Source organism: Schistocerca cancellata, chromosome 3 (genome assembly GCF_023864275.1).
Source record: "Schistocerca cancellata isolate TAMUIC-IGC-003103 chromosome 3, iqSchCanc2.1, whole genome shotgun sequence".
Taxonomy (NCBI): domain Eukaryota; kingdom Metazoa; phylum Arthropoda; class Insecta; order Orthoptera; family Acrididae; genus Schistocerca; species Schistocerca cancellata.
Genome location: NC_064628.1, coordinates 784,288,077 through 784,360,165, shown reverse-complemented (window position 1 = coordinate 784,360,165; position 72,089 = coordinate 784,288,077). Strand labels below are relative to the sequence as shown.

Below are 72,089 nucleotides of genomic sequence, written 5' to 3'. Positions count from 1 at the left end.
TCGAAAAAATTCCAGTTTGTAGAGGAAAAATCAATAAACATTTTGACCAAATTTGACATTAATATCTATAACATACTCTGAGAAATAAATTCTCAAAGAACATGCTCTTTTCGGGCCAAAGATAGTAAACCTCACCTTAACATACCGTTGACAGTGTGTCAACCATAACTGTTTACAGCGGCCCATTGTGGTGTAGGGGATGCCGAGACTTAAAAGCTTATGCGGGACACTTGCGATCCACCAAGCTGAGAAACAACCTCAAATAGGTCTACAAAAGCCACCTAAGTTACAGCGCATGGTCGCCCCGAAGCGTTTCAATATACTTGCGCTCTCATACACCACCAACGTAGTCAGCTATTTCGTTAACGTCGTTAATTAAAACTTTCGCGAGAGAGTAATGGAAGAAACAGCCTTTCGTAAAGGTAATGCAAAAACTAATAAGGCTAAAAATTCAATCAATCACTCAATCAATTGCGTTTACAAGCTAGTGTTAACTTCTGTTTTCCGTCTAATCGTTAAACGTCGTTTTGGATCCATTAAAGTGCTTTACATAATTTCGTCACAGCGTCGGTTTAAGAGCGTTGTTAGAAGATACCATTCTCCTACAGTTTTAATTCACTTCGTGTGTTATACTACCTATTTTCAATGAAGTTCGATAGGATTATAGTACTCTGCCTGGCGCCTGGAAATTAGCTCTTCGAAAGAAACATTTTTAATGATTATTATTTTATTACAGCTTAAGTGTATTTTAGTTGGGGTTGGGTTGTTTGGGGAAGGAGACCAGACAGAGAGGTCATCGGTCTCATCGGATTAGGGAAGGAACCATCCCGGCATTTGCCTGGAACGATTTAGGGAAATCACGGAAAACCTAAATCAGGATGGCCGGACGCGGGATTGAACCGTCCTCCTCCCGAATGCGAGTCCAGTGTTGTGTTGTAGTGATTTTTAATTTACTATAAGGGTAGCGTCGTGTGTGACAAATGTAAATATTGCTGTAGTTTAATTTGTATGAGAGAAACGTGTCAGAACTGTGCGTTGGTGAGTGAAAAACATGTCACATAAGGCTCTTCAAACGAATAGTCAGTTGTGTAGCTGAGACATAAATGTCGCAAACAGAGATGAAAGATTTGCGTCCTGCAGGCAGAAATACACGGGTTCAAGGGGGAAACAGACATTGTGAGCTGGAAGGAGGAGACAATCAGTTGGAAAAAGAAGAAAACCTCATAAATCACACTTCAGATGCCGGTTAAGAATCAATTTGCCTTGTTACCTGAAGTAGGACAAGAGCCTCAACCCGTTTTTGAGCTTAGAAAGGTACAGAAGAATCGCAGATACGACTTTCGGGCTCGGTCGGTAGGAAAGTCACGTTGAAGGAAAAGAGTCTTGCTACTAGGGAGCAGTCACAGGGGAGGTGTAGGCAAATTGCTACAGCAAAAGCTAGGCATAGAGTTCCATGTCACGAGCGTTGTGAGACCTAGCGCCAAGCTTAGCCAGGTGACAGAGAAAATACGGACCTTCAACAGAAATTCTGATGCATGCATAAGATAGTTTTAGTAGGAGGAGCAGGAAACAGCCTGCCTATCAACTTAGAATACAGCATTACAGATGACACGTTGGAAATAGGGGCAGCAACAGCACACACTCATGTGCGATTTCTCGAGGTTTTACAGCGACATGACCAGCGCTGAGTTAAATCAGTTGTTAGCCGAGCGAATTGCTTTTGACTGAAACGAAGTCTCATTTCTGTATCGCAGCTGTTGCGATTGGGAGTTGGGGTACGCTAATCACGGCCTACACCTGAATAGTAGCGGAAGGAAAGATTAGCTGAACACCTTGCAGAAAGTGTAATGGGAACCACAAGCACACGAGACAATATTTATGTGATTACTGGAAATAAAAGAGCACATTTTTAGGGTAGAGTCAAGTTACGGACAGAGAGTAATGAACCAAATTAGAGCAGAACAAGACTACAACAAGTGTAACACTTTTCAGGACAATAAAATTAAGTTGTTCCATCACAACGTAAGAAGATTGAAAAAGGTGAGATTATCGTATGCTTAGCAGATGTGGAAAATTCTGAAGATGCTATGTGCCTCTTTGAACAACATGTAACCACAAGGACTGTAAACTTTCCTCATTTTCGTGTAGAATTAACACGAGAAAAGGAGGAGTTGCAACATATGTAAAATTGGACCCGGTCAAAAATAGAGAAACAGTTTTCATGTGGATCGGAGCCTGTGCGTTGTTACTGCAAAATACTTCTTTGATATCTTTAACGGTAGGCAGATCTCATCTAGGAAACGTTCAGGGATATAGATGCATTATTGAGCTACCTGTCAGACAAGAAGAAACAGTTGATAGTTTATGGAGATTTCAACGTAGATTTCTTAAAAGTTAAGGACAGGAAAAATAAACTAAAATTTTTATTTGGGTGTTTCAATCTAATTTCAGTAGTGAGTTTTCTAACTCGTTTACAGCAGAATAGTAGGACACGGATTGATAACATTTTATAGACAGCGCTGAGACTGAAACAGTTAATGTATACCTAATTGCAAACTGAGTAGCTGATCATGATACACAATTAATGGAGATAAAGAGCATGGTACCTTACAACATTGAAGCAGTTTCGTACAAAGCAGTGAGGCATAATAATGAGAGCAGTACACAGTGTTTTAACAGTAAGCTAAAGGAGGTGATATGGTATGAGGTACATGTTGTTGTTGTTGTGGTCTTCAGTCCTGAGACTGGTTTGATGCAGCTCTCCATGCTACTCTATCCTGTGCAAGCTTCTTCATCTCCCAGTATCTACTGCAACCTACATCCTTCTGAATCTGCTTAGTGTATTCATCTCTTGGTCTCCCTCTACGATTTTTACCCTCCACACTGCCCTCCAATTCTAAATTTGCGATCCCCTGATACCTCAAAACATGTCCTACCAACCGATCCCTTCTTCTGGTCAAGTTGTGCCACAAACTTCTCTTCTCCCTAATCCTATTCAATACCTCCTCATTAGTTACGTGATCTACCCACCTTATCTTCAGCATTCTTCTGTAGCACCACATTTCGAAAGCTTCTATTCTCTTCTTGTCCAAACTAGTTATCGTCCATGTCTCACTTCCATACATGGCTACACTCCATACAAATACTTTCAGAAACGACTTCCTGACACTTAAATCTATACTCGATGTTAACAAATTCCTCTTCTTGAGAAACGATTTCCTTGCCATTGCCAGTCTACATTTTATATCCTCTATACTTCGACCATCAGCGGTTATTTTACTCCCTAAATAGCAAAACTCCTTTACTACTCTAAGTTTCTCATTTCCTAATCTAATTCCCTCAGCATCACCCGACTTAATTTGATTACATTCCATTATCCTCGTTTTGCTTTTATTGATGTTCATCTTATATGCTCCTTTCAAGACACTGTCCATTCCGTTCAACTGCTCTTCCAAGTCCTTTGCTGTCTCTGACAGAATTACAATATCATCGGCGAACCTCAAAGTTTTTACTTCTTCTCCATGAATTTTAATACCTACTCCGAATTTTTCTTTTGTTTCCTTTACTGCTTGCTCAATATACAGATTGAATAACATCGGGGAGAGGCTACAACCCTGTCTTACAGCTTTCCCAACCACTGCTTCCCTTTCATGCCCCTCGACTCTTATAACTGCCATCTGGTTTCTGTACAAACTGTAAATAGCCTTTCGCTCCCTGTATTTTACCCCTGCCACCTTCAGAATTTGAAAGAGAGTATTCCAGTTAACAGTGTCAAAATCTTTCTCTAAGTCTACAAATGCTAGAAACGTAGGTTTCCCTTTTCTTAATCTTTCTTCTAAGATAAGTCGTAAGGGCAGTATTGCCTCACGTGTTCCAACATTTCTACGGAATCCAAACTGATCTTCCCCGAGGTCGGCTTCTACCAGTTTTTCCATTCGTCTGTAAAGAATTCGCGTTAGTATTTTGCAGCTGCGACTTATTAAACTCATAGTTCGGTAATTTTCACATCTGTCAACACCTGCTTTCTTTGGGATTGGAATTATTATATTCTTCTTGAAGTCTGAGGGTATTTCGCCTGTCTCATACATCGTGCTCACCAGATGGTAGAGTTTTGTCATGACTGGCTCTCCCGAGGCCATCAGTAGTTCAAATGGAATGTTGTCTACTCCCGGGGCCTTGTTTCGACTCAGGTCTTTCAGTGCTCTGTCAAACTCTTCACGCAGTATCTTATCCCCCATTTCGTCTTCATCTACATCCTCTTCCATTTCCATAATATTGTCCTCAAGTACATCGCCCTTGTATAAACCCTCTATATACTCCTTCCACCTTTCTGCCTTCCCTTCTTTGCTTAGAACTGGGTTGCCATCTGAGCTCTTGATATTCATACAAGTGGTTCTCTTCTCTCCAAAGGTCTCTTTAATTTTCCTGTAGGCAGTATCTATCTTACCCCTAGTGAGACAAGCCTCTACATCCTTACATTTGTCCTCTAGCCATCCCTGCTTAGCCATTTTGTACTTCCTGTCGATATCATTTTTGAGACGTTTGTATTCCTTTTTGCCTGCTTCATTTACTGCATTTTTATATTTTCTCCTTTCATCAATTAAATTCAAAATTTCTTCTGTTACCCAAGGATTTCTATTAGCCCTCGTCTTTTTACCTACTTGATCCTCTGCTGCCTTCACTACTTCATCCCTCAGAGCTACCCATTCTTCTTCTACTGTATTTCTTTCCCCCATTCCTGTCAATTGTTCCCTTATGCTCTCCCTGAAACTCTCTACAACCTCTGGTTCTTTCAGTTTATCCAGGTCCCATCTCCTTAAATTCCCACCTTTTTGCAGTTTCTTCAGTTTCAATCTGCAGTTCATAACCAATAGATTGTGGTCAGAATCCACATCTGCCCCAGGAAATGTCTTACAATTTAAAACCTGGTTCCTAAATCTCTGTCTTACCATTATATAATCTATCTGATACCTTTTAGTATCTCCAGGATTCTTCCAGGTATATAACCTTCTCTTATGATTCTTGAACCAAGTGTTGGCTATGATTAAGTTATGCTCTGTGCAAAATTCTACAAGGCGGCTTCCTCTTTCATTCCTTCCCCCCAATCCATATTCACCTACTATGTTTCCTTCTCTCCCTTTTCCTACTGAGGAATTCCAGTCACCCATGACTATTAAATTTTCGTCTCCCTTCACTACCTGAATAATTTCTTTTATCTCGTCATACATTTCATCTATTTCTTCATCATCTGCAGAGCTAGTTGGCATATAAACTTGTACTACTGTAGTAGGCATGGGCTTTGTGTCTATCTTGGCCACAATAATGCGTTCACTATGCTGTTTGTAGTAGCTTACCCGCATTCCTATTTTTTTATTCATTATTAAACCTACTCCTGCATTACCCCTATTTGATTTTGTATTTATAACCCTGTAATCACCTGACCAAAAGTCTTGTTCCTCCTGCCACCGAACTTCACTAATTCCCACTATATCTAACTTTTACCTATCCATTTCCCTTTTTAAATTTTCTAACCTACCTGCTCGATTAAGGGATCTGACATTCCACGCTCCGATCCGTAGAACGCCAGTTTTCTTTCTCCTGATAACGACATCCTCTTGAGTAGTCCCCGCCCGGAGATCCGAATGGGGGACTATTTTACCTCCGGAATATTTTACCCAAGAGGACGCCATCATCATTTAATCATACAGTAGAGCTGCATGTCCTCGGGAAAAATTGCGGCTGTAGTTTCCCCTTGCTTTCAGCCGTTCGCAGTACCAGCACAGCAAGGCCGTTTTGGTTAATGTTACAAGGCCAGATCAGTCAATCATCCAGACTGTTGCCTCTGCAACTACTGAAAAGGCTGCTGCCCCTCTTCAGGAACCACATGTTTGTCTGGCCTCTTAACAGATACCCCTCCGTGGTGGTAGCACCTACGGTACGGCCATCTGTATCGCTGAGGCACGCAAGCCTCCCCACCAACGGCAAGGTCCATGGTTCATGGGGGGGGGGGGTGAGGTACATGTAGAAAGAAATTTTCATGTCAAATTCAGTTCATTCCATAGTAAATACGTACCAATATTTGGGAGTTACATGTAAAAAATATCCAGAAGATATAAAAAATGTTAATGAGAGTCGTGAATTACAAAGGGAATTAAAATCTCCTGTAGAAGGAAGAGGGCAATTTGTGTAAAGGTGTGAGTAAGTCAGTATCGGATGGTAACTGAATACTAAAAAGAAAATACTGTAATATTTTAAGGAAAGTCATCAAAATGTCCAGAAGTATGCATGTCCTAAGAAAAATAGATAATACAAATAATAAGATTAAAATTGTATGGGACATAGTCGAACAAGAGACAGGACGGCCAGTCATTATACAAGATTATATAACAATTAAATAAATAGTATGAAAGAGGAAAACACTTCCTAATGTTCTGAAAAATTGTGTTTATTTTCTCACGAGCCGGCTTTCGGCGCCTCAGGCCATCTTCAGACGATTACTGAGTGTTGCACACTTGATGAGTACAACTAAATGGAAAGGTGCTTGTTTCTGGCTATGTGGAAGCTGGTAGCTTGCACAGATTACTGTATCAGTAGCTACGTTTTCTCTGTAAATGATAAATACGTGTTTTCTTCTACTAATATCGATATTAAGGTCTAAGAAATTTATAGAACAGCCTCCTAGATCCATTGTAAACTGAACTTTCTTATGTTGTGACTTTAAATGCTGTAGTAATGTGTCTCACTGTCTAGTAGTACCGGACCACGAACACACACATCATCGTTATATATGAACCAGTATTTACTTTTGTAGTTCAGTGGTTTTCTCTGTAAGAAATTTTGTTCGAAATTGTCCATGAAAATTTCGAAAAGTGTAGGATTGAGAGGTGAACCCATGACTAGGCCATCAGACTAACTACCAAAATTGTTTTGAATCTGGATGTAATTCTGTTTTACACACATTTGAGTGGCATCAATTACGTCATGTATTTCAACAGCATTTACTTTGGATTTATGCAAAAGATCCGTTGATATCTTAATAGATTCTTCAGTAGGAACATCTGTAAATAAGCTAGCGATATCAAACGATACTAGTTTATAACTGTATAGGATTTGCATATCTTTAATTTCGTCAACAAAAGCCACAGAATTTTCTATACCAAGCTTAGGTTTAAAACTGGTTTTCTTTTTAATGATACACTCCTGGAAATTGAAATAAGAACACCGTGAATTCATTGTCCCAGGAAGGGGAAACTTTATTGACACATTCCTGGGGTCAGATACATCACATGATCACACTGACAGAACCACAGGCACATAGACACAGGCAACAGAGCATGCACAATGTCGGCACTAGTACAGTGTATATCCACCTTTTGTAGCAATGCAGGCTGCTATTCCCCCTTGGAGACGATCGTAGAGATGCTGGATGTAGTCCTGTGAAACGGCTTGCCATGCCATTTCCATCTGGCGCCTCAGTTGGACCAGCGTTCGTGCTGGACGTGCAGACCGCGTGAGACGACGCTTCATCCAGTCCCAAACATGCTCAATGGGGGACAGATCCGGAGATCTTGCTGGCCAGGGTAGTTGACTTACACCTTCTAGAGCACTTTGGGTGGCACGGGATACATGCGGACGTGCATTGTCCTGTTGGAACAGCAAGTTCCCTTGCCGGTCTAGGAATGGTAGAACGATGGGTTCGATGACGGTTTGGATGTACCGTGCACTATTTAGTGTCCCCTCGACGATCACCAGTGGTGTACGGCCAGTGTAGGAGATCGCTCCCCACACCGTGATGCCGGGTGTTGGCCCTGTGTGCCTCGGTCGTATGCAGTCCTGATTGTGGCGCTCACCTGCACGGCGCCAAACACGCATACGACCATCATTGGCACCAAGGCAGAAGCGACTCTCATCGCTGAAGACAACACGTCTCCATTCGTCCCTCCATTCACGCCTGTCGCAACACCACTGGAGGCGGGCTGCACGATGTTGGGGCGTGAGCGGAAGACGGCTTAACGGTGTGCGGGACCGTAGTCCAGCTTCATGGAGACGGTTGCGAATGGTCCTCGCCGATACCCCAGGAGCAACAGTGTCCCTAATTTGCTGGGAAGTGGCGGTGCGGTCCCCTACGGCACTGCGTAGGATCCTACGGTCTTGGCGTGCATCCGTGCGTCGCTGCGGTCCGGTCCCAGTTCGACGGGCACGTGCACCTTCCGCCGACCACTGGCGACAACATCGATGTACTGTGGAGACCTCACGCCCCACGTGTTGAGCAATTCGGCGGTACGTCCACCCGGCCTCCCGCATGCCCACTATACGCCCTCGCTCAAAGTCCGTCAACTGCACATACGGTTCACGTCCACGCTGTCGCAGCATGCTACCAGTGTTAAAGACTGCGATGGAGCTCCGTATGCCACGGCAAACTGGCTGACACTGACGGCGGCGGTGCACAAATGCTGCGCAGCTAGCGCCATTCGACGGCCAACACCGCGGTTCCTGGTGTGTCCGCTGTGCCGTGCGTGTGATCATTGCTTGTACAGCCCTCTCGCAGTGTCCGGAGCAAGTATGGTGGGTCTGACACACCGGTGTCAACGTGTTCTTTTTTCCATTTCCAGGAGTGTATAATCAAGCTATTTCCCTAGTAGGTAACATGGAGCGGAAATTGATGACACTACGGGGCGTATCGGAAGACTATCTCTATGTAATTTGCGTATGCTATATAATCTAGGAGCTATGGGATTCATATTAATTAGCATATGGCTGTTGGTTTCATATGTAATACTTTTACATGATTCGACGGTGGTTTTTATTTGTTCATGAAAGCTGGAGTTGGATCCTTTTGTAAATCTTGCATGTCGGAACCATGAAGGAACTGGTTCACTTTTGTAACGTACTTTTGTTCAAAAGAAGTAAACCCTTTGATTTATCAGCTTTGGTGACGATGACATTGTTGAAGATTATTCTACTCTTAAACTTACTTAACGTACTGATTTCATTGCGTGAGAGTTCATCTGTAACAGGAACGGCAGTTTTTAAATTGTGGGCTGCCAAATGTTCGTGGAAACATCGCCACCTAACGCGCGCTCGAGGTCTACTTTTATCACATATAGCTGTTTTTCAGAAATTGTGTGTATTCAGTATCTTTATTTAACACTTTGAGCGCATCCACAGTAATTGTTACATCTGATAAGTTTGTCATTTGATCAGCAAAAATGTTTCTTGTGAACAGGTGTTGTCCAAGATTTATACTTTGTTAACTACAACTGGTTTTCTTTTTCGCGTAAGTAAATTTCGTGAACGATTGCATTTACGTCTTCGCGGACTTCGCGAACAAAACTTTCGTACCGCACGGATGTGTGACGGTCGTAATAAGCATGTGACACACTTTTAAATGTGGACTTACTTGACCAAGAATCGCGCACAGTTTCACATTTCTTCTCTTATCCACGTTCTCTCGCCGATCTTGGTAGCTTTCATTGCAGCTGACGAAGTGCACTTGTGATTGTACGAAAAAGTGAAATGAATGAAATTACCACCACTTATGTACACTGGCCAACAACAATCACTCGTTAGTTTCAAAGCCTGCAGCAAAATTCCATATCTTGGCAACATTTCAGACATTCTTGCAAAAACGTTAAAGTCTGGCAACTACAGACCTACATTTTATAACACGAATAACATTTCAAAATTTTTATTCAATAGTAAAGATAAAATGAATCTTTGTCACAGAGCTGTGTATATGAAAATCACTTGCAAGCATTGTAAAACGTTGTATACTGCTCAGTCGGGTAGAACTGTGAAAATTAGGCTACCAGAACACGAGAGAAGCTGGAAATTAAAGAAGGAAGATTCAATATTCAACCTTTTCCGACCATCTTTCAGCAGAGAACCATCTATATGATATAGAATGTGAACTTTTACATTCTGAAAAAAAAAATCAGAAAGATAACCCTACTGAAGATATTGGAAATCAACAAACATATGACACCGAATGCCAGCCAAGTACTAAACGAAAAGACTCATTTGCCATTTTCTCCCTTGTTATATTAAGTTTTCGTTCCAAATTCTAGATTCAAACTGAAAATTCCTTCTGTTTCTCATTATTTCTTATATGCATCTCCACATCAAAACTTTCATTGTTTACCCTCTCTTTTTTAGTTAATGTAATTATTGCAATATTTTTCTTTTGCATCTTATGTAAACAGTTTGTCAACTTTGTATTTTATGCACAAATAACATTTGCGTAAGTCGCCCATCCTGTTTATCTGTGTTTGCGGCATTCAGTTGTCAGCTGAAGATGGCTTGAGAAGCCGAAATCCGGTTCGTGAGAAAATAAGCACACGCAGAACATTAGGAAGTGTTTTCCTCTTTAATATTATTATTATGTTCTGCCAAGCACCGACGGAATACTCAGTAAATGTTGCAAAACTAAATGACAATGTTGCGACTGAATATTCACAAGTTGCAAGTACTTTTAACAATCACTTTCTAATAGTATCATCAATGGTTTAGTAGAAGCAATGGAATATATTAAAAATGTCATTCCGCAAAACTCTAAGTAGCAAGAAGTAGCACCAACGTAATTCACTGCAATTAATATAGTTTTATACATTCCGAAGCATACCTCATGTGGGTTTGATGGAATTACAAACAGGATTCTGAAAAATTGCTGCAACTTGATACCGTCGTTTATGGAGTACAAGACGCAACGGATTTTAAAACGGACCTTAATATTTAACCATTTTTTTTTAAATATCTTGTTACCACTTATATTATTAGATTGTATAGCCAGACTAAAAAGAATTCTTAGTTTATATAACCGAATACACCTTTAAAATGCCTGAATATCGTCATCTGAACTTTCTTTTTCTTCCTCTTCTTCTTCTTTTACCTCTTCGTCGTCATCGTTGTTTTCGTTTCCTTCATATATAAGATGGTCTTCACTGCCACTGAGAACGCTACTTATGCCGCACTGCTTGAAAGATTTAACGATAATGTCTTATCTCACTCTAGACCATGACTGTTTTACCCACTGACACCCTTGTTTGATTGCAGGTAGTTTAAAGCTCTCTCTTCGGCATGAATTCATGCTGGGTTTCATCCATCATCCATCTGTTCCATTCCTCTCTCAGAGACACTGAATGGTTCATTTATCGAGACATCAGGAGATTGCAGTTGTGAAGTAAGTCCTACCGGAGTAAGAGCGAGCTTTGCATTTCCCTGTCTCAGTTTCTCTTTCATAGAATTTTTCAAATGACTCCTAAACTGATTTAGCACAAGAAGAGAACTCTTCTTCAGTAAAACACCTTTCCTTCTCTTCCACACTCTTTTAATCCATAATTTCGTACCAGTCTCGTCCACCCAGCCCTTGTCATATACGTGAACAACAACGCCTTCCAGTACTTGCGAAGGTTTTGACATTGTTTTGTGCTTGAAAATGATCACTGGATAAAGTTTTGTACCGTCGGCACAACATGAAGGGACAACAGTGTTGTGCATTTTTTCATGTCCATTTGTTTTTAGAGTTACAAAATGGTTCAAATGGCTCTGAGCACTATGGGACTTAACTTCTGAGGTCATCAGTCCCCTAGAACTTAGAACTACTTAAACCTAACTAACCTAAGGACATCACACACACCCATGCCCGAGGTAGGATTCGAACCTGCGACCATAGCGGTCGCGCGGTTCCAGACTGTATTTTAGACTTACATTTTTAGCACCTTTCAAGGCAACAGTTCCGTTTCTCGGCACATCAAGTCTCAAAGGAGTTTCTTCCATATTTGTTTTCTTTCGTTATTGAATAATAAAGCGATGAAAAAATAATATTTTCTCTTCATACTCATGTGGCATTTTCTGAAATGTATTGTGTTTGGTTCACATACGAAGTCCATGACGCTTCGTGAACATGTAGCACTAGCTTACGAGCGTCTATTTGAATCACTTGTGCATTAACTCTTATGCCATTTTGACGGTGTCCTTCAATCCATTTCAGTACGTCATCTTCTATTTTCGGCCATTATGCAGTCAGTCCTCTACTTGTACATTTAGTCTTCCTCATTTTTTTCGGCTCTTCCTTACTAGCCCGCCAATTGCAAACGGTTTTTTGGTTCGTGGAGGAACGACATGCCGTTCCGCTGCTTTGTTTCCTTTTTCTTCTGCATGTGCTTTCGCTTTCAATTTACAGCCCGCATCATACAAATACCTTTTATTCTTTTCCATTACGAAACTGGCTGCTAACAAAATATTGCACTGCTATCGATAACAGAAATCACTTTCAATTTAATTCGGGAGGACGACGGTTCAATCCCGCGTCCGGCCATCCTCATTTAGGTTTTCCGTGATTTCCCTAGATCACTTCAGGCAAATGCCGGGATGGTTCCTTCGAAAGGGCACGGCCGATTTCCTTCCCCATCCTTCCCTAATCCGAGCTTGTGCTCCGTCTCTAATGACCTCGTTGTCGACGGGACGTTAAACACTAATCTCCTCCTCCTCCTTTCAATTTAAGTTCACTGTCACCATAGACTGCTATAACGCATCATAAGCTAGACAGTGTTCTAGGATTGTGATGGCGGGATGGAAGGAAAACAAGCTTGTGAATCCTAGCAATTCTTGTTCGTCTCATCGGTGCACTGCTACTACCAATTGAATCCAATGTTGCCAGATGGAGACAGATTTCCAGCAGCATCGAATATATGACCAATTTTAAGGCTGGCGGAAATTTTTATCAAACACTGGACATTTTTATATTAATTTTGAGTATAAGACACACTTTTTGCAGACGATTTTTCGAAGAAAAAAGTGCGTAAAATACGGTAAGTGATATCCTTAGTGATATATGTAATGCATTACGTATATATGACGGTAGTATCTGTTCCCGAAAGAACAGTTACCGTGGATGACCATGCAGCTTTGCTAGAAATGAAATGATAATTAAATGGACACCCTAGCTGCAAACAGGCGTTGTTGTACTTCATTGGGGACATGTTGAAAATGTGTGCCCCGACCGGAACTCGAACCCTGGATCTCCTGCTTACATGGCAGACGCTTTATCCATCTTTTTTTTTTCTTTTTTTAGATCTCATTTTGTTCTATATTGTTCGTTGAATTTGTTCGTGGCGGACGTCCGATGACACTCGTTCAGGTGATCGTTAATTCGTTCACTCAGTTGTTTTATTACAGAGGGTAGCTAAACCCTCTGACCGAACAATCCATCTGAGCCACCGCGGGCACGGAGGATAGTGCGTCTGCAGGGACTTATCCCTTGCACGCTCCCCATGAGACCCACATTCCCAACATGTCCACACCACTACATTCGTAGTGCGCCTAATAGATGTTTGTGCGAATGCACACGCTATGCCCGAACTCGTACGGGACTTGGTAGATTAATCTGCCACGTGTAATGAGCATGATGGGCAAACATCTATTAGGCGCACTACGAATGTAGTGATGTGGACATGTTGGGAATGTGGATCTCATGGGGAGCGTGCAAGGGATAAGTCCCTGCAGACACGCTATCCTCTGTGCCCGCGGTGGCTCAGATGGATTGTTCGGTCAGAGGGTTTAGCTACCCTCTGTAATAAAACAACTGAGTGAACGAATTAACGATCACCTGAACGAGTGTCATCGGACGTCCGCCACGAACAAATTCAACGAACAATATAGAACAAAATGAGATCTAAAAAAAGAAAAAAAAAAGATGGATAAAGCGTCTGCCATGTAAGCAGGAGATCCCGGGTTCGAGTCCCGGTCGGGACAGACATTTTCAACATGTCCCCAATGAAGTACATCAACGTCTATTTGCAGCTAGGGTGTCCATTTAATTATCACTTCATAATGCATTACGGTTGCACGTAATTTTTCCAGGCAGCATAAAATATGCAACTGTTAAGCCATTTGGTCGTGCGGTAGCGTTCTCGCTTCCCACGCCCGGGTTCCCGGGTTCGATTCCCGGCGGGGTCAGGGATTTTCTCTGCCTCATGATGACTGGGTGTTGTGTGATGTCCTTAGGTTAGTTAGGTTTAAGTAGTTCTAAGTTCTAGGGGACTGATGACCATAGATGTTAAGTCCCATAGTGCTCAGAGCCATTTGAACCATTTTTTTGTTAAGCCGTTTAATGCGAAAGTTGGAAGAACAAACTTAAGCAATTATCGTCAAATTTCCTTAGTTACATCCTTTTTTTTCAAAATACTCGAAAAATTAATGTACTCAAGAGTAGATACACACTTCATTGGAAATAATTTACTTATCATATCGTAGTTTGGATTCCAGAAAGGTTGCTCGCCTCAGAATGCTATTCATCAAGAAGTAAAAGGTTTAAATAATAATATACCGCCAGTTGGTGCTTTTGCGATCTTCTCGAGGCGTTTGAGTAGATCAAATACTGTTTTAGAAAATAATCGAGTTTAATGGGACAGATTGCTTTACTTATAGCTGGTTTGAATCGTACTCAACAAATAGAATGCAAAAGACAATGCTGAATAATTCAGACAATGTCGGAAACGCAGAAATTTTTTTTACTGTAAAAAAAAAATCACTCAGGGAGCCACACAGGGTTCAAGTTTAGGTCGACTCTTACTAGTTATATAACATATAGCAAGCAAAAATGGTACGTTTTGTAGACGATACTAGGGTTATAATAAATTTCAATAGAGAAAAAATAACAGAAGAGCTGGTGAACGAAATTTTACGAGGAATTATAAGTGATTCTCTGAAAATGGACTCTGCCTAAATTTAGAAAAAATAGCGTCATAACATTAGTTGTTGTAGCACATGAGCAAGAGTCTGTAAGTAGGGTACAATGCTCCAAATTTTTTGGGTTACGTATTCATGGAACCCTGAAGAAGCATATTACTGAGTTCTCCAACAATTAAATGTACTTACTTTTTCTCTTCCTATAATTGATAATCAAGCTCCTACTATATTTTACGTGTTTCCACTCAGTAATGTCTGACGGAACAATTTTCTGGTTGTAACGCAACACTTAGAAAGTACTGATTGCACAAAAGCGGGCAGTAACAATAATATCTGATATTTACCCAACATTGTCACGCAAGCATCTCTTCTAGGAGTTAGGCCTTTTAACTGCGTATCTACTAATGAAATTGGTCATAAGTAATCCATCATAATTTTAGAAGAACGGCGGTGTCAGTACCTACAACGGTAGAGGGAAATATTATCTGTACTACCCATTATTGAAGCTGTCAGTGACTCAGAAAGGAGTTGAATATGCAGTAAGAAAAAGTTTTCATCGTTTTATCAATAACATAAAATGTCTAACACATAGTGAATCAAGTTTTAAACCTAATTTAAAATCACGTCTCTTGGACTACTCCTTCTATTCCATTAACGAAATTCTGTTTAAAAATTGGTACCCAGTAGTAAAAAAGTTAAGTGTACTTGCAGGAGTAGGAATAAAAATAATAATGTGTTCACGAATGGTAAAGCTAATCATGTGCACATATCCTGCACACTGATTCGTTCCACGTCGCTTCAGTAAAAGACTCATTCTAATGACCTATGGAAAATTTAACTAACTAAGTTTCTAACTAACAATATAAACTTAAATCTTACAAGTACAGTCGTTTCGTATTAAGGATGCCAGACCAACACAACGATATTATTTTTAATTTTGTGCTGTTAAAATTCATAATATTTTCAGGTAAATTGTACTCTAACGTCAGTTTCCCGTATTGTAAGTGCAAAAACCTAACTTGATAGAACGCAATTGTCCTGTATCAATTTGTTCGTCTCGACTTCCCCTATACCGCTGTAGTACATTGCAAACAGTTATCATTTACAGCCCGTATAGTCTTCCTCACGAAACTAGGCAGGTCAGAGTCATATCTTCTTGCAGCATTACCAGTTAGCGATAGCTTCAAATGATAGTAAAAATACCGAAAAAAATGTTAAACATCTCTATTTTTAGTACAAGATATGGGACAATAGTTTTCGAAAGAAAATTAATTCTCGCCAGTCGTTACGGAAAACGATAAGAACTAACGTTACAAGAAATTTTTAAGATTTTTTTTACTTCGATCTGTGTAAAAAATACAGAAGCAGTATCGTAATAGGACTGAAAAAAACTACTGACAATCTGAAAGTTTATAGATGGACGCGGTGCATACTTTATCGTGAAAACATAAAAGTAATCTCAGACAAAAAAAAAAATACTATAAGAGGTGTGAATTTTTTTCGTCTGTATGATGAAAACTGTCGTTGTTGATGAATATGTGTTCTGTTTTCTCGTAGAAACTTCCAGCTATCAAATGCTAAGAAAATTATAAAAGTAATTTTGCTAATGCTTAAGATATCGTTATTGTGTCGTATCGTCACTGCGTGAAGTTCGCTCGGAAACTGATTGAAATGGACCCGATTGCACAGATAGCAGCAATTCCTGTTGGATTTGAAATTAACTTTCTCGCCTCCGGTTCTTAAACGTCAGGATCCTTTTACGACCGTTGTTCTTACCTCGCATTGCATGGCTACGAATGGTACGCTATTCCTCGTAAACACGTTGGACAGCCTGCGTTTATGAACGCCGATAAATCGAGTAACTTCACTCACGGGGTGGTTAAGGGGGCGTCGAGGAGACATAGCTCATTTCTGGCGCTCTGTCACGTCTCCCTGTCGAACCTCCTTGTTAATGTCATTCCAAACACTGAAGTAGCACACACACACTGACACACACACAATACACTGCCGTGACTTAACACCGGTGTTGGAGAGCCGCCGTACCGCCTCATACCAGTTCTCATCATGTTCCACAATGACCATGGTGAGGTTGTTCCTCTTCTATGTGACTGTATGAAAACATGTGTAGGCATCGGTCTCAACTATTTCATCTCTTTGAATGGCTCTGAGCACTATGGGACTTAACATCTCAGCTCATCAGTCCCCTATCTCTTTGAAAAGAGTGTTTTGAAAGATACAGGAGGCTATGTAAGCTATAAAACCGATTTTGCCTGAAATAGCGATTTTATATCGACATTTCTATTTTGACCACTAATCTGTTCCGACGGTGCACTGGCGTGAGCGACCGTATTACAGATGCCTAACTCTTAGCGTGTGGTAGCCTAAATTGTCCTGACAGAGGTGACAACTCCTCCTGGCATGGGACAGGGCACGATGGCGTTATGGTAAAACGATGGACTTGAATGCAGAAGAATGGCTTTTCAAATTCCGGTCCTAGCATCTACTTCTAGATTTTCTGCGATTTATGTAAATCGCTTAAGCCGAATGGCGGGCTGGTACGTTTGAAAAGAAGACGGCCAATTTACTTCACAGTCCACGTCTTAACCGAATCTGTGTATCATGAAATAGCATAGTAATATAATATTCAATCAGGGCGTTGGAGATTTCATTCTGTCGAGGGGGAGAACTCATTAGGAGACTTTCACAGAGGAACAAGATGTGCTGGGTAACCGAAAGTTTGAGGCCGATACTCGCTTTGTTATGCATAATAGTACAACAGCAAGGGGAGGCTCGCTGGTACCAAACATGTGTCAAGTACATGAGCGACCTGTCACTGAGGACGGGAGTTTGTCTAAATGTGAATTATGATTAATTAGTTGAATAAAATCTGTTGCATATAAGACCTAATGCAGCTCTTACATGTTGAAGTGGCAAGTTATCACAAGTACTTTAAGCGCGAAAATCATAATAATTAACGAAGCAACGAAACGAATATAGAGTATTCGGGAAAATAGTGCCTATTGATGAGCCAGTTTATAAAACAGAAGCTTGCAGAATTACAATTTGTACTATTGTCCCCACAAGCACAGGCGGTTTCGACAGACAGGAAATGTGCCTTGGACAGTTAATCTGGAACGAAAATAGAATTATATTAATACCTTCAGCTGCTGACGGGCGTTAATATATACGAGGTGCATTCAAGTCCTAAGGCCTCCGGTTTTTTTTCTAATTAACTACTCACCCGAAATCGATGAAACTGGCGTTACTTCTCGACGTAATCGCCCTGCAGACGTATACATTTTTCACAACGCTGACGCCATGATTCCATGGCAGCGGCGAAGGCTTCTTTAGGAGTCTGTTTTGACCACTGGAAAATCGCTGAGGCAATAGCAGCACGGCTGGTGAATGTGCGGCCACGGAGAATGTCTTTCATTGTTGGAAAAAGCCAAAAGTCACTAGGAGACATGTCAGGTGAGTAGGGAGCATGAGGAATCACTTCAAAGTTGTTATCACGAAGAAACTGTTGCGTAACGTTAGCTCGATGTGCGGGTGCGTTGTCTTGGTGAAACAGCACACGCGCAGCCCTTCCCGGACGTTTTTGTTGCAGTGCAGGAAGGAATTTGTTCTTCAAAACATTTTCGTAGGATGCACCTATTACCGTAGTGCCCTTTGGAATGCAATGGGTAAGGATTACACCCTCACTGTCCCAGAACATGAACACCATCATTTTTTCAGCACTGGCGGTTACCCGAAATTTTTTTGGTGGCGGTGAATCTGTGTGCTTCCATTGAGCTGACTAGCGCTTTGTTTCTGGATTGAAAAATGGCATCCACGTCTCATCCATTGTCACAATCGACGAAAAGAAAGTCGTTGCGCGTCAACATTGCTTGGCAACATGCCACACGGGCAGCCATTTCGTCGTCCGTCAGCATTCGTGGCACCCACCTGGATGAGACTTTTCGCATTTTCAGGTCGTCATGCAGGATTGTGTGCACAGAACCCACAGAAATGCCAACTCTGGAGGCGATCTGTTCAACAGTCATTCGGCGATCCCACAAAACCATTCTCTCCACTTTCTCGATCATGTCGTCAGACCGGCTTGTGCGAGCCCGTGGTTGTTTCGGTTTGTTGTCACACGATGTTCTGCCTTCATTAAACTGTCGCACCCACAAACGCACTTTCGACACATCCATAACTCCATCACCACATGTCTCCTTCAACTGTCAGTGAATTTCAATCAGTTTCACAGTTTCACACCACGCAAGTTCAGAAAACGAATGATTGCACGCTGTTCAAGTAAGGAAAACGTCGCCATTTTAAGTATTTAAAACAGTTCTCATTCTTGCCGCTGGCGGTAAAATTTCATCTGCCGTACGGTGCTGCCATCTCTGGGACGTATTGACAATGAACGCGGCCTCATTTTAAAACAATGCGCATGTTTGTATCTCTTTCCAGTCCGGAGAAAAAAATCGGAGGCCTTACAACTTGAATGCACCTTGTATCAACGAAGACAGGTGAAAATCTGTGCTCCGACTGGGACTTGAACCCGGGATCTCCTGCTTACATGCAGACGCTCTATCCATCTGAGTCACCGAGGACAGTGCGACTGCAGGGACTATCTCGAGCACGCCTCCCGCGAGACCCACATTCTCACCCTGTATGTCCACACACTACATTCGTAGTGTCCCACCCCAACACACTCATTACTCGTGGAAGACATTCTTACCAAGTCCCGTAAGAGTTCAGGGAATATGTGTGCACCCGCACAGAAGAAGAAGGTCATGGCCGGTATCGCCAAAACTATATACTTATATGGACTGGTACCTGAAGCGAAAAACGACTTATCTATACTTCTCCATACAAGCTCTAATTTCTCTTATCTTTTCTTCATGGTCCTCACAAGAAACTTACTTTGACGGCAGAAGAATAGGTCTGCACTCAGCTACAAATGCCGGTTATCGAATCTTTCTCAATAGCATTGATCAAAAGGGCAACTCACTTCCAGGAATTCCCATCTGAGTTTACGGTACGTTTCCGTTTTAACCTGAACTGGTATCCGAAACACTCGAGCAATATTCAAGAAATGGTCTCAATTGTTTTCTGTACGCCCTTTGCTTTGTAGATGAGCTACACTTTTCTACTATTCTCCCAATAAACCGAAGTCTACCATTCACTTTTCCTCTTCCCTTCTATCGGCGTTACGCGTTCGTTCCATTTCACTCTGCCACCTTACGTGCTCGTCTCATTTCATATTGCTTTGCAGCGGTACGCCTATGTATGTATTCGACGTGACTCAGTCACGGAGCACACAACCAGTATTGTATTCGAACATTACGAGGTTCTTTTTCCTAATCGTCTGTATTAACTTACAGTTGTCTCCATTTACAGCTAACTGCCACTAATCATACCAGGTAGAAATCTTGTACCCTCCTACAGTCACTCAAAGATGAAATTTTCCTGCACACAACAACATCATCAGTAAGCAGCTTCATACTGTGCTCACCCTATGCTTGAGATCATTTATGTCGGCTGACACATTTCAAATGCTCATAGATTATGAAATGGTAACAGGAGAGATAAAGAAAAATAGTCAATAAATACCCTGAAATATATGCGATTTCAGTCTTTCTCGGCGTATTCCACTGATGAATTCTTCTCGGGTTATCAGCCGAGTGGTGGCGTCGTCTTGTCGTAACGTTTCAATGAGTTTCGTACCCATCATCTTCTGGTGAAGACTACCTAGCTATGTCACCCAACATTAAACTGTCAGCAAAAAAAAATGTTGCATTTCCGTCAGAGACATACATTAAGATGACGAAAGCTATGGGATAGTGACATTCACGTATACAGATGGCGCTAGGATCACGTGCACAAGGTAAAAAAGACTTCGCCAGAAGATGATGGGTACGAAACTCATTGAGACGTTGCGACAAGACGACGCCACCACTCGGCTGATAACACGAGAAGAATTCATCACCCTGAAATATGCAATTTATTACCCAAAATTTACGAGATTATTTCTTCAAAACTGCGTCAGAAAGATGGCCTCTATTGACTTGTAAATCAGTACATTTGTTTGAGCACTTCCCGAAGTTGCCGTACAACTTACTCCGTAGACCTCTGTCAATAATCACGACTTCATCAGTAATGTCTTGTTTGAATTCCTGTATGTTCGTTACAGATCATTGGAACACACGTTCTTTCAAGAATACCCGTACCAAAAACTCTGGACAGTAAGATCGGGTGACGGAGGAGGCAAGCGATGTCTCGAAAACGAGAGATAACACTTCCCAACATGCAACGAACAACCGTCATAGTGTTTCGAGTACTGTCGGCTGTTGTACAATTCCTCTGAAAGTGTAATACCATGGAATCATTGCCAATACGTCAAAAACAACACTGAAGAAAGTTATCCAACGCAATAGCATAACTTTTTCAATGAACAGTCACTATTTCACCATCTCCATTCTCAAAACAATGTTGGTCTGGAATTTCAAAAACGCAGAATCACAACGAACTGTCACTTCGGGATAGTGTAACGGCTTTCCATGCAGCTCTTTAGGGCTCACTGTGGATCAGTACCACGTGTTGTGTTTGTTAACGTAACCCTAAACATGGATATCGGGTCGACAAACCAGGGTTTTCGCTTAGTAAATCGATCACAGCACAGCAGAAAGTAACTCACCCTTCCTTGTCTCTAGGGTTCATTTTCGGAGCAATTTGAAGTTTATAAGAATGAAATTTAATCTCCTCAAGCATTCGACGTACACTTTTGCTACTCACCCCTAAAATGCGAGACTGCTGGCGCGCCGAGCATCGAGGAATCCATTCAAAAGCTTCCCCCACTTTCTTCAAGTTTTCGAGTCTGCGCGCACTGCTCTCGGAGCTCCATACTTCACACGAAACACATTACTTCTTCTCGTCAGTGCACTATATCGAGACTGTACCTGGCTATGACGCCCAACAGTAGATTGCCGGCAAAAAAAGGTTGCATTTCTGTCAGAGACATACATTTAGATGACGAAAGCTATGGGATAGTGACATTCACGTATACAGATGGTGATAGGATCACGTGCACAAAGTTAAAAAAAGTGCGGTGTATTGGCGGAGCTGTCATTTGTACTCAGGTGATTATAGCTACACGATGGGAATTAACAGACTTTCAAAGTGGAATGGTAGTTAGAGCTGAGCCGGCCGTTGTGGTCGAGCGGTTCTAGACGTTTCAGTCTGGAACTGCGTGACCGCTACGGTCGCAGTTTCGAATCCTGCCTCGGGCATGGATGTGTGTGATGTCCTTAGGTTAGTTAGGTTTAAGTAGTTCTAAGTCATAGGGGACTGATGACCTCTGACGTTAAGTCCCATAGTGCTCAGAGCCATTTGAACCAGTTAGAGCTGAGCGCATGGATCATTCTATTTCGGAAATCGTAAGGGAATTCTATATTCCGAGATCCACAGAGTCAAGACTGTGTCAAGAATGCCCGATTTCAGGCACGGACAATACAGCGGCTGACGGCCGTCACTTAATGACCGAGAGCAGCAGCGTATGCGTAGAGTTGTCTGTGCTAACAGACAAGCAACATTGCGTGAAACAACCGCAAAAGTCAATGTTGGGCGTTCGGGGAACGTATTCGTTATGACAATGCGGCGAAATCTGGCGTTAATGGGCTATAGCAGCAGACGACCGACGCGAATTACTTTGTTAAGAGCCTGAAGCACCCCTCCTGGAATCGTGACCATATCGGTTGCACCATAGATGACTGGAAAACAGTGGCCCAGTGAGGTGAGTCCCGGTTTCATTTGGTAAGAGCTGATCTTAGGCTTCGAGTGTGGCGCAGACTACACGAAGCCTTGGACCCAAGTTGTCTACAAAGCACTCTCCATGTTGGTGGTGGTTCCTTAATGGTGTGGACTGTCAAACTTAACCGATCATTGACTGGAAATTTTAACAAATAAAAATAAAATAATAATAATATAATTATAATTTGTTAAATAATAATTATTGTTTGTTAGTTTGTTTTTTGGATAATTTATCGAGAGATTATAATTTACGCCGTTAATTCATCGAGCTTCGCACGTCCGAAGATGTACGGAACGTAGCCAGGGCTCATTATATATTTATTGTAGACGAAGTCTAATATCTGACCTCAGCTTCAATCATGAAAATGGAGTGACTAAAATTACTAAAACAAATAAAAGCATACGATTAAATAAAACATAAATTCATTTTAACATATATATTGCGATATAAATGACACGTAAAATTTTTTCTAAATAATTGCAGATAATTCACAAATGAGAGCGACTTATTAATTCTGCGCCTCTTTTCTGCAAATAAATATGAAATGGCTTACTGTGGAGCCACACAAAACATTAAGTCCTTATAGGACAACGAATGACATAAGAGTGTTGATGCCTACTGGCTGTGACAAGAGAGCGGTGTTAATTGCTTTATTTTGCATTCTCTTGTCTTAAAAAATCGATACATATAATCTAAGTTAACTAAATTAAATATTGTCTGTGCTCGAGTGCAAATGGTTCCTTAAAAAATGGTTATGTTGAGCTACATGAACACCATCTGTAGCCATTCAAGGACTTCATGTTGCAATACGCCGGGAAAAACGAGATCCGACATGATATTAGGATGTAACCCATGACTTTTGTAATATCAGTATAGCTTCTTAATAACAACGAACTGAGTTAACACTACATTGTAAGTTCCAACGCTCCATTGCTACTGACATATAACGGGACATTCTCTCCTTTACCATTCGTCACTCACACATCTACTACGAACTACTGTACATGCGCAATGTCCAAACTGGAACTGTGTCAGTCGGCTGCGCGCCACCCTATATTCTGAGAAGAGGAGCGGTCCTAACACACTTCCCTGTGACTTTCCAACGATATCCTTCGAGGACAGCGTACAGTGTTCTATTACTTACAAAATCAAACACATCTGAGAACCTGTACATAATACTAGGACCTTATTTAACAGTGTGCACTGAGAGGCAATGTGTCAAATGCTTTCCAGAAATCTAGGAATATGGAATCTGCCAGTTACCCTTGATCCATGGTTCACAGGATATCATGTGAGGTAAGGGCCAGCAGAGTTTGGCACGAGAGACGCTTTTTAAATTAGCACTGATTTTTTGACAGATGTTTCTCTGTCTCAAAGAAAATTGTTGTGTTCGAACTTCGAATATTCTCAGGAATTCTGCAAAACCTATGTTATGGATTTTGGTCTGTAATTTTTCTGTCTCGTCCTTTTACACTTCTCTTTGTTGTGACCCCGTGCTAATATTTCTAGTACCTGAGATGATTGAATATATCTATCATTCTATTTAACAGAATGCTATGCTGCGCCCATCCCTATTCAGTCCATTGTTGCTTAATATGTCCACGGATTGTTTGATAATCATGGGTGAAATAAATACAACGTTGTTTTCAGATGATGTTATTCTGGGATGCGTCCCGGTGACAACACTGCAAATAACCTATTGTTACTATTTTAGATGCTCAGGTGTCTAGAAAATAAGCTTGCTTTCCGTTTGCCTGTCACTGTTTCGTTATCACCTGATTACTCAGTTCGGGCACTGTCGCCTATCTTCAGATCATTTGTAGTTAGTTACACCATAATCCATCTTGTAGAAACGCAACCATTTTCGATGAGAAAAAATGGTTCAAATGGCTCCAAGCACTATGGGACATCTGAGGTCATCAGCCACCTAGTCTTACAACTACTTAAACCTAACTAACCTAAGGACATCACACACATCCATGCCCGAGGCACGATTCGAACCTGCGAACGTAGCAGCCGCGTAGTTCCGGACTCAAGCGCCTAGAACCGCTCAGGCACATAAGCCGGGCAGGCCGCTGTGGCCGAGCGGTTCTAGGCGCTACAGTCTGGAACCGCGCGACCGCTACGGTCGCAGGTTCGAATCCTACATCGGGCATGGATGTGTGTGATGTCCTTAGGATAGTTAGGTTTAAGTAGTTGTAAGTTATAGGGGACTGATGACCTCAGAAGTTAAGTCCCATAGTGCTCAGAGCCATTTGAACCATTTGATCCACAGCGGCTGGGCATTTTTGATGAGATATGTATTAACAGTAAGGTGTAGTAATAATTCTGTACGTGACACTGTACCTGAGTTTCACGGGGTATCAGTAGTTGAAAGTAAAGAAAGGTAGTTTTACGACATTGAGGCATGAAGAATTAACACTACTGCAGTGCAGAAAGTGAATGAACGTGAATTTCGAGCGGTATGTGATGACCATGGGAGGTACCCCTAGTGATTCCGGTTTTCTTTTATTAATTTATGTTTCTATTATTCGTTCAGCGTTACAGTTATATCATGCGTCTATTATTTACATAATCTAAACTATACTACGTCTTCTTTCCTTTCAGCAGACGTGGATACGTGGTGAAGGCACTGGTGGCTAGTTAGGCTTCAGAAATATGGAAAATCATTATCAGAGAAGAGGCACTTGGTATCAAGGTCTGTAATGTTTTAAATGTTTTACAACAGTAATTACGATCAGTATCCATGTACGGTATTTCAGTTAGTATGAGAGGAATTATACGACGGACTCGTGAGCGAAACTGCCATTTGTGTAGTTCAGTTAACAGTTACTGTTAGCACAGTACAGCAACGCAAGGGTAGCGGCTACGAGCTGGGAATGTCAACAACCAGTGGTCCGTTGTTTGCCGAGAACTAGAAGCAAAGTCGGACGCTACACAGACCGTAGTTCGCATTTGGCTTTCATAACTGTTAATCAAAGGCTAACGTACAGTGGCAGAAAGCTATTCAATACGCACACGAGTCAGCATAACGTCTGTCGTCCACGAGGAAGGAAAGATCACTGAATTTGTAGCAGTTGAACCCGAGTAACATACCAGTAAACAACCATGACGATTTCTGCTGTAAATCGCCCGCCTTAGCTAAGTGGAGGTCCTACACGGCTGTAGACGAAGTGCAACAGGCAACTCGGGATGATGACAGTGGGAAGAACGTGGAATGCGTATGGCAACGAAACAAAGAACGAGGCTGGTCGTATTAGGGCTGTTCTATGTCATTTTGGGTTGCAGGGAAACTCGCATTTTTCTTGAGGTTCGATTTGGTGTCATCTAAAGTAGACGTTAATTTAATGTCTTTTGAAAAAACGTAGCGCGATGGACGAGTGCTTCCGGGTTTTTAAAGAAAGTCACAGTTATTTAATAAAATCAAGCGATACTGAACTCGTACCTCAGGAACAATTCAGAATTCTGAAATAAAATTCAAACTAAAGGTGAAATTCCACAGTTTGTGGTAGTGCTAATGTGGTATTTTTAGAACTTAAATTTAACGTGAGTTTGATCATGTTTAACTTCTTTTCCGATAACCAATTTTAAAAGGAATAAGAACTAATCCTTATTGCACAGCACTTTATTTAAAAAAGTTGTAGTAAACATTTCATGGTATCTTCGATGGAGAGCTGTAGAAAAAATACTTAACTGAGGATCGGGATGAGGGGTACCCTTATGGAAGGTCAGGGTCCCTATAATGTCCCTCCTTAAACACAACAACTAGCAAATCAATGGATTAATAATTTATTCAAGACAATATTTATAAACAGCTAAAAGACAATCAACTCATGGCCATCTTCAACGTAATACCCAAAATATCACAGATAGCGTGCTTCTTAAGCAAGGCAACAAACTACAGTTACCGAAACTGAGTTAAAGAGATGAGTCACAAATATTTCAATAATTAAAAGAACAATAACTTACTATCCGGAGGTGACTTAAAGATATGTGACAGATAATTCTTTTTTTTTAAAGCAATCATTTGTCATATGAAAGTGATTTATGAAACGCACACCAATTCGTTAACAACCCAAATAACACAAGCAGCAGAACAAGTTACCAATTAATAAATCCATTCTCAAACAAATTGAAAAAACTTTTTTCTTCTAAAATATACATGAAACACCTCAAATATTTACTAAACGGTCAGTGACGCCAGGCTGCCTCGGCGGAAAATGACTTGACTTAAAATGCTGGAAGCAGCAGACCAGCCGTCCAAAACAACACCTAAACACTGGGGCCCAACAGGGAGTCACTTCCCATTAGACGACACGTCACAGCTTCTGTGCACCGAAGCAGAACGTGGCGCCGCTCCCACACACCCCAACTCGCAGAAACCTGGAACAGGAGACACGGCAAATACCAACCAAACATCAATTAATGTAAGTTAAGAGATCAATAAATAACGAAATAAATGAAGAATATAAATAAATGGTCTTTTACTAATACTGAGTGAGTGCTTTCAAATAAATGCACGTTTATAAAGGAACTATGTATAAGTGACTAGCTTTATAGAATATGAGTCTTTACTACTAACTGAGTGAGTGCTTTCAAATAAATGCACGTACAGGGTTATTACAAATGATTGAAACGATTTCACAGCTCTACAATAACTTTATTATTTGAGATATTTTCACAATGCTTTGCACACACATACAAAAACTCAAAAAGTTTTTTTAGGCATTCACAAATGTTCGATATGTGCCCCTTTAGTGATTCGGCAGACATCAAGCCGATAGTCAAGTTCCTCCCACACTCGGCGCAGCATGTCCCCATCAATGAGTTCGAAAGCATCGTTGATGCGAGCTCGCAGTTCTGGCACGTTTCTTGGTAGAGGAGGTTTAAACACTGAATCTTTGACATAACCCCGCAGAAAGAAATCGCATGGGGTTAAGCCGGGAGGGCGTGGAGGCCATGACATGAATTGCTGATCATGATCTCCACCACGACCGATCCATCGGTTTTCCAATCTCCTGTTTAAGAAATGCCGAACATCATGATGGAAGTGCGGTGGAGCACCATCCTGTTGAAAGATGAAGTCGGCGCTGTCGGTCTCCAGTTGTGGCAAGAGCCAATTTTCCAGCATGTCCAGATACACGTGTCCTGTAACGTTTTTTTTTGCAGAAGAAAAAGGGGCCGTAAACTTTAAACCGTGAGACTGCACAAAACACATTAACTTTTGGTGAATTGCGAATTTGCTGCACGAATGCGTGAGGATTCTCTACCGCCCAGATTCGCACATTGTGTCTGTTCACTTGACCATTAAGAAAAAACGTTGCTTCATCACTGAAAACAAGTTTCGCACGGAACGCATCCTCTTCCACGAGCTGTTGCAACCGCACCGAAAATTCAAAGTGTTTGACTTTGTCATCGGGTGTCAGGGCTTGTAGCAGTTGTAAACGGTAAGGCTTCTGCTTTAGCCTTTTCCGTAAGATTTTCCAAACCGTCTTCTGTGGTACGTTTAGCTCCCTGCTTGCTTTATTCGTCGACTTCCGCGGGCTACGCGTGAAACTTGCCCGCACACGTTCAACCGTTTCTTCGCTCACTGCAGGCCGACCCGTTGATTTCCCCTTACAGAGGCATCCAGAAGCTTTAAACTGCGCATACCATCGCCGAATGGAGTTAGCAGTTGGTGGATCTTTGTTGAACTTCGTCCTGAAGTGTCGTTGCAGTGTTACGACTGACTGATGTTAGTGCATTTCAAGCACGACATACGCTTTCTCGGCTCCTGTCGCCATTTTGTCTCACTGCGCTCTCGAGCGCTCTGGCGGCAGAAACCTGAAGTGCGGCTTCAGCCGAACAAAACTTTATGAGTTTTTCTTCGTATCTGTAGTGTGTCGTGACCATATGTGAATGAATGGAGCTACAGTGAATTTATGAAATCGCTTCAATCATTTGTAATAGCCCTGTATATAAGTGACCAAAATTTTACAGTAATATACATGGGACGTCGACTTGATGGCAATCGAAATACACTGAAAATCCCATAGAGACAATACATAAACTTCTGGATACTGTCCCAGAAACCCAAAATATAACACACACACCTTCGTGCTAATCAGCTTCCTAATAGTAATCCAACTAGGGGATTTTTAAAATGAAATAGTAACTGCTGGTCTCCATACGGTCACACACTTTGCCGGCAGCTCTTACTTCAAGGAACACCCGCGAGATCACAACAGGGGCAAAGATCTTATTACAGCCGGATAATCGATAGTGTCGTGCCAAAGATCTGGTGTGCCAGAAAGGCGCACCACGGCTCAGAGAGGAGCGGTTCCCCTCTTGCGCCGTGTGCGGGTGCACGAAGGCGAAGTTTGCGACATAGACTCATTCTCAGAGTGCGCTAGTAGCATCTGATGCGCATCAACTGCGCAGAAGTTATCCATCTCGACGTCCTCGATCGTAGCCGTTGTCGTCGTATAAGTCGGCCGATTGCGGCAGACGACGAGCCGAAACCCGTTGCCTGCCGACTGGCCGTTGTGAAAGCGTGCCGAGCGTAGACTCCATCTGCAGCACTAGTACACGCGCCTTCTTGCAGCGACAAACTTGCTCGGAATTGTCGGCATCGTGATCTGACGTTAGCAGCGCTTGTAAGGGCAGCCGTTTGCTGTTTGTTGGCGGACCCTCGGGAGCACGGTGCATTAGTGGCGCCGCTTTCTCCGAGTTGTGGCGTCTGCCAGCGTCACCCCGCTGAACCATGCTTATCGACAGCGTAGCTGTTGGACCCGTCGGATACAACATGTTCAGTCTTCTTTTTGCCCGCATTTTATGTCTCTTGAGTACTTTTGTATAAAGCGGGCGCTCAGCGGAATGACGTGGAGCACGGCGTGACACAAGGCATGCACCTGGCTTGCAACTAGAGATGGAACATCACTGTCAAAAGTTGCAGTACCTACCAGACTGACGCCACGTACTGAGATGTATGGCATGCCACGCCACTGTCTGAGGAATGTGTTGTGCTCCAGGTTTCACTACGCTCCATGTCTGTGGCACTAACATATTGGTAATGTTTCTGCTTTCGTTGTGCGACTCTCTCTGTATCCAGAAAAATGAGAAACGATCTTGAGCTCAGTATTTCTTGGTCTTTTCAACAGATATCGATGTACCTACCCCGCGCGGCCTAAGGGGTCTTGTCACGGTCCGCGCTGCTCCCTCCCGTCGGAGGTTCGAGTCCTTCCTCGGGCATGGGTGTGCGTGTTGTCCATAGTTTAAGTTAGTTTAAATTAGATTAAGCATTGTGTAAGCTTGGGGACCGATGACCTAAGCAGTTTGGTCCCATAAGATGTTACAACAAAGTTTACCAAAAATTTATGATAACAGCTGTGCTGAATATAGCAGCGGGAACGCTCCTGTGGAAGAGTGGCAAAGGACTTCAAGTAAAATACACGGTCCAGTCACACTAATGTGCAGTATAACCACTCACAGACTGCAGACGGTGGGTGGCAGCACTAGCAGTGGAGTGTTTATAAAACTCATCGCGGGGACGCGGAAAACAGTGAAGTCGTCGTCGTGATGCGGAAACGATTTATCTGGCGCCCAACAGAGCATGAGCATTGGCTTTCGAGCCAACGCTGGAAGCATTTCCGCATTGGCTAAGTTTATAGACTGTTCGCGTGCCGTCATGGTTAAAACATACTGTGTATAGCAATATGGCGCTATTCAAAACTGGCTTCTGAGGCAATTGTGGTGCACGAAGGAACATGGTGACAGGGCTGAATGATCTACATCTACATGGATACTCTGCAAATCAAATTTAAGTGGCTGGCAGAGGATTCCTCGAACCACCTTCACAATTCTCTATTATTCCAATCTCGTACAGCGCGCGGAAAGAATGAACACCTGTATCTTTCCGTACTAGCTCTGATTTCCCTTATTTTATCTTGGTGATCGTTCCTCCCTATGTAGGTCGGTGTGAACAAAATATTTTCGCATTCGGAGGAGAATGTTCGTGAATGGAATTTCGTGAGACGATTCCGTCGCAACGAAAAACGCGTTTCTTTTAATCACGTCGGGCCCAAATCCTGTATCATTTCTGTGACACTCTCTCCCATATTTCGCGATAATACAGAACGTGTTGTCCTTCTTTGAACTTTTTCGATAAACTCCGTCAGTCCTATCTGGTAAGGATCCCACACTGCGCAGCAGTATTCTAAAACACGACGGACAAGCGTAGTGTAGGCAGTGTCCTTAGTAGGTCTGTTACATTTTCTAATTGTCCTACCAATAAAATGCAGTCTTTGGTTAGCCTTCCCCACAATATTTTCTATGTGTTCCTTTCAATTTAAGTTGTTCGTAATTGTAATACCTAGGTATTTAGTTGAATTTACGGATTTTAGATTAGACTGATTTATCGTGTAACCGAAGTTTAACGAGTTCGTTTTAGCACACATGTTGATGACCTCACACTTTTCGTTATTTAGCGTCAACTGCCACTTTTCACATCATTGAGATATCTTTTCTAAATCGTTTTGCAATTTGGTTTGGTCTTCTGATGACTTTATTAGTCGATAAACGACAGTGTCATCTGCAAACAGTCGACTGTTGAAGATGTGTGAACAGGCGTGCAACTCTTGAGAAAGTGACCACCCAGATGAATCAAGGTGCTACCGACTATGTCTCCTCAACGACCATCCAGCAAACAAAGGCTGGAATTTGCGCGCCAGTACTGCAACTGGACATTCACTGAGTGACAGTAGGTGCCCTTTTCATATAAATCACTTTTTATGCTCTGTCGGACAATGTCGCTGGCTTGTATGGCGTGAAATGTCTGAAAGCAAACAAGGAGGGACCGTTACGGGCTAGGGAATGTTTTCGTGGCTTTCCCTGGGTGATCTCGTCATTCTGGAAAGCACAGTGCATCAACGTAAGTATGCTCCTATTCTTGGGGACCATCCCCCCCCCACCCCCCACCCTTCATGCAATTTGTTTTTCCTAGGCGTGATGCCATCTACCGGCAGGACAATCGAACATGTCACACAGCTCGCAGAGTACGTGCGTGGTTCGAAGAGCACCAGGTGGAGTTTACCGTGCTCCTCTGGCCAGAAAACTCTCTAGATTGAAACTCAGTCGATAATCTCTGGGACCACGTTGATCGGGCTCTTCGAGCCATAGATCCTCAACCGAGAAATCTAGTGCAGCTGGCCAGGGTAATGGAATCTGACTTGCTCCACACCCATGTCAGTACATTCCAGAACCTCTCTGACTATCTTCCCGCGCGCCTCGCAGCGATCTGTTGGATATTCAGACTTTCGATTCGAGGGCACATTAATGTGAGTGGACAGTGTATCACAGAGAGATACGGTATATAACAATGAATAAAAGTAGCCAATGCGGTTTTCTGTAAAGCACGTCTGCAGATCTATTTACTGGTTTGTCGCTATAAGTACAACAGATCCTTTCGGTGTGTGGCTACATAGTATACATACTTTGTTCTGCCAATCCAATGGTCCTGGTGGAGCAAGAAAGGAACCAGCTCACTTCTCAACACCATAGCATTTTTTGCAGAATTCTGTTGGTTTCCTTAGTGCTGTTGTGAGTTCTGAGTAGGTTTATCTAGAGGTGAGTAAGTTAAACTCCATCATGAAACCTAAGGAATGAGGCTGTGCAGTGGTTAGAGCACTGGAGGGGGGACGACAATTCAAACCCGCGTCCGGCCATCCTGATTTAGGTTTTCCGTGATTTCCCTAAAACGCTTCAGCCGAATGCCGTAATGGTTTCTTTGAAACGGCACGGGCGATTTCCTTCCCCATACTTCCCTAATCTGGTGGGACTGATGACCTCGCTGTTTGGTCTCCTCCCCCGAATCAACCAACCAACCGTAATGAATCCATACAAAACTATGTAACTCATAAATAGCTTGAACTATGACATGGATTTTATTCATATCAAAATTGATTGGAGTATTCAACACCCAGATGTTTCAAAATGGTCCGCAGCTCGTGGTCGTGCGGTAGCGTTCTCGCTTCCCACGCCGGGGTCCCGGCTTCGATTCCCGGCGGGGTTAGGGATTTTCTCTGCCTCGTGATGACTGGTGTTGTGTGATGTCCTTAGGTTAGTTAGGTTTAAGTAGTTCTAAGTTCTAGGGGACTGATGACCATAGATGTTAAGTCCCATAGTGCTCAGAACCATTTGAACCATTTTTTTGTTTCAAAATGGTTCAAATGGCTCTAAGCACTATGGGATTTAACATCTGTGGTTATCAGTCCCCTAGAACTTAGAACTACTTAAACCTAACTAATCTAAGGACATCACACACATCCATGCCCGAGGCAGGATTCGAACCTGCAACCGTAGCAGTCGCGCGGTTCCCAACTGAAGCGCCTAGAACCGCTTGGTCACCACTGCCGGCCCAGGATCTTGACGCTAATCTATAAAAACCATGTTCCCCTGGATGAACCACAATTAAATACGTGGCTTTCATCTGTTAATTGTCTGCAAGGATATGGCTTCATTACGTGTTTTGTGGGAGGGAAAGCTCCATCCGCAGCAGAATAATATGGAAATTCGCAGACATTTTCCGATAAATCTGTAGGTTATGGAAGCGAGAATGTATCTCCATACAATGCGCTAAGGGGATATAACATTACTTTAATACCCCCATCACTGTTGCTGCTGTAGTTAGTCGATAAACGCACACCTCTGCATTTGAAACAACTAGCTAGACTGTGGATTGTAATTGTAAAATGTTGTTTAGATTTAGCGGCCGTTTTAATTATGACTTATTTCCCACAAAAGCTACCACTACAGTTTGGTAGATACCAAAGTTTTCAGTAACAATCAGCTGTTTTCTTCAAGACTTACTGAATTGGTGTCAGTAAATGGTCAGGATCGACATGATCCCATATTTCCTTTGACGTTTCAGCCACAATTCTTGTAAAGGTATCGTGTCCTCAGAAAAAATAACCTATAAAATGTAGTGTGACGACCATGTATGAGCGTATTTGTCTGAACCTCAGTAGTGTTGGCGGCAGGCGATTGCGGGATGGGCCGGCCGCTGTGGCCGAGCGGTTCTAGGCGCTTCAGTCCGGAACCACGCTGCTGCTACAGTCCCAGGTTCGAATCCTGCCTCGGGCATGGCTGTGTGCGATATCCTTAGGTTAGTTAGGTTTAAGTAGTTCTACGTCTAGGAGACTGATGACCTCAGATGTTATGTCCCAATAGTGCTTAGAGCCCTTTGAACCATTTTGATTGCGGGATGTCGTCACCGTAATAACAAGTGCAGCAGTGCAGATCACCACACTGGCGGTATCAGTAGTATTTTGAGATATGTTTCTGGTAGTGAAATATACAAGCAACAACGGCGCCACTGCTGACTATAAGCACTTGTCGTCTTTTTAACAGAATTACACTTAGTCTCGCAGCCCAATCAGGACCGAGCTGTGCTGCACGCGGATGCCACATGGACCTGCCAGTCGAGGTTACTGGTTCAAGACCAGGTCAACTCTAGCAGGATGGCCGACTCCTGCCCAGTGGACAGTGAGTCTCTTCCCGTGCACACCAGCTGCCATCCGCCACCGACGGACGGGCGTCTCAGCGCGGCAGACATAACCCCGCCATGACGTCACCGGAGGGCACGAGGAGCTCTTGCGGTCACAGCATCGCCGAGTTCGCACACTGATGACGCAGGGGCCGTGAAGCTGGCTTACGCAACGTGGCCGCCGGTGCGGTGTGGTTCCGTGTCAGCAGCGCAGTGCGTGCGGATAGCTAGTCCTGCAGTATTCAGTGGCCCGCCGGCCACTGACCCAATCTATCGAGTTGGGCTATGCGTCAATAAAAGTATCTGTTATGTTTGCCTGCCCTTCTCTAAAATCACCCAGGGTCCCACATAGCCCCCAAACCCACTCACACCATCATGGTTCACAGCCGCTATAACGAGCCTACACTTGGGATTGAGAAGTATAGAAGATGGCGATACGGCTGTAATTTGACAACATGATACACCCATTGATCTTGCAAATTTTATGACATTCTCAGTGTGGGTTTGTTAGTTCATTTCGATGTTTGGGGAGCCATATTTCATGTGTCACGCTTGTCTCCGTTTAATCTGAAAACCTATGTCTTTGTATTTTCGACTTCTAACTGAGAACACTAATCATCGTATGCGGCTTATTGTATTTCCACTTAACATTTATCACCAGAGAATTTTGGTCCGAATGATATATAAGACTATTAAAGACCCATTATAGCTCATGGTCTCATTACATGTTTTGTGGGAGGAAAAGCTCCATCTGCTGCGAATAATAAGGAACTCTGCAGTCATCTTCCAGCAAAGGTTTAGGGTCTGGAAAGGGAAACATGTCTCCAAACAAAGTTTTAACGAAATAATGTTCTTTTAATGCTCTTCCATACTACCCAACGTTATGCGATCAAAATATTCCTTCTGTGCTGGTGTACGCCTTCGCCAGCACACCGGTCAACACTAGGAAACATTGTGTCGCAGGTGCTGAACTAAGCACGAATATGACAAGAAAAGACCAAGACACGCCCCCAGGCTTCGCGTCGATAACGCCCTCTGGGCAGCGTGCATATAGGCCGCCGCCGCCGACTGAGCTATCAGAATCTCTAAATCTCAGTACCTCATTAGGACGCATCGGAACTCAGTTCACGTTGCACCTAAATTCGTAGCAGTGTGCTCTAGTCTCCCATAGTGACAGTTGTCCTTTCGCCCTTGGCTAGCTGTGAGGAAACGTTAGTCATTATATATAGTTGTGATAAGGACACGAACAATATTCAAGAATTAATACATCTTATTTGATTCCTGTTAACCACAAAACTTCAGACTGGACATCACTGCAGTTAAGGTTCCAGTAATAAAGCGTATTTTAACCATGTGTGCATTTTGTGGTGTAGTGAGAGGAAGCTGGCCACACACATACCATACCACCCTTTCCTCATCTAGGCAGGAAACACAAAACATTACCAGAGGGCACAGACACACACCTTCTATGTTCGAAACAGCTACTAAGATTGCGGGTTGTAATAAAATGTAGTGTTGGCAGAAGAGCCAACACCGTGTTGCTAGAGGAGGCCGCAATGCACGCTATAAGCTCACGCAGGATGGCGTGAGATCTGGAACAGCGAAGTAGTTGAGTCTAATAAATAAAGTACGAAGCTCTTGGAATACTTAACTTTATTCCATAATTGGAGAACATCGGTCTTGATGATACAGGCATCCATAGATAAATATTAAATGATACTGGTAATGGCGCCTTGCTAGGTCGTAGCAATTGACGCAGCTGAAGGTTATGCTAACTATCGTCTCGGCAAATGAGAGCGCTATTTGTCAGTTCAATCTCTAGCAAGGTCGTCTGTACAACTGGGGCGAGTGCTAGGACGTCTCTCTAGACCTGCCGTGTGGCGGCGCTCGGTCCGCTATCACCGACAGTGGCGACACGTGGGTCCGACGTATACTAGCGGACCGCGGCCGATTTAAAAGGCTACCACCTAGCAAGTGTGGTGTCTGGCGGTGACACCACATAAAAAAATGTTGATCAGGATTTAGCTGCAGATTTAATTATGATGTACTTTCCGTCAAAGCAACCAATACGGTCTGGTAGATTCCTAAGTTCCTAGTAACGAACAGGTGTTTTCTACCAGATTTATTGAGTTGGTGTTGGTAAATAGTGAGGATGGGCTTGGTCCCATTGGCTTTAACTTTTCAGCCACAGTTCTTCAAATGGTAGTATGTTCAAATGGTTCAAATGGCTCTGAGCACTATGGGACTTAACCGCTGTGGTCATCAGTCCCCTAGAACTTAGAACTACTTAAACCTAACTAACCTAAGGACATCACACACATCCATGCCTGAGGCAGGATTCGAACCTGCGACCGTAGCGGTCGCGCGGTTACAGACTGTAACGCCTAGAACCGCTCGGCCATTCCGGCCGGCAGGTAGTATGTCATCAGAAAAAATAAAAAGAAAGCTGCACTGTATTGCGGCTGCTCTGAGGGCAGGGAAGTGCGAAATGTTGTCACTGTAGTGCACTGAGGGGACAAAAGTCATGGGAAACAGATATGCGCATATACAGATGACGGCAGTATCGCATACACAAGGCACAAAAGGGCACTGCATTGGCTTCGCTATCACGTGTACTTCACGCGAATAGCTTTCTGAAGTGATTATGACGGCACGACAGGAATTAACAGACTTTGAGTGCGGAATGGTGGTTGGAGCCAGACGTATGGGGCATTCAGTTTCGGAAATCGTTAGGGAATACAATGTTCCGAGATCCACAGCGTCAAGAGTGTAACCCCAATAACAAATTTCAGGCGTTACCTCTCACCACGGACAACGCTGTGGCCGACAGCATTCTCTTAACGACCGAGAGCAGCGGCGTTTGCATACAGTTGTCAGTGCTAACAGACAAGCAACACTGCGTGAATTAACCGCGGAAATCAATATGGGGCCTACGACTAACGTATATGTTGGGACTGCACGGCGAAACTTGGCGTCAATAGGCTGTGGCAGCCGAAGCGAGTGCCTTTACTAACAGCACGACATCGCCCGCAGCGCCTCTCCTGTGCTCGTGACCATATCAGTTGGACCATAGACGACTCAAAAACCGTGGCTTGGTCAGATGAATACCGATTTCAGTTGGTAAGAGCTGATGATAGGTTTCCAGCGTGGCGCAGACCACACGAAGATAAGGACCCAAGTTTCCGACAAGGCATTCTGCAATCTGGTGGTGGTCCCATAATGACGTGCGATGTGTTTACGTGGAATGGACTGGGTTCTCTGGTCCATATGAATCGATCATTGACTGGAAATGGTTATGTTCGGTTACTTGGAGACTTTGCAGCTATTCACAGCCTTCATGTTCGCAAACAACGATGGATTTTTTATGAATGACAATGCACGGTTATTTCACTGGAGCACAATTGTTCGCGATTAGTTTGAAGAACATTCTGGACAGTTCGAGCGAATCTGGCTACCCGACTCGCCCAATTGGAGCCCCATCGAACATTTATGGGACACAGTTGAGAAGTCAGCTCGTGCACAGAGTCTAGCATCGGCAACACTTTCGCAGTTATGGAAGCTATACAGGCAGGGTGACTCAGTTCTTTTGCAGACTTTAAACGAGTTGTTGAGTCCCTGCAATGTCGAGGTGGTGCGCTATGAGGTCTGACACGATATTACGAGGTACCCTATAACTTTTGTCAAGTCAGTGTAATTCAACAAGGCCAGCACAATGTTGTGAGGAAACAGCAAAGTCAGTAGTATTGCACCGACTAGCGCAAACAGGGGAAAGGCAGGTTTCCACACCGACATTGGCAGTAGTGTTTTAACATACGTGGCTGGTAGTGACACATATGCCCAAGAAGCGAGCTACTGTTCATTTTAAATACTTGCCATTTTCGTAATGGAATTATTCTGAGCCTCTCAGCCCAGCTAGGTCGCGGGGGATGTCCCAGACTAGGACGCCACGTAAACCTGCTAGCAGAAGTCACGACCGGGGAACAGCTCTGCGCACTAAGTCCCCTCCCGTACTTAGTGCGCGGCGCAGCTGGCAACACCAGGTCATCTCCAGCAGCAGCGCCGACTGTTGTCTAGGGCAGTGAGTTGCTTCCTTTGCACAGCATCCGCCGTCCACCACTGTCAGATGTGCATATTAGTGCCGTTGGCTTCCCCCTCTTTGACACTACTAGGCGGTGCCAAGGACCGTAGCGGTCAGAACAGTGTCGAGTTCCCACAGCACTGGCGCGGGTGTCCGTGCATCTGTCTTACATAACGAGGGCGCCAGCCTGTTGTACTTTGGTGTCGGCAGGCAGCCAAGCAGAATTCAGCGGCCAGGCGTCCCCTTGTCCTATGTATTAAGCACCGTAGATGCATCAATAAAAGTACTTGTTACGTTTGGAGCTGCCTTCCTCTTGAGCTACCTGGGATCCCACTTCGCCCTCACCACCCGGTCGCACCATCCTGGGTCGTAGCCACTGTAGCAAGCCTAGGCCTGTGTGATTCTGCATTATAGTAGATAGTCATACATCCTTTGACTTTATAATATACTACTGGCCATTAAAATTGCTACACCGAGAAGAAATGCAGATGATAAACAGGTATTTATTGGACAAATATATTATACTAGAACTGACATGTGACTGCATTTACACGCAATTTGGAAGCATAGATCCTGAGAAATCAGTACCCAGAACAACCACCTCTGGCCGTAATAACGGCCTTGATACGCCTGGGCATTGAGTCAAGCAGAGCCTGTATGTCGCGTACAGGTACAGCTGCTCATGCAGCTTCAACATGATACTAAAGTTCATCAAGAGCAGTGACTGGCGTATTTTGACGAGCCACTTGCTCGGCCACCATTCACCAGACGTTTTTAATTGGTGAGAGATCTGGAGAATGTGCTGGCCAGGGCAGCAGTCGTACATTTTCTGTATCCAGAAAGACCCGTACAGGACCTGCAACATGCGTTCGTGCATTATCCTGCTGAAATGTAGGGTTTCGCAGGGATCTAATGAAGGGTAGAGCCACGGGTCGCAACACATCTGAAATGTAACGTCCACTGTTCAAAGTGCCGTCAACGCGAACAAGAGGTGGCCGAGACGTGTAACCATCACGCCGGGTGATACGCCAGTATGGCGTTGACGAATACACGCTTCCAATGTGCGTTCACCGAGATTTCGCCAAACACGGATGCGACCATCATGATGCTGTAAACAGAACCTGGGTTCTACCGAAAAAATGATGTTCTGCCATTCGTGCACCCAGGTTCGTCGATGAGTACAGCATCGGAGGCGCTCCTGTCTGTGATGTAGCGTCAAGGGTAACCGCACCCGCCGGCCGTGGTGGCCAAGCGGTTAAAGGCGCTACAGTCGGGAACCGCGCGGCCGCTACGGTCGCAGGTTCGAATCCTGCCTCGGGCATGGATGTGTGTGATGTCCTTAGGTTAGTTAGGTTTAAGTAGTTCTAAGTTCTAGGGGACTGATGACCTTAGAAGTTAAGTCCCACAGTGCTCAGAGCCATTAACCGCAGCCATGGTCTCCGAGCTGATAGTCCATGCTGCTGCAAACGTCGTCGAACTATTCGAGCATATGGTTGTTGTCTTGCAAACGTCCCCATCTGTTGACTCAGGGATCGAGACCTGGCTCCACGATCCGTTACAGCCATGCGGACAAGATTGCCTTTCACCTCGGCTGCTAGTGATACGAGGCCGTTGGGATCCAGCACGGGTTCCGTATTACCCTCCTGAACCCACCGATTCTGTATTCTGCTAACAGTCATTGTATCTCGATCAACGCGAGCAGCAATGTCGCGATACGATAAACCGCAATCGCGATAGGTTACAATCCGACCTTTATCGAAGTCGGAAAGGTGATGGTACGCATTTCTCCTCCTTACACGAGGCATCACAACAATGTTTCACCAGGCAACGCCAGTCAACTGGTGTTTGTGTATGAGAAATCGGTTGGAAACTTTCCTCATGTCAGCACGTTGTAGGTGTCGCCACCGGCGCCAACCTTGTGTGACTGCTCTGAAATTTAATCATTTGCATATCACAGCATCTTCTTCCTGTCGGTTAAATTTCGCGTCTGAAGCACGTCATCTTCGTGTTGTAGCAATTTTAATGCCCAGTTGTGTATTTTGTAACATTATAAAGCATATTTTCTCATTGTGATTTTATTCCTTTATTTCGAAGTTTGGTGACCCATATATGAATGCCATGTTTATTTATTTTAGTTTACTCTGAAAATATATTTCTTTGTATTTTAGAATTTCTACTGAGAACACTCATTATCATATGTAGCTTACTGTATTTCCACTAAGAGTTATCAGCAGAAAATTTTGATCCTAACAACGCATGCAACTATTAAAGACCCATTATAATTTATTATTTTTAAAACTAATTGATTGGTCCAACTTGACAAAATGCACATTCTATTTGATGATCACTGTTCTACTTAAATATTATACATGAAGAAATATGGAATTATATTCTGTGAGCTATCGATGTAGAGCTTTTGCGTCTTTAGTTTATGTTACCCTTGTCTCTAGAGCAATAGAGAGTTGTGGAGGAGAGGAGTCGAAATGTGACTAGTCTCCGTTGTACTCATGTGGGCTATACTGTCCAGTCTCAAGAAATGTGAAATACAATTTTGTCCTTATTTAAAAGTGAGCAATACGTACTATGCTAATTTCAACTGGTGTCTCGTTTTGGAGGAGTCACATTTATAACAGATTACATAATTTCGAGAAGACGACTGACCAGCATTATTTACGATTTTTTTATATGGAGGAATTACGTCACAGTACTGATTGTAAGAAGAAGGTTAACATATTGTTCTTAACCATTTTCATGATCCAGTCACCCTCACGGCGAATTCATAACCCGTTTATTATCAGCAACTACAGCAAGAATAAAAAAATGAATACTATTTTCAACCACAGACTTTCCAAAACTTCCAGTGTTAAAGAAATAGTTCTCCTACGGGACCAAACTGCTGAGTTCATTGGTGCCTAGGTCTACAAGCTACTTAATCTAATTTAAACTAACTTACGCTAAGGACAGCACACACACCCATGCCCGAGGGAGGATCCGAACCTCTGACGGGGGGAGCCACGCTAACCGTGGCAACGCGGCCAAGACCACACGGCTTCACGGCTCGGCTTGCACCCATGATCTGCAATTTATCTTAATCAGTTCTATGTGTGGTGTCCACGGACAGGATTGTAACTGTTTTATTATTCCGTAAGTGATTCAACAATTATTTAGTTATAGGTAGGACAGGGTGGAATTAACCGTTTCACTCAGTACTGTGGGGGGACTGGGCGTTGTTACACACTTTAAAAGCACAACGTCCCTGTCATTGGTATACGAATAAGGAAGTACCCAACGATCTCTTTTAGACTTTTATTGATTAACATTAATGTAAACAACCTCAGGTACGCGGATGATACGATCCTGTTGGCAGAGAGTGAAGAAGAATTGAAAACACTCTTGCGGAAGGTGAAAGACGAAAGCGAAAAGGCCGGTCTTAGGCCGAATGTGAAGTAAACGAAAATTATGGCAACTACACCTACCAATTTCTTGGGATATGGCAGGAGAAACCATGGAGGTAGTGACGACATTCAGTTATCTCGGTTCCCAGATATCTGCTGATGGCGACTGCAGCCATCAAATCCGGAGACGCCTGTTGCTCGGTAGACAGGCGATGTCAAACCTTGACAAGGTTATAAGGTCCAGAGAATAACACTAGCAACAAAGATCCGTATTGTGAGGGCTATGGTTTTTCCAGTTGTGAAGTATGGATGTGAGACCTGGACCATTAGAATGGGTGAACGGCGAAGAATGGACTCCTTCCAATTGTGGTGTTGGAGGTAACTTCTTAGAGTTCCATGGACTGCAAAGAGAACCAACAGATCAATATTGTAGCAAATAACACCAGATTTCTCTCTGGAAGGTCTAATGTTAAAACAAGAGCTGGCCTACTTTGGACACACACTGCGAAGGCATGCCTCACTGGAAAAAAACATTAATGTTGGGGAAGATTGAAGGAACTAGAAGAAGAGGACGGCAGAGGATGAGATGGATTGATGGCATCACAGAAGCAATGTCTTCCAAACTGGAAGGTCTACGGGAGGAAGTGCAAGACAGGAATAAATGGCGTGATTTGGTTCATGGCGTCACGAAGAGTCGGAACCGACTAAACGAATAGAGAGAGAGAGAGAATTGAGCTGAGTCAAGCCAGAACACCTTTGCCGTCCGAAGAAGACATGGTGTTGCGTTATTAATGCTGGATCACTTCTATTGGTGGTGAGTCGCGCTCTTGTCACGCCACGGCCACTTATCTCACACGCCACGCGTCACATCATTTGCCACGCCACAAAAGTGGACGCCCTGCGAACACAAGTTGTACTGGTCGGCACTGGTGTCAGCCCATCCCGGAGATTTCCGTCGGCACGGATTTTTGAGTACAGGAACAGCGAGCGACCCCCTGTTTTCCGTAGTCCCGCGCACGGAGAAACAAATTCTGCGTAGCGGCCCGCAATGTACCGCGCCGCCGAGTTGTTTTTCTCTAATACTGCGGCGGCGCCCGCCCGTACAGGACTGCAGGCGCCGTGCGCGGCGCTAAATCTGTTTGCACTCACTTTGGCGAAGCCCCGGTAAGGCGCGGGAGCCGCGGGCCCGCGTCGGCTCCGAGGCCAGACGATGCGCAGCTTAATGTAAAGCGGCACCGGCGGCGGGGGCGCCGGGGGCGGGGGTGGCGGCGGCGCTGGGGGCGGGGAGGGGCGGGGCGGGGGCGTAATGAAATATTGACGGCGGGGCGGGGCGAGGAGCGGCTGCGGCGCGCGGCCCTTGAACCGCCGCAGACGCCGCCGCCGCCGCCCCCGCCGCCCTCGCGCTACGCGTCTATTTTTCTTGCTCCCTTAGAAACGACTAGCGCGCCGCAGCAGAGCGGAAACGCTACGGACTCTTGCTTCCACGACAAAAATTTAACCCCGAGTATTCAGAAAGCATGAGGGATTCTGCATTATTCCTCGCACCGCCGGAACGCGTGTACCGCCGACACAGTCCAGCGAGATGTCCGGTGAGTGTCGGCTCTGCCTCCCTTATTGTACTGAAGCCGCTATACAAGATGTACACTACTGGACATTAAAATTGCTACACCACGAAGATGACGTGCTACAGACGCGAAATTTAACCGACAGGAAGAAGATGCTGTGATATGCAAATGATTAGCTTTTCAGAGCATTCAGACAAGGTTGGCGCCAGTGGCGACACCTACAACATGCTGACATGAGGAAAGTTTCCAACCACAAACAACAGTTGACCGGCGTTGTCTGGTGAAACGTTGTTGTGATGCCTCGTGTAAGGAGGAGAAATGCGCACCATCACGTTTCCGACTTTGAGAAAGGTCGGATTGTAGCCTACTGCGATTGCGGTTTATCGTATCGCAACATTGCTGCTCGCGTTGGTCGAGATCCAATGATTGTTAGCAGAATATGGAATCGGTGCGTTCAGGAGGGTAATACGGAGCGCCGTGCTGGATCTTAACGGCCCCGTATCACTAGCAGTCGAGATGACAGGCATCTTATCCGCATGACTGTAACGGATCGTGCAGCCACATCTCGATCCCTGAGTCAACAGATGGGGACGTTTGCAAGCCAACAACCATTTACACGAACAGTTCGACGACGTTTGCAGCCTGCGCTATCATCTCGGAGACCGTGGCTGCGGTTATTCTTGACGCTGCATCACAGACAGCAGCGCCTGCGACGGTGTACTCAACGACGAACCTGGGTGCACGAATGGCAAAACGTCATTTTTTCGGATATCCAGGTTCTGTTTACAGCATCACAATGGTCGCATCCGTGTTTGGCGACATCGCGGTGAACGCACATTGGAAGGATGTATTCGTCATCGCCATACTGGCGTATCACCCGGTGTGATGGTATGGGGTCCCATTGGTTACACGTCTCGGTCACCTCTTGTTCGCACTGACGGCACATTGAACAGTGGACGTTACATTTCAGATGTCCTACGACCTGTGACTCTACCCTTCACTCGATCCCTGCGAAACCCTACATTTCAGCAGGATAATGGACAACCGCATGTTGCAGGTCCTGTACGGGCCTTTCTGGATACAGAAAATATTCGACTGCTGCCCTGGGCAGCACATTCTCCAGATCTCTCACCAACTGAAAACATCTGGTCAATGGTGGCCGAGCAACTGGCTCATCACAATACACCAGTCACTACTCGACCTATGGTATCGTGTTGAAGGTACCTGTACACGCCACCCAAGCTCTGTTTGACTCAATGCCCAGGCGTATCAAGGCCGTTATTACGGCCAGAGGTGGTTCTTCTGGGTACTGATATCTCGGGATCTATGACCCAAATTGCGTGAAAATGTAATAACATGTCAGTTCTAGTACAATATATTTGTCCAATGAATACCCGTTTATAATTTGCATTTCTTCTTGGTGTAGCAATTTTAATGGCCAGTAGTGTAGAAAGAATGCTGCACTTAGCGGTCGGTGTGGGATGCCTCATCCTAGTTCACGACGAAAGCGCTACTATCAAAACCTAGTAACGCCAATAGGGTGAACAGAAATGTGATTTAGAAAACGAGGCACTGGCAACGCTGTAAATGCATGCATTATGGCCAACAACTGTTGGAATGAACTCCGCGCTGTGGTGAAGGTGTCCCATCATCTCAGCGAGACTTTGATTTCACCTTAGCCTACCTATTCTACCAATGGTGGTTGTGCCCTCGTGGTATCAAGTGGTGCAGAGCCTGTTGCCCACCAATGAGCGCCAATTTCGTATTGAACCTAGTCTCACGGATCAATGCAGTCCCTGTCTCTCCATAAGCACCCTACAACATAGATTTACCTGTCATGGTCAAGAAGCGAACGGCACTGGCTTAAACAGTTAGCGTTTATAAATCGATCCGTGGAGACTGTTTTATCAGGTGATATCCTACTTGTCCCTTGTTGAACAGTTTGGTGTTTCAGTTAAAGATAGTAAAACAAAAGTCGAAGTTTTAAATTTGACGTTCAAGAAGTAATTCAGACAGTAGAACCGTACAAACGTACCGTCATTTGTCCATCGGACAGATTCCCTTACGGACAACACAGTAATAACCACACCTGGCGCAGAGTAGCAACTTAAAGTTTTGAAAGCAAATAAATCATCAGGTCGGGATGGAATTCCAGTCCGATTCTACGAAGAGTACTCTACGGTGTTGGCCCCTTATCTAGCTTGATTTGTCGTGAACCTCTAGCCCAGCATGAAGTCCCAAGCGGCTGGAAAAAATTACAAGTGACACCAGTATATAAGGAAGGTGAAAGATCGCTAAATTACAAACCAATATCCATAGCTCCTGTTTGCTGCAGAATTCTTTCACACATTCTCATTTCGAATATAATAAACTTTCTTGAGACTAAGCAGCTTATGTCTACGAATGAGCATGGTTTTAGAAAGCATCACCCATGCGAAACTCAGCTAGCCCTTTTCTCACATGAGAACTATGGATGAAAGGCAACAGGCAGATTCCGTATTTCTAGATTTCCGGAAAGCATTTGACACGGTGCCTCGTAGCAGCCTGTTAAGGAAGTTACTAGCACACGTAATAAGTTCACAGATATGTGAGAGGCTCGAAGACTTCTTAAGTGTTAGAACCCAGTTTGTTGTCCTCGACGGCGAATGTGCATCAGAGACAAGGGTATCGTCAGCAGTGCCCTAGAGATGTGTGAAAGGACCACTGTTGTTCTCTATATACACAAACGATTTGGTGGACAGGATAGACTGCAATCTGTGGTTGTTTGCTAATGATGCTGTGGTGTACGGTAAGGTGTGACTGTAGGAAGATACAAGACGACTTAGACAAAATTTCCAGTTCCTGTGACGAAGGCAGCTTGCCCTAAATGTGGAAAAATATAAGTTAATGCGAATGAGTAGGCAGAACAAACCTGTCAGTATTACTAGAGTCCAGCTTGACACAGTCAAGTCGTTTAAATATCTGGGCGTGGCGTTGCAAAGCGATAAGAAATGGAACGAGCACGTCAGGCGAATGGTCGACTTCGGCTTATTGGAAGAATTTTAGGAAAGAGTGGTGCACCTGTAAAGGAGACCCCCTATAGGACGTTGGTGCGGCCTGTTCCTGAGTATCGCTCGAGTGTTTGGGATCCGTACCAGGTCGGATTGATGGAAGACATCGGAGCAATTGAGAGGAGGGGTTTGTTACCTGTAGGTTCGAACAAAACTTAAGTGCTACAGAGATGCTTCGGGAACTCAAATGGGAATCCCTGCAGGGAAGGCGGCGTCCTTTTCGGGAAACACTAACGAGAAAATTTAGAGATCCTGCATTTTAAGCTGACTTCCGAACGATTCTGCCCCCGCCAATGTACATCGCACCTAGGACTACGAAGATAAGACACGAAAAATTAGGGCTCATACGGAGGTGTACAGACAGTAGTTTTCCCATTTTTCTATTTGCGAGTGGAACTGGAGGGGAAATGAGAAGTAGTGGTGCAGGGTACCCTCCGCCACACACCTTACAGTGACTTGCGGAGTGTCTACGTAGATTTAGATGAAATTCAGATACCACTGCATGGTTGTTAGGCCCCTGTGTTCATTACATTATTAATGGAGGGGTAGATAGTGACCCACTCGCCTTCCAGCAGTATTTGGCCACTGCAAGTTGGAAATGTTTGCGCCTTCCGCGGTATCGCCACTTATTCGCCGATATGTTGAACCTTGCATCTCCTCGTAAATGTATAGTTGACTTAACTGGCCCTCGTACGTATTCTCGTAATGGACCTTTTCAGGTGTTTTCTTACTTCCTTTTTCTTTTTTAAGAGACCAAAGTCATGTAGGTTTAACTCCGATTTCGTTTAGTTTCTTTTTTTGAAGTAGTAGTAAATTTTAAGGTTAAAAACAAATACAGAAATTTTAAAAATTAAGTACAGACAAATAAGAAAATAAATTTAAAAAGAAAAACAGGTCAGTACAATGTGGGAGATCAATTACTAGTAGAATGATAGGAGGTAAAAATAGTGGGATAGAGTGGGTCGAGTTGTTAGGCAAAAAAAAAAAAAAACAAAAAAAAAACAAAAGCGAAAAACAATTGGGATGAGGCAACGACATACAGACTCGCCGATCTACGAATCGTGTTCACACCGAACATTTCTTTTCAGTTAAAGCATCAAACTGTCTCCAGATTACGCCTCCACAATGCATTACCTTGTGTATTTCTTTCTGTTACTGCTTCCTATACTTAAACGTTAAGAAATAACATGAAATTTTTATGGGCGTAAACGACCACTTTGTTTCATACGTAACACAAATAAAGCAATCATGAATTAATAGTGCATACAGTAATATAGTCTGTATCCAGTTAGGTACAAAAAACTATAGGTAGGCTACACTAGATTGCACATCATGCTCCGCACAATAGTTCGATTCTATACGCTTGACGTCTAGGTTTATCTTCACACAGATTGTGCGTACATTTACGAGAAATGTTATCTTTAGAGGAGATGTTCAAAGCGATCATCTAGCACTTGCAGGCACTTCGCCAAAGGCTGGATTATACTCTGATGAACTCTACGCAGCACGCCTGCATCCACCGTATATGAAGATGGTATCTGTTTCTTCAGACATGTCCGAAAGAACAGATACAATCTTCATATATAGTTAAGGCTAACGGGCCATTTACATTCTTATTCTGTGCTGGACGCACATGCATTGCCCAAACTTTTACGGGATTCGCTAAGATTGTGTGCCGCGAGTAATGAGTGTTGTGGGCTGGGGCACTACGAATGTAGTGTGTGGACATTAAGTTGGGACTGTGGGTCTCACGGGGAGCGTGTAAGGGATAAACCTCTGTGTCCTCGGTGGCTCAGATGGATAGAGCGTCTACCATGTAAGTAGGAGATCCCGGGTTCGAGTCCCGGTCGGGACACAAATTTTCAACTGTCCCCGTTGATGTATATAAACGACTGTCGACAGCTGAGGGTCCTGATTTAACTGTCATTGCATCCACCATTGCCGAAGCGGCATGAAAGCGAGCTATTAGGTCGTGTACATTCATGTACACGAACTACGAACAGTAATACAAATCTAGTGGATTGTTGTCTGGGGAACGTGGTGGACCAAAGACTGGACCTCCACGGCTAATCCACCTGCCCGGAAACGTTTCATTTAAACTGTTACGCACATTCTTTCAAAGTGTGGAGGTGCACCATCGTGCTGAAATCCCAAGTACAACGTTTTCCAACGCGTCAGATAAAGTACTCCAAAGAAACATTCTATACAGGGGCGTATTCAACTCGTCTGGCAATAGGTAAGGGCCCCAAAGCACTCTCCACATGTTTCCAGTACATAAGTTTACGCCAAAGTTTGCCTGAAAGCTACGTTCGCAGGTGACATGTGGGTTGTGTTCCGATCGAAAATGACTGTTGTGGAGGTTTAAAATATCTTCAAGAGCGAATTTAGATTCGTCAGTCCACAGCACATTATTCATAATATGTTCGTTATCTTGCACACAGTTCAAAAGCTATTCACAAATCTGTACTCGCCGAATGCGGTATCCTGGCCGCTGGTGTTGAGTTAACGTATCGTTCAACACTTCAACAACTAGTCTTTCAGATGTCTCGAACTGCCTTTCAATATGACGAGTATTTCGCCGTGGTGATTGTTGAACGGCTTCAATAATCGCGTCCTCTATCTGTGGAGTACGTCTAGTCCTTGGATGATTCCTGTCCATTACATGTGGACGAAGATCAAATATTTCCTGAAGGCGTTGTTCCATGCGACGAAAAACGTTCTTATGAAGATAGCGCCTTTGATGGTACCTTGCAGCGTACGAACGAGCAGCAGTAGCAGCTTGGTTATCGGTTGCACCCAGCACCAAAAACATATCGACGTATTTTACATCTACATCTGCATCTACATCTACATACGAGAGCTGGAACTTAAATAGTCGCAACTATTTATTCATAACCGATACAAAAGAGTTATGTGTTTGCACCTGTTACTCTCCTTCAAAGGAGTCACCAGCGTTGTGTAGAACCCGTTGCCAGCGATGTGGAAGGCGTAGTAAACCGTTAGCAGAGCCTGTTCTCTTGATGGTGCGAATGGAGCGGTCTACTTCCTGTCGAATCTCTGGAACAGTTCTGAAGCGAATACCACGAAGCCAAAAATGAAACGCAAATCCGACGAATGGCGTCTTTATGGGTCGCCGCGAAAGTCGAAAGTGAGTCAGAGCCCCAGTACGGTGTAAGTTATGGTGATTCTCGTGTACGACTGTGATGGTGTTATCCTAACACATTACGTTCCTCCACGGCACAGTATTACTGTTCGTTTATGGAGCATCATCTGCGACCGGCTTTGTGAAAGAAGCGGCGACACTATCTATGCAACACACCCATAATTTTGCACGACAATGCGCGGACGCATACAGCGCAAGCTGTGGCTGTTCTTTTCGGTCGATGGGACTCGGAAGTACTGTACCATTCACCATACTCCACGGACTTAAGTCCTTGTGACTTTGCTTTGATTCCGAAGATGAAGGAACCATTTCGTGACATTCGCTTCAGAACTGTTCCAGAGATTCGACAGGCAGTAGACCACTCCATTCACACCATCAACAGAACAGGCTCTGCTAACGGTATACTACGCTTTCCACATCGCTGGCAACGGGTACTTCACAACGCTGGTGGACCAAGCGAGGTGGCGCAGTGGTTAGACACTGGACTCGCATTCGGGAGGACGACGGTTCAATCCCGCGTGCGGCCATCCTGATTTAGGTTTTCCGTGATTTCCCTAAATCGCTCCAGGCAAATGCCGGGATGGTTCCTTTGAAATGGCACGGCCGACTTCCTGCCCCGTCCCTCCCTAATCCGATGAGACCAATGGCCTCGCTGTCTGGTCTCCTTCCCCAAGAACCCAACCCCCCAACCCAACAACGCTGGTGACTACTTTGAAGGACAGTAAGAGGTGCAAACATGTAACTGTTTTGTATCGGTTGTGAGTAATAGTTGTCAATATTCCACTCGCAAACAGAGCGAAGGAAAAACCACTGTCTGTACGCCTCCGCAAGAGACCTAATTTCTCCTATCTTATCTTCGTAGTCCTTACGCGCGATGTATGTTGGCGGGAGCAGAATCTTTCAGCAGTCAGTTTCAAATGCCGGTTCTCTAAATTTTCTCGGTAGTGTTTGTCGAAACGAACGTCACGTTCCCTCCAGGAATTCCCATTTGAGTCCCCGAAGCGTCTCCTTAACACTTAAAAAAAAGTGTTGTCCGAACCTACGGGTAACAAATCTAGCATGCCTTCTCTGAACTGCTTTGAAGTCTTCCTTCAATCCGACCTGGTCCGGGTCCGAAACAATCGAGCAGTAATCAATCGAGTGTCATACATGCGGTCTCCTTTACAGGTGAACCACTCTTTCCTAAAATCCTCCCAATAAGCTCGTAGTCGACCACTTGCCTTCACTAACAGTTTTTACATGCTCGTTCTATCTCATATCGGTTTTCAACGTTACGCCCAGATATTCGTTTACTGCTGCGGGAAGCTGCCCTCCGTAAACCTGAGGGGACCGGTTATGATTGCGCACTGTGCAGTTAGTAGACACACGCATACAGTTTAATGATTCCCACTGACATATGATAGGCTTTTGTCAAGTGACAAAATGATGTCCTGCTTGTAAACGACGAGAACTAGGTAACTGACGTCTAAGAGAAAAAAAAGGAACATTACGAGGATTCGAAGCATAGCTCCATGGTAGATGTGGGTTTGATGTCTCAGCACGCTACTCAGTAAGCTACGACGGTTGGTGTGGTTGTGTAGAGTCATGCACGTTTATCTGTACTTTCTGATGTGCTGCACGATGTGACAGTGGTGCCATCTCCTGATCTATATAAATGTGTTTTCAAAATGTACCCGATCTTTGTTTGCTAGATAAGCTTGTGTCTTCAATCTGGATGAGGAATCGGAGGCCGACCTCCAAGTGCGGCACTTTTTCTTCTCCCCTTATATAGGTCTATAGATGAGATGGCTCTGTATGGAGGGTAGTATACCTAGGAACCCAAGGTATTTTCTGGTCGTTGTTCAGTCTGGTGACTGACTTTGCAATTACCTAAAGGAATGCCCTCTAGAGACTGGCGTAAGCAGTGTTCGTCATTTTCCGGTGTTATTGTAGTGTGAGACATGCAAAAAAAAAAAAGGTTCAAATGATTCTAAGAACTATGGGACTTAACATCTGAGGTCATCAGTCCCATAGACTTAGAACTACTTAAACTTAACTAACCTAAGGACATCACACACATCCATGCCCGAGGCAGGATTCGAACCTGCGACCGTAGCAGCATCGCGGTTACGCACTGAAGCGCCTAGAACCACTCGGTCACACCGGCAGGCGTGTGCGACATGCATTAGTGATTTCTGCAGTGTTTGTAAATATTAAGATTTCTACATATTTAAGACTTATGCATTACACTGCCGGGGCAAATAATTAGTAGACCTGGTAAGACGACGTCCATTTAGATACGATGACGGCATATGCCGCATGGGTGACAGTAGATGTGCTGATAATGGTTTCAACGTTATCCGCCAACAGATAGAGTAGTGGCGTAGCTACCAGAGCTCCGTTTGTGCCTAGCCTTTAATAGGGAATGCTCACAGCCAGAAGTCTCAGTGTAAAACGTCCCCTTAGAAAAATTATACAAGACTATGCTTAAACTGACACACAATATTTTTAACGCAACGCAATCTGACTTTCAAAAATCCCTACAAAAGAATGGCCCTGACTAACATTAACCTATACCTTTCACAAATCACTTACCTCACCAAAAATCTTCGTTACTCGAACTACTGCAATACAGCGAGCGCCACTACTGCCAGCTAAATCACAGATTCAAACTACGGAAGGCACTAACTACTAGTAGGCATAGTTAGCAAATGAAAGATTTTAATAGAGAACAAACAATGTATTTACCTTAATAGTCATCAAAAGTCATAATATATACAGCAGTTCATGACATCCAGTCTTACAAATTTCAAAATTCCGCCATTTCTCTCCCCACATCCACCACTGCTGGCAGCTCACCTCCAACCAAAGACCTTGTAAAAAATAACTAGACTCACTGATGGCGCTGCAGTCGCGGGATAATTTGAACCTTCGGCTGGACGCCATTATAGTGGTTGTAGTCTGATGTGTTGTGTAGTACTGTAGTTTATGAAGACCCTGATTCAACGTTGTATATTTGTTGGGGCGTACATACAGTATTTGTTACTCGTAATTCTACTGTCTGCACGTTCCAATCAAAAGAAGTACAATGGTGAAGAGTTGTGCAGCGATTAATTGTACAAATAAATTCGAGAAAGGAACGAATATTACATTTCACAGGTACGTGGATATTTTAAGTTGTTTTGTATGTCAGTGCACTTGCTTAGAAATGTTTTTGTAACACGGTATTAGCATAATGTCTGTGCATATATTTGCAGGTTTCCTTTCTCAAAACCACAGCTGTTACAAAAATGGTTACACGCTGTCAGGAGGCAAGATTTCCGACCGACAGAATACCATTTTATATGTTCCGATCATTTTGAAGAAAGTTGTTTCCTTGAAAATTACGTAAATCGCAGAAAGCTGAAAGATGATGCTGTTCCATCCATTTTCGTTTTCCAGACCATATACAGCAGAAGATAAATTTTTCTTTGTGAACCACATTTTAACTATAAAAGTTGAGTTGCAAGCAACACGAAATTTAGTTAGCAGGCTTTTTATCGTTGTAAAATGTAACTGAATGTGTGTAATTGTAATCTGATTTCACAACTTCTCTCGATGGAACAGTTGTTGAGTTTTATTTATTATATGAAAAAACCACACATGTAAACTGAAGTGTACATCTTCGAAAGTAAATATTGTGACTAATGCGATACTGGATGCCTGCCTGAAGTCTTGTTTGTTGTAGCTGGCTGTTCGGTAGTTTTTATGGTCCAGGTTAGGTTGAAACTTGATAATTTGGTCGTGAGTTGCCAAAGCACTACGCCATATACAACGCACTTTTCGCCATAAAAGCTAAAGCAAGGTCGAGTCAGAAAATATCTATTAACATAGTGGGCAAATCTTCAAGTATTTTGATGCATTTTGCGTACATCTATCGTAAATGAACTACGAAAAATGCTAGGGGTCCAGTGCATAACTTTTAGCTACGGCAGATTCCATGTACTACGTAACATAAATTCATAAACAGTGACTAGTTGCTGTTTGTTCATAAATTAAAAACTATATTGTAGTAACGTATTTAAATGAGGCATTATGTTTGTGACCTAACTCTAGGAAAGGCATTTTATACCCAAAAGCGATGTATAAACATTCGAAATCCGCGCGTTAGTTTACCACTCTAATGGCCGCCGGCCAGCTATTCAATTTGTCCGCTCTTCACAGTCGACCACTCGTGCGGTTGTGGGGGCCTGCCTCCAACTGCGCAACGCTACGCGCTGTTCACATCCAGCTGCCCAGCACTACAATGGCAGACAACAATGCAAACTAGCCACAGACTGCACACAGCACAGCCAGTGATTTTCATACAGAGCGCTACGTGGCGTTACCAATAGGAAAACCTAAACAGCCTACTTACAAGTGTGGTGCAAACGTGTGAAAAAGACGGCAACCATGCCACAGAGACGCACTCGTGCTGCCTACAGCTAAATGAGCGAGTCTGAAACGGGTCAAATTGTTGCCTTCGGAGAGGTAGAATGGTCCTTTCGGAGAATTGCCAAAAATTTGGACGTGCTGCGTCAGTTGTGCAACGATGCTGATATCAGTGGTCACTTGACATTCTCACACCCATAGACGAGGTTCTGGACGTCCATGCGGCACAGACGAACTCCACGATCGTCGTCTTGTAAGGGCAGCAGTGGAAAATCGTACAGCTACCACAGCACAGATAAGAGGGACTGTGAACGCAGACGTGTCAACACGAACTATTGCCAATCGTTTACTAGCAGTATAACTATGGGCACACAAACCTCCAACCTCCAGCCCGTTTTCCACTCACCCCATAGCTTCGACGTGCACGGTTCGATCGGCGCCATCAGAGAATCACTTACAAGATGGAATGGCGCCACATGGTCTTCAGCGATGAAAGCAGATTCTGCCTGCATGCAAGTTATGGTCGTTTGCAAGTACAACGTAGACCTGATGAGTGCTGTCTTGTGGAGTGCATTCGTCCAAGACACATTGTTCCTTATGGTCTGACGTGCGATACGCTTGTAACACCCACAATGCAATAAAATATCTTCTGCACCACCCAAAATTTTTCGCCGTTTAATAGCCGTTGATATATTGTAATATACTGCTAATTCTGAATCTATAAGCTTTGGTACAGAAACTGTATTTAGTATGAAATGGATGTAAAAGTCTATTTATTTTTGAGTGTATGTAATTGATTGTAATTATAATGTTGTTGTTGTGGTCTTCAGTCCTGAGACTGGTTTGATGCAGCTCTCCATGCTACTCTATCCTGTGCAAGCTTCTTCGTCTCCCAGTAACTACTGCAACCTACATCCTTCTGAATCTGCTTAGTGTATTCATCTCTTGGCCTCCCTCTATGATTTTTACCCTCCACGCTGCCCTCCAATACTAAATTGGTGATCCCTTGATGCCTCAGAACATGTCCTAGCAACCGATCCCTTCTTCTAGTCACGTTGTGCCACAAATTTCTCTTCTCCCCAATCCTATTCAATACCTCCTCATTAGTTATGTGATCTACCCATCGAATCTTCAGCATTCTTCTGTAGCACCACATTTCAAAAGCTTCTATTCTCTTCCTGTCCAAACTATTTATCGTCCATGTTTCACTTCCATACATGGCTAGACTCCATACAGATACTTTCAGAAACGACTTCCTGACACTTAAATCTATACATGATGTTAACAAATTTCTCTTCTTCAGAAACGCTTTCCTTGCCATTGCCAGTCTACATTTTATATCCTCTCTACTTCGACCATCATCAGTTATTTTGCTCCCCAAATAGCAAAACTCCTTTACTACTTTAAGTGTCTCATTTCCTAATCTAATTCCCTCAGCATCACCCGACTTAATTCGACTACATTCCATTATCCTCCTTTTGCTTTTGTTGATGTTCATCTTACATCCTCCTTTCAAGACACTATCCATTCCGTTCAACTGCTCTTCCAAGTCCTTTGATGTCTCTGACAGAATTACAATGTCATCGGCAAACCTCAAAGTTTTTATTTCTTCTCCATGGATTTTAATATCTACTCCGAATTTTTCTTTTGTTTCCTTCACCGCTTGCTCAATATACAGATTGAATAACATCAGGGAGAGGCTACAACCCTGTCTCACTCCCTTCCCAACCACTGCTTCCCTTTCGTGTCCCTCGACTCTTATAACTGCCATCTGGTTTCTGTACAAATTGTAAATAGCCTTTCGCTCCCCGTATTTTACCCCTGCCACCTTCAGAATTGCTGGATAATCATCAACTTTTCTTGAATCTATCGAGAGCAACCATGGAATGGCAGCAGCTGTGCCGTCGTTTCATTTATCTTTGAGTATGGAGAGTCTCTGTCGCGTTGCGAGCAACGGGAAAACACAACAACTTGAGTCTTGTAAGAGTGCGCCCTACCGCAGACGCAGTGTGTAGTTATGATGGCGCCAACGTAGGTGCACCCAGTGGGGCGCAGAAAGCTATGCGCAGAAAGCAACGTGTTTTCTCAGTTGTGCGCATGACGTCACGGTGGAAGCAGCTGTGCCAAGCAGTACACAGTTCGAATTGTGTGTGATTGTTTTTCTTGTGTTGTTTTGTGTTTGAAGGAGAATTTTGATTGAGTTCTTTCTTCTGAGGTACTCAGTCAACAGCGGAAACATTCGGAATTCGGGAGTGTTAACGGTTTTTGCTGTAATTGATATTTGATTCGGAACTGAAATAGTTAGCGATAGTGGACAGCGGAATCAACATTGTGTTCGCCAGCTCTATAGTTTATGGTTCGTCCTGTGAAATTCTTATTGGAGAATCTACAAGTGAGTGAGAAAATTAATTTTTTACAATGCCAGGCTGTGCTGTAACGGGCTGTTTTTCCTACAACTGGAGCACGAAGAGAACTCACGTAATGTAACACAGTTTCCGGCGTAATGAAACATTACAAAAACTATCGTTGTCGAAATGTTGTAGGAATGCTCTCGCCATTTCGCAAAAACAGATTAGTTAAGCGATTTACAGTCTGAATTGCTTAATTTGCCCCGAAAAAGAATGCTCATGCCAGATGCAGTTCCTTCGTGCAATTTGCCTTGCAGTAGTGCGACCGTTAATGTGTTACCCGCAACAGAAGACAGAACCAAACGGTATAAGAAACGAGTACTACATAAGAGATCTCTGGAAACTCTGGAAAAGCTGTCACCAAATAAGAAACATTATAATAAGAGCACATATACAGATGACAGATCTTTTTCAGACACAGATAAAGTTACTTTGATGAATACTATAGCGGCATTAGAAAAAAGGAGTGCAGTTCTTACAAACAAGTGTGTGCAACTTCGAGCTCCCAAGTAAATTCATTTCAATGCGATTAAATGAATAAAGTATCACACAGCCACCTCCAATCTGAAGTACACCCTCCACACTGCGGATTAATCGCCTCATTGGGCCGTCTTTGCACTCGATGACCTGCGTTATTTGAAAAGAGGCCGAACTGCGATTCCGCAGACAACACACGCCACCCCATTTACGACGTACAGTTTTGTACACCAATGTGAGCGATGGCCTTTCGCGAATCTGATTTATGTGAGCCGAGGTTTCGAATTTCAAGTGTGTGTCAGTATGGTTGTGATCTGATATTTTACCGATGTGTAACGCGTAAGCTGCGAAAGAATATAACTCATCAGTTTTAACTGTAATACACTCCTGGAAATTGAAATAAGAACACCGTGAATTCATTGTCCCAGGAAGGGGAAACTTTATTGACACATTCCTGGGGTCAGATACATCACATGATCACACTGACAGAACCACAGGCACATAGACACAGGCAACAGAGCATGCACAATGTCGGCACTAGTACAGTGTATATCCACCTTTCGCAGCAATGCAGGCTGCTATTCTCCCGTGGAGACGATCGTAGAGATGCTGGATGTAGTCCTGTGGAACGACTTGCCATGCCATTTCCACCTGGCGCCTCAGTTGGACCAGCGTTCGTGCTGGACGTGCAGACCGCGTGAGACGACGCTTCATCCAGTCCCAAACATGCTCAATGGGGGACAGATCCGGAGATCTTGCTGGCCAGGGTAGTTGACTTACACCTTCTAGAGCACGTTGGGTGGCACGGGATACATGCGGACGTGCATTGTCCTGTTGGAACAGCAAGTTCCCTTGCCGGTCTAGGAATGGTAGAACGATGGGTTCGATGACGGTTTGGATGTACCGTGCACTATTCAGTGTCCCTTCGACGATCACTAGTGGTGTACGGCCAGTGTAGGAGATCGCTCCCCACACCATGATGCCGGGTGTTGGCCCTGTGTGCCTCGGTCGTATGCAGTCCTGATTGTGGCGCTCACCTGCACGACGCCAAACACGCATACGACCATCATTGGCACCAAGGCAGAAGCGACTCTCATCGCTGAAGACGACACGTCTCCATTCGACCCTCCATTCACGCCTGTCGCGACACCACTGGAGGCGGGCTGCACGATGTTGAGGCGTGAGCGGAAGACGGCCTAACGGTGTGCGGGACCGTAGCCCAGCTTCATGGAGACGGTTGCGAATGGTCCTCGCCGATACCCCAGGAGCAACAGTGACCCTAATTTGCTGGGAAGTGGCGGTGGGGTCCCCTACGGCACTGCGTAGGATCCTACGGTCTTGGCGTGCATCCGTGCGTCGCTGCGGTCCGGTCCCAGGTCGACGGGCACGTGCACCTTCCGCCGACCACTGGCGACAACATCGATGTACTGTGGAGACCTCACGCCCCACGTGTTGAGCAATTCGGCGGTACGTCCACCCGGCCTCCCGCATGCCCACTATACGCCCTCGCTCAAAGTCCGTCAACTGCACATACGGTTCACGTCCACGCTGTCGCGGCATGCTACCAGTGTTAAAGACTGCGATGGAGCTCCGTATGCCACGGCAAACTGGCTGACACTGACGGCGGCGGTGCACAAATGCTGCGCAGCTAGCGCCATTCGACGGCCAACACCGCGGTTCCTGGTGTGTCCACTGTGCCGTGCGTGTGATCATTGCTTGTACAGCCCTCTCGCAGTGTCCGGAGCAAGTATGGTGGGTCTGACACACCGGTGTCAATGTGTTCTTTTTTCCATTTCCAGGAGTGTATTTTAGCAGCAGTTTAGACATCTCAATGTTGGTATAAACAAAATCTTCCGCCAAAAACGTGACGTAACCGCGCATGCCGTGTCGTCTGCTTGTGAGCGCTTGCTTCCACGCTGACGTCACTAGGCCAGCCAATGGCAGATCAGAACGCTTATTGCCCAACCTTATTATTTAGTAACCTTGGGTGCACCCAGGGAGCACTGAGAGCGCGGTCGGAGTGGACAGGCGGAGGAAGCTACAGTTGTAACTGTTGCTGTCCCACAGTTATCCGTGGCGCTGGAGACGACTCGTCTTCCTCAACCAACAGTAGAAACAGCAGCAGCAGCAGCAGTTCAGTATTGTCGATAGTTAAATTCTTCGTCGTTCACCCAGTTACAACATCGTAAGACTACTGACAGAGTATAACTAATATTTTATAGGCATTACCTAGTGGCATTTCTTTAACAAACATTAATGACTAACTGTCTTGAATAATAACCTGCAATAGTTAAAACTTCTAGGCCATCTGTGTTGCCATTGCCTTAAGACATTAAGCCGGCCGCTGTGGCCGAGCGGTTCTAGGTGCTTCAGGCAGGAACCGCGCTGCTGCTACGGTCGCAGGTTCGAATCCTGCCTCGGGAATGGATGTGTGTGATGTCCTTAGGTTAGTTAGGTTTAAGTAGTTCTAAGTTTAGGGGACTGATGACCTCAGATGTTAAGTCCCATAGTGCTTAGTGCATAGAGCTTAGAGCGACTCGTCTTCCTCAACCAGCAGTAGAAACAGCAGCAGCAGCAGTTCAGTATTGTCGATAGCTAAATTCTTCGTCGTTCACCCAGTTACAACATCGTAAGACTACTGACAGAGTATAACTAATATTTTATAGGCATTACCTAGTGGCATTTCTTTAACAAACATTAATGACTAACTGTCTTGAATAATAACCTGCAATAGTTAAAACTTCTAGGGCATCTGTGTTGCCATTGCCTTAAGACATTAAGCCGGCCGCTGTGGCCGAGCGGTTCTAGGTGCTTCAGTCAGGAACCGCGCTGCTGTTACGGTCGCAGGTTCGAATCCTGCCTCGGGAATGGATGTGTGTGATGTCCTTAGGTTAGTTAGGTTTAAGTAGTTCTAAGTTTAGGGGACTGATGACCTCAGATGTTAAGTCGCATAGTGCTTAGAGCCTTCAGACATTACCAAGCAGGTTCCCTTTCCTTTCAATGCAATCGCCGAGTGTCATAAAAATATCAAAATTGATTAACTATTTACTGCCAGTTTTGTACGATTGCTGTTGACCAGTTTCAATCTAAATTTTCTGCTTCAATAACTGTTCATTCTTGTACTGCATAACAGAGGCTTAACTAATTTGACATTGTGAGTATTAAATTCGCTCACTTAAAGCAGCGTAAAATTTCACTAGTAAAACTAATAACTAAAGATACAGTACAAATTAAGAATGCGAACTTTCATTTATTCTGTATTTAGTTTATTGTTCTTATGTTAAGCGTAATTCAGTTAATCATTTGCTTAAAGTAAATTTAGTTGAATATTTCAATAATTTAAAGTAAATTGCCAGCCTTTTTTCAAGTTTTGCATTACGCTACGCAGAGGTTCCTCAAAGTGATTTTTTACGTAACAAAGTTTCAGCTACAATCAGTCATTTATTTAAGCAGCAACCTTCTGTTGCCACGCCAATGATTAATTGCTTGATTTTCTTTGCCATTATTTTTCTTGGAATATTGGGTATTCATTGCCCTAGTCGGCAGACGACCGTTTAATTATCCTCTTTTTTATCATCTGTATTTTTTGTATTGAATATTACGTGGTACCCTTTTCCCCCTGTATGACTCGCGAGCGATTTCGCTATATTCCACCCATTCAAAAACCATCATTAGTATGTGGATTAGGTTTAAAATAAATTCTTCCTTCAGAAGTGTCTGCTGTACACTTTCCTCCTATTAACCGGTATTACTTTCCTTTAGTAACAATAGCCTTACTCATTGTAAAATTTCATAAGGCATAGGCGAGCACAGTCATTTATATCACAATCCAAATGGCTCATTAGGAAGAGGGAGGTTACAAGCTACAACTGTCGTTCGCCTTTGGTATTTATGTAATTGACGTTAACCAGCGCTCGGTACGTGCGTGATATTATCAGCCCCATTCGTTTACCATTCTTGCAGCAGGGAAGATGATGTTTTATTCCAACAGGATAATGCTCGTCCACACACTACATGTGCAGCTCAACGTGCTCTGCGAGAAATGCAGTGACTTCCCTGGCCAGCACGATCTCCGGACTTGTCTCCGATCGAGAGCGCGTGGGATATGATGGGATGAGAAGTGACTCGTGTGATTCGTCAGCCAACAGATCTTACATACCCGCGTGAACAGGTGTAGCAGGCGTGGCTTAACGTATCCCAGGGCAGTATCAACCATCTGCACGATCGACACGATGACAGAGTCAGCACCTGCACTGTCGGTCGTGGGAGCTGCAGCAAGTGTTAATATGGGTGTTTCAGCACGGATCGATACCTGGCACCTCAGAACAGCTTGTGCTACTGATCTGTAATTGTAATCATTTTATGTACTGCATATGCACTGTTGCATCGATAAATCTCAAGGGAACTGGAAGCCTCTAAAAAGGTGTACTATTTTTTTTCCGGCAGCGTATATCAAACTTCTATAGCAGGCCATGAGTTGACCTCTAGATGACGCGAGAGGAAGACGCGCCCTTATAATACAATGCGTGGAATAGTGTGCTGCCAATAGAGAAGGGCTGACAGCAGAATGTGTCCCTCGGGAGGGCTCAGTGACTTCGAATGTGGACTAGTCACTGGATGTCACTGACAGATCCCTCAGGGACATTTCAACCACTCGAAAACTGGTCAGGTAGACTGTTGGCGATGTGATTCTGAAGCTGAAATGAGAAGGAACACCCACAGCTAAATCGAGAGCAGGCAGACCTCATGTACAGATTTTCGGGAATCGTCGAGTATTGCGGAGGACAGCTGTAAAAATTCTCATCACATTGGCCAAAGGAGTCAGTTGTGAGTCACAAAGTTCTACCAGAAGTGCAGCCAGCACATTGACTGCATGGACAGATAAAGGAATGGGGAACAATGGTAGACCGGCTCGTCATAAGCTACACATTTCTGTCGTTAATGCTGAGCTATGCTTGAGGTGGTGTATGTATGTATGTATTGAACTGGGGACCTAGAAACGACGGAGAGGCTTCGTCCCCGCCGTAGCCCTCAGTGGCACACAACACCACAACAGGCTACAGCAGTCCACTCACCCCACCGCCGCCCCGCACCGAACCCAGGATTGCTGTGCGGTTAGGCCCCCTGGGGAGCCCCCCGTGAATGTCTCATTCCAGAGGAGTGTAACCTCAATGTGTGCGTGATAGAGTAATGGTGGTGTAAGCGTACGTGGAGACAGTGTTTGCGCAGCAATCAGCGACATAGTGTAACTGAAGCGGAATAAGGGGAATCAGCCCCCATTCGCGAAGGCAGATGTAAAACCGCCTTAAAAACCATCCACAGGCTGGCCGGCACACCGGACCTCGGCACTAATCCGCCGGGCGGATTCGTGCCGGGGACCGGCACGCCTTCCCGCTCGGGAAGCCGTGCGTTAGACCACACGGCTAGCCGGGCGGGCGAGATGGTGTAACTGTTTGGTATAGACACTTCTCTTGTGGTTCTGAAATGTCCATAGAGACGAAGTCGTCCAGGATTATGTCGAAGTATTTGCTTGCTTGTGCTGCCTTTGCGTAACTATCCCTTGCGATGTTTTTAAATTATTCACGTGATATAATTTTGAATTGCATTCCAAGCGAGGAATGTTAGTTTCTTTGTTCGGTTTCACAATTTTTTGGAACATAGAATCAGTTTTCTTTTCATTCATTCATTCGAATCTGCAAGCAGTTTATCCCCTATCATATCTACCCATTAAGTAATGTTATTGGCGAAACTATGCTTATAGGACTGTTAAGCGGATTTTGCAAGTGTATGGTGATGTGATGTCATGTAGTCAGTTTCATGAAACTTGTATGTAATTAATAGGGATTTGTATTTTTTTTTCTGCACAGTGTATGAAGGTTTAGTCAGTTTTCACATAATTTGCAAATCGTACAAAGTTATTTTCTGCTCCATTGGTTTTTGTTTGAATCCTCACAAATTCTCCGTAAGGAACCTGATTCACAAGAGAATTAGATTCAGTTTCACTGTAATTCACAATTGTTTAAGCACGTGGTACTGGTCTCGCAAAGTACACCCCACGTGGGTTGTACATAAAGAAAAGTTGCTATATTGGAAAATATTGTCAACACGAGACGTTATAATCTCACGCACATTCGCATTTAAGATTGATGATCTTAGTTAGAGTTACTGATCAACACGTGGTTCCACTTTACTCACAAAGTAGTGACAAAGCAACTACCGGAATATATTCTGAACTTCACACTCGAATTACACTGCGTTGCAATTTAAGATAACATTAGATATTTTAGAGCTAAACCTGAAATAAAGGTGATTAAATTTTCAGTTAGGCTGAACTTAAGAAATCCATTGTCCTACGGACTTAGCAGACACGCGCTTAGCCGGAGATCTTACCACTTCAGACGCTCGCCGCGGACAGACTGACCTGGTCCCTTCCTGAGGGTGGCTCACAAATACAAACGGAAGTTGCCAGAGGGGCAGCTTCCTATACCAACATGACAAGGGACGGACAGGACCATACTAAGAATAGAAACCTCTCTGCTTTTAGAAAGCGTAGCTACCTGTTCCGACGTTGGTCCTACTGTTCTCTAGCAGACAGGCTTGTCTGCTACCCTCAAGCATGCAACTAGAAATACATTTGCTCTTCATCCTCTCACACAGAAGGGAAGGGGGATGACAGTATCTTATCACATACAGTATATAAAAGAAAGCGGATGTAGGTTCCGTATGAGACCGTGTGACATGAATTACATATAAACTGTGTTTTAAAGTGTAGTAATGTGACAGATCGTTCTTGTTTATGTGTAAAAGTAACACGTTTCACTGCTCAGTCTCCTCCCAGATAGTCAGAAACGTCACAATAAATTTAGACGAGGAATGTATGCCGTAAATGACAACAGATTTAAGAAATTAACATGAAAGGAATCCAATAGAGACCTTTCAGTATTTAGTGCCGTTTACATGCCGTTGAAGCGAATAAACGTTGTTAAAAGTCTCTCTTTTGGGTTTAGGACCTTGTTTCTCGGATGCTCGATGTTTAGCTACTGCACTAACAAATTTGAGCTTACCAGGTCTGGTACGATACCGTGTACAACTTCATTTTCATTGCCCGAATTGCTCTTACGAGGAGAGATTAAATGACATAGATAGGGAATAATTATGTGGGATCTGTTGTAGAGGTTACGGTATCAAGATGTTTTGAATTAGCTTACGTTAATTCCACCTTTCATTACTCCGTTAGGCTACGAAAACCGTCTTTGTCATTACAGTGTCTACAGCAAAGGTTATTCAGATATCGCTGTTGCTCACTTAAGGGTTATCTTTCATTTAAAGGCCATTACAACCGGGCTCATAATATCTTATGAACACACAGGTGAAAGTTAAAAGGCAGTAACCGGCTTTCAATGTAGCTTCTGTAGCTTTGAAAAATATCTGCTTCTGATAGATTCGCACGATTGGAGTGAAGCGGAAACGCAGGATCGTGTCAATTAGTGCAAGGAAATGCACAAAAAATTCGATCGGGGTAATGGAAAATCAGTACACAACTTCGTAACAGGAAAGGAAACTTGAGTCGGAAACTAAGAAGCTGTCAACTGTTTGGGCCTTTCAAGATCATCCGAAAAAACGGAACCAACAGAAGTGATTTTTTCGCGAAGAACTTCCAAGAAAATAATTTTTTTGTTTCTTTCGGTACACTGGGCATATCGCGGCTATTTACTTCGTGTTGTGGAGGATTGTAGAACAGGTAATGCTGAATGGCATCATCGTATTTGTTCAAGCTTCGACAGTCACTTGTCTGCCTCAAAGATCTACATTCACCTAGCGGCCTGTTAACACCCGGCATTACTCGGCATGAACTGCAAGGCATATCTTTGACGGGACGAGCGAGCTTTGTCAGCCTTTAGCCGATCAAAATGCTGGGCAGCATATTTCGGTTGGCAGAACTTGTTTCTATCCGAACGAACGAACGAACGAAGTGACGAAAATACGACGCATAATATTGCGCGTGTCAAAATATAGTTGTGCAGAATTCTATTATGTAATACGGAATATTCCATAAAATTTAGGCGTTACTCTTCATACACCTGCGTAACCACATCCTCAGAAATTAGGACTTTCAGAAGATATCCTACAAGTATTTGAAGCGGACGTTTTAAATGAGTTTGCTACGCTCGGCTATGCCATATTCTCGTCACTTTCTCTGGAAGATGCAAGGTGTCCCATTTCTCTTCCGCAGCAGAAAAGCACTCTGCTGCAGATGCTACTGCTGTTGCGACGGCTGTCCGTGCTGATTTTCCTCGTAGCAAAGATGCTCTGTCTTGTGACAGTGAAGTGGGCACATTCAGCCAACGGGATTACGGATTACGGCGCTACTGTTTCATTTGCGCAGCATTTTGCGATTGCGAAGTAGATGGCATTTCGTGTTATGGAGAATAACGTTTCTGTTCACCATACAATTAGCGGTAGTATCTCGCGTGGAAACGTTAGGTCTTTGTTCGCGCTTTCGACTTCTTTAGGAGACGCGGGGATCAATATCCATTTTCAGTTTAGTCACCCATGGTTTCAAGTGACTTATGTCAGTACTCATCCGCTTGTAAGACTGTGTTTCAGGTATTAATAATAATATTTTATAATTTTGTTTTGCGTATTTTATGCGGTAGAGATGCAAAAGCACGTTGTCGATAGAAATGCATTTACCCACGAAGCACGCTATCCTGTATATGAACTGTATTTATTACATCGTATTTGAGTGCAACTGGAATTTTACAAATTCGGTATCCTCCTCCTTGGTCTTGATTTCATAATATTTCTCCGTGTCTTCTATACCTCCATATATTTTCACCCAAAAACTACGTTCTCGAAACATACCCTCACTCATTTTATTGATTAGACTGAAAACCCGCTTCAGTTATTCACCACTGACCTTTAGTGGTAGTACAAATTACTTTGATGATTCCGTCTCCACTAACATGTCTTTAGAACTTCCACGGCAACTTAGACCTATCTACACAAGCTGGTCAGGAACAGTCTGAAGCGCCTATAAGTGTGTTGCAGGATTGTTTGTGATGATAAATAATTATTAAGAAAAGTTTCGATACGTTGCGCGGTTGCTGAGTTAATTAGTATTGAAGTTAGCCAATCACGCCGTTGTGCGCAAATTGAAACGGCCTGCCAGAGACGTTGTCGCCAAAAGCATTTCTCTTTGGTTTGCTAAGGCCGGAACAAGAGAGCGATACAAAAATTGGTCATGGGATGGCGGTAAGGATCGAACCCGAGCCAAAGGTTGAGCCGCCTCATGCGCTATCATCTACACTATGACAGCAAAAATGGTTCAAATGGCTCTGAGCACTATGGGACTCAACTTTTGTGGTCATTAGTCCCCTAGAACTTAGAACTAGTTAAACCTAACTAACCTAAGGACATCACAAACATCCATGCCCGAGGCAGGATTCGAACCTGCGACCGTAGCGGTCTTGCGGTTCCAGACTGCAGCGCCTTTAACCGCACGGCCACCTATGACAGCAACTAAGACTAATTGTATGTGGTGGCCCGCTTGAATTTGTGCGCACAACAGCCTCACTGGCTAACTTCAACGCTAATTAACTGGGAAACGGCTCAATGTATCTAATTTTTTACTTTTCAGTACAACCTACCATCCAACATGGTTGCAAGCTTTTCAGATTGTTTCTGACCACCTTCTACAGCTCAAAAAGAAGCCTGGTGTTTCCTAAAGGCAGACTACTTTATTCCAGCTTTAGATATAACTAAAATGTGTGTTACGCAAAGACTGACTTGAACAACAAGTGCGACTGAGAATATCATACGAAAAAATGTCTCGTGAACTGGTTCTAACGCAACGCATGTAAACGTGTAGAAATTTTAATGGGAATTGTTTTGGAAAACAATAAAGAGGTTTGTATCGAAAAATGTTTCTATCATTGCTTCTGTAAACATATGAAATACGACCATTGTATACATTCATCCAACATAATGTAGAGCTACAACGTGAACCACGGCAGTAACATCTTCCTGTCCACGATCATTTCCGTAAATAATAATATGTAATCACTTTAGACAAGAAACAACCTAATTTATTGTAGGATGGAACTGTAAAATACGTGGATGTAATTTTGTAGTTTATTGATTCCACTCCGATCAATATCCAACGTTTGGTTTGCATATTATGTTATTATTAATCAAACACACCACCAGATTACAGGGAGGTGCGTGGCAGCTATATTTTTTCATTGTTACTCAAGATGACGCGAAATGCCCGCAATAGGCGCGACGCTGCTAAAGTGGGTGGAAGTCGTATCCCGGAAAGAGCCACTAAAAAGACGTCTGGAATGTTCTCAAACGGTGTTGATGGAATACTTCACAGGTACTAAAAAGTAAGTTTTGCTTGAGGGGAAAGACATCCCTTGGGAATATCAGAAAATAATTCATTCCTGTCCCTGCAGGGTGAGAGAAAACAAATAGTCATCTATAAAAATACTGTTCAGATGAGACACATCAGTCCTAAAATTGTCCGCCGCGATAGCTGAGTAGTCAGCGTGACGGACTGCCGTCGTAAGGGCCCGGGTTCCATTCCCGGCTGGGTCGGAGATTTTCTCCGCTCAGGGACTGGGTGTTGTGTTGTCTTCATCATCATTTCATCCCCATCCGGCGCGGAAGACGCCCAATGTGGCGTCGAATGTAATAAGACCTGCACCAAGGCGGCCGGACCTGCCTCGCAAGGGGCCTCCCGGCCAATGACGCCAAACGCTCATTTCCATTTCAGTCTTAAAATTATTACAACAGGGGCTCAGAGTGAGTACAAAAAATGGTTCAAATGGCTCTGAGCACTATGGGACTCAACATCTTAGGTCATAAGTCCCCTAGAACTTAGAACTACTTAAACCTAACTAACCTAAGGACATCACACACACCCATGCCCGAGGCAGGATTCGAACCTGCGACCGTAGCAGTCCCGCTGTTCCGGACTGCAGCGCCAGAACCGCTAGACCACCGCGGCCGGCAGAGTAATAAAAATAGTTGAATTAGAATTATTAGGGAAAGAGACGTGACTGACGTCGCAGGGGGAGAGAATTTTACAGACAGTGGTTGTGTCACCTTGCTGGAGGCATACTGTGAGAGGGACTGGCTGGGAGTAGACCATGTAACTGTGCCCTCAGCAGCGCAATTGCTGTATCCGCCTTGCAGTCAATTTCTCCTCACACCAGGTAAGCCTTGCGGGCAGCCGCCCCTCCAGGAGGACGTGCGTAAGCGGCTCTCATTAACACCGAGATACTGTATTTTCCCCGTATGGCCTGGGCTGGTTACCAAGGATTACACGTCTCCTCCATAGCGTCTGAGAGCGCCAACCCCGCCGACAGGCAGCGAGCCTGTCGCAGTAGAGAATGCTGTTGGCAGGTCACTATTTTACTACGCCAGGTCACGTTTCCTAACAGCACCACGCGGATATCCAGCTGTTCCCGATTATTTAGGTCACCACCGGGCCATGGTAAGTCAGTTACGCGCGACACCTCAAGTCGGCGCTACCAACAGTTCCGTCGGGGCGTATAAGTAATTCAGTTCCAGCGCCACAATTTGGCAGTCTACGCTAGGAGACCAAGGGCCATTTCATTGCGGTTTTCACCAGCAGCACCGGCCCAGTAACAACCCAGGTCTTCACACCGCGGCTTACCACGACTGTTGAGTTCATCGTGTGGGTACATCACAGACAACATCACAGGAGAGAGATTTCTACCGTATACAGTGCTGTGGATTTTCATCCGAGGACATTATATTGAGTTTCGTTTAGCTAATAAAGTTATTCTTTTAAAAGTGTCTTCAGCATCCCTTAGGATGAGGGTAAATTAGCGGTAACCTTCCTTCATAGTTCGTCTAATGCTGGAAGGAACATCATGTACATTCACCTAGTAAGTGACTCTGATTGGCGTTCAAAAGCATTATTTTGAAAATGACATTAACTACAGACTTACACATGGTTAGATCAGATGAATGAGCTTACGTAATAGTGCTGCACAATGATTCACACTAGTACTGGTAAGTAGGTTCATGCTCACTATCTTTGCGTACACAGTGTGTCCTAGAACGAAGAGACAATATTCACGGGATGTCAGGAATTATGATTCGAAGCAAACAAGCTCTGAAGAGCACACTTTAAGAGATATCAGCACTTGTTCATCTTAGATACGGTGAAAGACATCTCTCTACTGAACAAATGCTCATAGCTCTTAAGGTATACAGTACTGAGTCCATGTTTACTTGACAGTTTTTACTTGATGATGATGATGGTATTTGGTTTGTGGGGCGCTCAACTGTGTAGTTATCAGCGCCCGTACAAGTTCCCAATCTTTTCGCCGTTCAGTCTCGCCACTTTCACGAATGATGGTAAAATGAACAGGACAACAAAAACACCCAGTTCCCGGGAGGGTGGAGGGGGGGGGGGGGAAATCCCCGACCCAGTCGGGAAACGTGCCCTTAGCGCTAGGATTTTACCCGGAACAAGTCCTGCCCATTCACCCCACTTCCATGCTCATCCACAGTGTAAGGTCCTCCCCTAAACAGCCGCCAGTTCCACAAACTGGAAGCTACATCAAAGTCGTTATCGTCACAGTCCAACACATGTTACACTGTGATGAGATTCAGTAATGATAAGATATTTAAGTTTTTCTGGATAGTAATTATAATATGAATGCGCATTATTAAAGAAATAAAAGTATTTATACAGAATTGAAAGCATCGCCAGCAATAGAAAACAAAAAATAACGTCATGTTATTTAAGGGCAATAAGGACAAATTTTAATTAACTAATTCATTTATTATAATACGTTTATTTGAGGGACACAGCAGAGCAAACATACGCTGCGAAAACAGTGGTCTTGAATCTGTCGTGTCGGTAGTAAAGCCATGGATGCAGTCGACTAACTCTGTTGTCTAAAATCAACGTTATATAGAAATAAGTGAAAATCGTTTTGTTTATGTAGGCCCTCATAGTAGCTCACGAAAATTAAAGAGTATAAGAATGCCATAAAGTAGAAATGCCTAATGAAACCAGTAAGATATTTGCTTATATGCCATATTTCTTTAGTATTTCCATGGGTAATGGGTGAATTTTAAATTGTAAATTCTTCCAATGCCATACCTGCGCATTATAAACGAGGTTATAAAGAATTGTGGCTGTTTCTGTGTGATTAGTGGCCTATATGCTGTTGCAAACGTCTCAGGAAAATAATCTGTCGTTATTCTTTGTCCTGCCTGTTTTTAACCAAAAGATTTATTAATTTCGTAAATGTCATTCAAACAATTTTTTTAAAAATAATAATGATGATGATGTGTATCTTTGTCACAGAGCAGTTATGGGAGGAAATAAATGCTGCAGTGTTTCACCGCTGTAAAACGTCCTTCAAGCTGTGCTAGTTCTTCTTCCACCCCTAAAACGTTTCAGCAAAACTACTCTGTGAATAACAGCTGTGATCTATCTAGCAAGAACAAAGTAATTTTGATGCCACCTGGAAGTATAGCGAACATTGGTACTTGTTTCACATATACTGTCTGAGTTCTGAAACTTAAGTGTCAAGTATACTGTGGTTCCTCTTTCTCCAAGCAAATTATTTTTTGAGGGTAGGTTTTTCCTGTTGTAGCTTTGGATGCTTTTTCTCACATAGAAGTATGTTTCTTCATAGGCTATTCATCTGAATACCGAGTTCTCGTATTTAAAGAATTCAGTGCTAAATTGTTTTCTCTTATGTTTGCTGTGGAAGTACCTGGCACAGCTGAGGCCAATTGTGCACGTTTTTTGTAACGTGTCTTTTAACTATGTGGCAAAATTTAAGACCCAGCAAGATATTAATTTAACATTCACTCCAAGTGCAGCCGAACGCGGTAAACCACGTGGGTCAACTGAAACGATGCCCAGGCGCCGAGCAAAGACCGGGAAAACCGGGGGTGAATGGGCGGGACTTGTTCCGGGTGAAATCCTAGCGCTAACGATTCCTAGTCGGGAATTGGACCCGCGTGATCCAGAGGCGGCAAACCTAGCTACTAGGCCACGAGCTGCGGACGCACAATTGTTACTTGTTCTGGTCCATACTATCTCCTCCAGAAATATGGAAAACAAAGAGATTACAGTAGAACAGATTTGTTTCACAGTGTTGAGGATGAAGAAGTGTTCATAGCTCTTAACGTATGTATTTTAGAGCCCATGTTTTCTATACTTTTTAGCTTCGAATAATCGTTCCTGTCATGTCCCAGATAATGACCATTCTTTCTGGGACACCCTCTATATTTTCAATGCTGAGGTAGGTAATCACGAATGGCTTTCTGGACGAGACTGAGAAGTTAATATTAATAGTAGTGGAAAATCTTGTGAAGAACGGTGCCGTTTCCGGCCAATGATGTGAGATGACATAAAATGTTGCAAGGAGGCATTACATCTTCTCGGATGGCAGGGGCAAATATGAAGGTATTACTATGTGTCGGTGCACAATACAGCGATTCTTCCTTGTGGTAGTCATACGTGGTTGATTGTAACCTTGACAACGAGTATGTCTGCCTTCACGTTCCCATGCAGTTCAGCATAGGGTCACTGTCACATCCGAATGTCCCACATATCTGAACATTGCACGATTCGACCAGGCGGTAAATGACGCCTTTCGTACTCTTTCTGGTGCCGCTAACAGTGTACCCAACATCTCCGCGTATTTCATTGTGATCACTCAGTATCTGATAAAAAATGAAATGATTGTGTGGTATTGTTGGCCGGGAGGGACCATTCGGCGAAGTTCGACCGCCAGGTTGCAAGTCTTATTTCAGTCGACGCCACATTGGGCGACGTGGGTGTCGGTGATGCTGTGGAAAGAATGATGAGGACAACACAATATCCAGTCCACGAGCGGAGAAAATCCCCAAGCCTGTCGGGAATCGAAGCCAGGTCCACTGCCTAGTAAGCAAACACATTCCCACCCAGCTAAGCAGGCGGACTCAGTATCTGATGTTAACGCCCCTTACCTACCCTACCATGCCTGATAACAATACTCAGCACTAGTTCTCTACTGTAAGAAGCAGAGCACAGGCTGGATGATAAATACATGTTTCCGGTGAATATTGCTTAATATGTACAGGAATTACATATACGTCCTAGTCTCCTACTCCACTCCCTCTCTGCCCGTCACCTCCTCCCCACTCACTCTGTCCATTACTTTGTTCCTCTTGAAAGAGAACTTGTCCCGATCCATATTTTTCTCATTAAATCTCCGGTACGAGAGAACTAATACCGAGAGGTTTTCTTCTCTGCAGAAATAAATCAGTTGGTAACAAGCAGGAGAGAATGGACCAAACGGCGTTCGTATATTTATTTATTGATTTTATTTAGTGTGTGCCACGTTTCCCTCCATCCTTTTCCTTGCGTGACCTGGGCTGTGTGAGTGAGAAATTGTGTGAAGTAGCAGAATGCTTTAGTCAGAGGTTGAAGCATCGCATGAGTAGAATGATTCTGTGGTAGGGTCGTAACAACCTTCAAGTGCGAATAAATTTGGTAAAGACAAAGTGTGCAA

At 43.9% G+C, this 72,089-nt stretch overlaps 1 non-coding gene across 1 annotated transcript; it reads left to right on the top strand.

Annotated features, from left to right (window-relative positions):
• The first annotated feature begins 47,875 nt into the window (after positions 1-47,875).
• Positions 47,876-47,950, top strand: Trnat-ugu (transfer RNA threonine (anticodon UGU)). Its single transcript has one exon. It is a non-coding gene; the product is annotated as a tRNA-Thr (tRNA).
• The last annotated feature ends 24,139 nt before the right edge of the window (positions 47,951-72,089 follow it).